This window comes from Protopterus annectens, chromosome 4.part0 (genome assembly GCF_019279795.1).
Source record: "Protopterus annectens isolate FY-2018-M chromosome 4.part0, PAN1.0, whole genome shotgun sequence".
Classification (NCBI taxonomy): domain Eukaryota; kingdom Metazoa; phylum Chordata; order Ceratodontiformes; family Protopteridae; genus Protopterus; species Protopterus annectens.
In genome coordinates this window covers 1,189,726,009-1,189,798,097 of record NC_056733.1, presented here as the reverse complement: position 1 = coordinate 1,189,798,097, position 72,089 = coordinate 1,189,726,009, and positions in this window count along the sequence as shown.

The window sequence follows — 72,089 nt, the reverse complement described above, 5'->3', positions numbered from 1 at the left end:
TTGACTGTTGACCACCACATTGCCTCTGTTGTATGGAAGGCTTTCTACATTGTCCCCCTCATAAGTAAGGGTATCTCATCCAAGAACAAGGAGGTCATAACATCCCTGTACTCATTCCTTATCATATTTTAATAACCATCAGGGATGACATTCCCCCTTTTTTAAATATTATTGTGTGTAAATACACACCTTTCTATATATTTTATGCATTTTTCTTATGGATATCAATATATGTTCTTATGTTAGTGGAGTAATATCTCTTTAAATTGTGATGTCATACTAATTGTCCTAGTATTTAACCAAGCATCAGTTGTAGTGATGTGGTCTGATGAAGCAACATTAAGTTGTGAAAGCGCTTACCATTTGTCTTTTGCAGTAAAGTACAGTGACTGATTTCCAGTGTGTAACTTTGGTGCCCTAATTTACTTTTGCTGTTCCTTCCTTATCAGACCCATTATTGAGTACAGTACCCCCTTCGGCATGTACCTTGCCAAGCACATGCAGCAACTGGAGAGACCACAGAGGTTCCTGACCAGGAAAATCCGGGGTCTCAAACACCTATCCTATACAGATAGTCTAAAAACCCTGTCCCTCTACTCAGTCTCATACAGACTGCTCAGAGGTGACCTGTGTCTGGCATACAAGGCAATCGCAGAGCCAGCATTGATGGAGTTACTGCATATCCGTAAGTCAGACTCCACTGACACAATATGAACATAAGGCTTCAATGTGGTATTTGACATTAATAGAACTTGTAGGTGGGACAGATTTGTGTCCCAAAGACTCCCCCATCTGTGGAATAGACTTCCTCTCTGTGTCAAGCAGAGTACCTCACTAGCCCTCTTTAAGAGGAGCCTGGATCACTAGATGGGAAACAGAAAATACATCCTGGGGATCCCACATGTGTCCCTGCTGGACAGGGGAAACAGGTGCTGACTTTGTGGGAACATGGGCAAAATTCTTGACTAGGCTTATAGGAGCCTCTAGATCAATAGCCTAGCTTCATCGTATGAACCTATGAACCTATGGGCTAGTGTAGCTAAATTCAGAAACTGGCCCACATCATCATTTCTTACAATGAACTCTTTAAAGAAAGAAAGAGGAAAAGACAGAAATAGATTAATTTCTGAACAGCCTACAACTGAAACTCCATCTTTAAGCAGAACTATCATAGGGTCTGATGCCACATTGAGAAGCAACTATAAAGTGGACAGGGGGTTATCTAGAGGCGTTTCTGCAAATAAAATGGAATCTCCTTTACAGGAAAAACTCACTTTTATCACTGACCTCTTTGCATAGTACACCACACTGGGTTTAAGCTGGTGTCAGTTTTGCTCCTAAGAGAAAAAAAAACATAGGACAAACATAAACTGCATGTTTTAAGAGTTACAAAATAAAAAAAAATGAAAGAAAGAAAGAAAGAAAGAAAGAAAGAAAGAAAGAAAGAAAGAGAATTGCTTTTCTGGAACCACAATGGTGCAAGAGTAGACCTGCCTTATGACATACAAGAGAGGGTTGTCAGAAAGTTGTTCCTTTTATAGAAATATATCTATTTGAAAAAAAAGCAATAAAAAGATAAACAACAAAAGAAAAAGAAAATAGCTCCTACAGTTCAGAAACAGATGCAGTGAGGTATAACATTCTGTATGGCTATTCCGCACGTCTTCACTTTCATTTGCAAAGGCATTGAATATTACTTTGAAAGGGTGACTGCACTTCATCTTTCAGAACTATCTATTTTGGCATGTTGGAAGCTTAACAGGACCTTATCAGTGACTAGTATTTTCTGTTGTCTCAGGTGTGCAGGTAATACCACTCTGGCCAAAGTGAGGATGAGATGAAGTCTAGAAGTAAAAGCAAAAAGTGCAAAAATGTTCTGCAACTGAATACATAATGCTTAACTAACAATGACTGGATGGCTTATAAGTGATGTATAATGTTTACAACTAAATTTGTTTCAATGGTGTCCATGATGTAAATTGTTGGTAACTAAAGTCATATAATTTTGTATGTTTTTCATTTATATAAATGTAAGATTGTCTTTGTCATATGTGTAAATTTATTAAAGAAGTTTAGAAAAAAATGTATGCTTAAGTTACAGAGGATTTTTTTGGAAGGAATCCAAAGCAATGATCAACAAGATGGGATAAGCAGAATTAGAGATAGTGGAGTCTATTTGCAACCCTAGCTGTCTTCAGTGGTTCACAGGTCCGTTGTGGATACTACAGGACATATTGCTGAGTCATAAAATGACTATTCTTGTAGTGTTATTGGAGAAACTGACAAAAAATCAGCAAGTAAAGATTAAAACAGGACACATGCGAATGGGTAATGACTGTGGTTATATGGGCTATAGGCCTGTATTTTTATACATTTCATGAAGCTTATTTATTTGTGAAGCTGTAGAAATCAGTTTATTTACTCCAATCATATACATAAACAACAAAAATAACCATAGTCACCGAATACTATATACAGTAACATTATACCACTAATGAAGTAATATTCATACACTTAAAACCTTAATTTCTAAGGCATAGCTGAACTGCCTTGCTTTATATACAGCACTAATCATATAACATCTACACAATGATGTCCCTTCAATATATAGAACATGTTCATCTTGAGTCTTGTAAGAATGGAAATGTATACAATGCTTCTGACCATTCTTTTAAGTCTAGATGGTTAATGGACCCAGGTTTTAAAGTTGTAACTTATGAGTAACTTTAGCAACCAATTATCAGGAATGCTTTTCCGGTGCTTATAATAAGGGCAAGAACAGTAAGTGCCATAGTTCTCATCCAATAATAAAGAGTACATTGTAACCACAAGTGAGGCAGTTGAATACCTAACAGCCAACATTTGAGGTATAAGGAACTGACAGATTCCATTTCAGTGTCCCCTTTATACCTCCTATGATCTTATTCCAAACAGGGAATAGCCTGCAGGACAAGACTACACTAAATGAAAATACTCTACAATGTCCGTTGAACATCAACATTTGTTTTTGTGCGAAATGCTGCTCTTCAACTACCATGGGTTGCATTGTTTGCAACATATATAACATCTTAATGCACATGAAGCAGGATAGTGTGACTACTTTTGTGCTGTTTCTAAGACAGACAAAATGCATTTTCTTCCCACTCCACTATCTTCTGCAGGAAAGATTTCTGCTTTACCTTCAAGTTATTTGTGACCATCTCTGTCTGATTCTCATTGCCTGGGGCTGACAGCTTTGTGTAGATAAGACTAGATCCCATCACTTTCACCCCTGATCTGAGGCATGCCTGATCTGCATATACTGCCACCAAGAAATATCAACAGAAGTGAATCCAGCCTTTGGCTCCATAATGGGGAGCAACTGTCCCAAAGTCTTACTGACTAAATATTAAAATGAAAAAGATAACTGCCGTAATCCATGAAGGCCACGAGAAGTTTTTCCTCTCAATTTGGAATGCTTTGTTGTTCCATAAACAAGAATTAATAGTGTAGGGAGTATCCCTATCCAGTTTGTTCTTCTTGTCAGGGACATACTATCCCTCCATGACCGTTGGGTCACATATCTTGGACTTACTCACTAAAGGTGGGGTGTGGGAGTAGAGAATCAGATCTGAGATGCAGAATAATTTCTGTGATCCTGTAAACTGGGGAATGAGATTTGGTTAAACCCATTATGGCAGTAACACTTAGATAGAAATTTGGAAACCAGAATGCACCCTTTTTGGTAGATAAAGTTTTGTTCTTCTGATTCTGGGGAGTCTGCACTTCCATATAAAATCCCCAACCAGTCTTTGGTATTTTGTAGTGAATTTAGTTATGGTGTCCTGTGAAAGAGGACTTGCTAGAAATAATAGACTGAAGAGGAAAAACAGCTTCACTGTTTGTATTTTCTGTAAAAGGAAAATATTCAATTTTTTAGCATTACATTTTTCCCACACAAGTTTTCTATCAATGACTTTGTGTTAATGTCTACCAGCTGCCTCACTTCAATCATCAATGTGATACCCAAGTAATTGCAGCATCACGTCTCTGCTACAACTATTTCCCCTGGCATCCTCTAATAGCTTCGTCTTGTAAGCACTGAAGGGGGAATATCAATTAGCATTAAGTTGCATCCCCATTCCCTGAGTTAACTCCTTGAATTCAGCCAGAATTGGCTGAGCATTAACTAATGGGTCAATAACTCACAGCAGACGTTTGTCTGCTTGTCAAGTCAACAAATAACATCTTGACTTTGGTAAATAAATTCCACATCGAGTGTTTATTAGTAAGGGTGCAGTCAATTGCATATCTCACTAACATAAACAATAATGGGGAAAATTGGCAGCCCTGTCAGGTGCCGCAATGTAAGTTAACTAGTGCAGACAGTATTTGATTAGCATATATTTGTGCTGATGGGGAGGCATGTAATAATGCACAATACTGGGTAAAACTCTTTGGGAAAGCCATAGCTTCTGTTTCTGATCATATGAAGTTCCACTGCTTTAAATTAAAGGCCTTGGAAAATAAAAATCTAATAATAAGGCAGTAACTAGAGTGGAATATCATCTGTGAAATTCTTATATGTTTAATCAAAATCAGACTAAATCTTGAACCCCCGTGCCCCCCTTTGATGAATCCCAAGTGATTATCACTCATGAAAGTATGCATAATCTTATCTAACCTATTGGCTTATTACTTAGAGTAAATTTTCACCTCAACTGGCAGCAGAGAGACAGAGTGTTAACTAATGGGATCCAGCCCATATTTATTCAGCTCAAGCAACGTTATAAATTTGGCTCTCGTTTTTTTCCTAGGAAACTGTTTTTGTCTGACACAGCCAGTGAAGTATGATACAGTGAGTTTGGATGACTGGTCTTTAAAAACTTATAGAAGTCAGCCTTGCCACCATCCAGATCTGGGGCTTTCCTGTTAATCAAGTCTGCATTGGCTTTTTCTCACATCTGGCAAATTCATAGTTTTCCAAAGGTGTTCTGTTTCTTCCTGTGTAATGATCAGGATGGGAAATTTAGATAATTAATACAAAATATACCTGGTTTGGACAAAAGGACTTTGTTGAGTGACACATTGATAAGATTCATCAAAAGAATGGTTAATGACACTTGGGTCTGTATTGATAGTCACCCCCCCCCCCACTGGTGGTAATCACAGAACATAACTCTGGGCCTGTCTTTCACTTCCCTTGCATCTTTTTGCTAAATGATTCAATGACTTGCCTCCTGTAGCCCAGTAAAATATTTTCATATGCTGCTATCTCTATCTGCTATGTTTTGGAATGCCAGAAAGCATATATCCTTATTTAATCTTCCCTAGAAAATGCAAATTTATGTTATCTCCCCTTCTTCACACATACTTCTTTGTCCTGAATAACCTGTATTAACTCCCTCATTTTTTGCCAGCCATCTGCTGCATGTTTTGCTGGACTAACTCAATTTTCTCTCTATAGCACATTTTGAAAAACCACCAAGTACATTTCTTTTCCCTCTCCAGAGATTACATACTCTCCCAGAAGTCCTTAATCCATTGAATAAGATGCTTAATGAACCAAGTGTTTTGCAACTGTAAAGGGTCAAATTACTATTGCCTAGGTCTGTTAAGTTCCATCTTCAGATGAACTATTTTGATACCTGATCTCCCCCGGGTCTATATCAGAAGATCGAAGTTTCAAAACTTTGAATCTGATATGGTCGACACCATATGATCGAAGTCTTGAAACTTCAAATATTTAACAGAGATCTCCGTACAGCGCAGAAAGGGAAGATTTCCATTTTCTGCACTGTAGTGCAATTTTGGAATTGTTATATTTAAGTAGCAGGGGGTGTGGGGTTCAGGGGAGCTTGCCAACCCCACCCGCTTAGAGCATTTAAATGGTTTGTTTTTGTAGGTTGTTGTGTTTTATTATGTTTCCGATGTTTCAAGACTTTGATTATATGGTTTCGACCATATAAGATGCAAAGTTTTTAAATTCAGTAATGTAATATAGACCCATATCTCCCACACCCCTAGGGAAAGTCCCTTTTACTTTAGCTAACAGAGAACCCATAGTGCTCACAAACCACATATCATGTCAACTGGCAACATCCTCAGTACACCCATAAAAAGTACAATCTTTCTCCATTGGCTGGTGTTCCCTCCAAAAAACTACCAAATTCAGCTCCTCTAAGTTCAGCAACCATCCAAGGTAGCCTTTTCTGAAGCAATGGAGTCCTATTCGTTTCTGGGTCTAAAACACTGTTAAAATCCCACTCAATGAGTAGAATTGAGACTGTTCCTGCTGGCTGTTGCACTGCTTTAATAAAAGTCTTTAGTGGGACTGTCTCCTCGATGTTTGGGTCATAAAAATTTCCTTTAACCACCTTGCCAATGAGAGATGCTAGAATTAATATCAACCACCTGTCCTGTAGTCCCTGATAAATCTGAATGTATTGCCTTCCCAAAGTACAATGTATTAAGATAGCAACCTCCCTTTCTAATAAGAAAGTGCAACTTAAGTATTTTCCCCATCTTTTTTCATAAATCCAGTGGCACTCAATATCTTGACTTTGATTTCCTAAAATAACAGAATTTATGAATTGAATTTATTTTTAATATGCAAAACAGCAGCAACTTTAATTTTAGTGGAAACACCTTTTACTTTCCAACACAAACATGTGATTTGTGAATTATAATTTTCCCCTCTGGTCCATCTTTGTGACCAGCCCTAAAGTGAATCTGGCTTGAGATTCCTATGCATTTGTTTGCAATTACCCCACACCTCACTAGGTTGACTGGTGTCATCTTGCTTGCTACTGAAATGACAACACTATAAATGTAAGCTGGTATGCTGGAGGGAGTATTTAAAACTATCCCAAAACACTATTTAAGATGATCCTTTAATAACATACATTATAAGATTATACTCTTGCAGCAAATGGTTTACCCACTAATTTTCTAAAATTAGCTGCAGAGTCACTAGCCTACCCTGTCTCAATTCTTATAAACTGCTCTATACAAGAAACCTATATACCCCAGCTATGGAAAGTGTCACATATAATTCCCTTTCACTAAGGTGGTAACTCCTATGAACAATCAAACTACCAGCCAATTGCTATCTTATTCCCCATTTCAAAGCTTCTGGAGAAATGTATTCACACCCAGGTAATGCACTTCTTAACCTCACATAACCTCCTCTCCCCCACACAGCATGGTTTCCGCCCAAACCATAGTACAACTGCTAACTAAGAAACAACAACAACTTTGTCTCAGCTATATTCTTAGACCCATCAAAAGCATCTGATATGGTCTTCCATAACCTACTCTTAGACACTTTGTCCACCTTGTCCTTCGCCCCCTCAACTACTTCATGGTTCAAAAACTATCTCTCAGACAGAAAACAATCAGTTAAATGAAAATGTACACTATCACCTCAATTACCAGCTACTATAGGCGTTCCTCCAGGATTAATACTGGGTCCTCTACTATTCACCATTTTCACTAACAAACTACATACTTCCACCCTGCATGCATCACTTCTACAGTATGCAGATGACTCCACCCTAATTTGCTCAGCCCCATCCATAACCACTCTTCAAAATAACCCAAGAATCCTTCTGCTCCGTAGAACAATGGATTACTGATATCCAACTTATTCTAAACCCCAACAAGACCAAATTACTCCTTTTTACCCCCAATAAATCCATAACCACACCTCCTACCTTCACTATCACCTCCATAAATGGGACCACAATCTCCCCCTCCCCTCATACCAAGCTGCTTGGGGTTGAAATAAATAAGGATCTAAACTTTAATGTCCATATCTCACAAGCCATCACAAAGGTACATAAGAAATTAGGAAACCTATACAAACACAAACAGTACCAAGCAAGACTCTCCCTAGCCCAAACCCACCTCTTGTCTACCCTAATGTATGCATCACCAATACTAATTCATATCAGGAAAACGGACCTAAACAAATTAGAGTTATGCTACAATAAAACTGCAAAATTCACAAATAACTCCACTTTTAGAAGTCATCACTGTCTTGCCCTAAAGCAACTACAGTGGTTGTACTCCCTCAGCTAATTAGTTATCACCAGTTAGTCCTCACCTTCAACATAATAAGGAACCCTCAGAAAACCCCAGCCCTAAACCAACTTCTAAACCAATATTCAACAAATTGCCCTCTATGCTTGTCCAACAAATCCCTGCTCTGCATAACCAAAGCCAATAACACTACAGGGAACGGTCTTTTCTCTCACACTGTTGCTAGGGAATGGAATAACCTCCCCCAAAATATCTCATCAGCTCCATCCATCTCACTTTTCAAAAAGACACAAGTCACACCTCTTGCAATCATGGCTCTGTCCCTGTATCACATAAATGCATTTCTACTCTCCTCCAAACTTGCCACACCTCATCTCCTCACTATTTACCTCAGCTATTTTGTACTACTGAAATACTCCCTTTCAGGGACTACCATCCTACAAACTATGTCTCACACTTTGACATATCTCCCAAATAGCATCAATTTTCTTGATTGCATTCTTTAAATTGTACACTTTGTACTACCAATAATGATATCTGAGGTTTGCTATCTACATACCAAGCTTGCTTAGATCAAACTAATGCACAATATATCTTCTTGATTGTATATATATATATATATATATATATATATGCCACTGTACAGAAATTTTCTGTCATTTGTGTATTTGTGTTATTATGTTTTGGAGCTTTTCTCCCCGGGCCTCCTCTGTAAATGGACCTTGTTCAAGTCGGACTTTCCCTGTAAACAAATGTAAAATAAAAAATAAATAAAAATAAGATGAAAAGATCTTATGGTCTACTTTTACATGGGATACTTGCAATGCTGCCTAAAATTGCAGGTGTAAGCAAGTGCACTTCTCATTTCATTATGGGGATTAATAACAATTAAAATGAACCCCGACCCACATCCACAAATGAAGCATGCCTTCCTAGACCACAAGCCACTCTGTCTCTCATTCAGGGCACGACTACTGGTCCAGGTTGACTATCATTGACCTCTGCCCAGCACTATATGGCAGCAGTAATATGCCAGTGATCACTCAATATATTATCTTAACATCCGAAATAACTCCATCCATCAAACCAAAACAACAGTTTGATATCTTGCCTAACCAATAGACAAATAGCAATAAATTATTAACAGACCTAACAGTAACACAAGCTGGAAATGACCCTTCATAAACAGAAGAACCCATCACTGAAGAAACATGGTCCCTGCTTTCGTTCCCACACATCATGGGCTTTTCCTAACTCCTGCACTCCCCTATTAGCATTCCTTTATAATGCTCGAATTTAACTATGACTCTGGAATTACAATTAGAATTTCAAACAGCATAAAAACACAAGGTTAGATATGTCCAATATCAGGTTTCTTGTACAGCCATGTTCAGCCTGGTATCAGCCAAAGATTGTTAAACAGAAGAAATGTTTTCCACTGAAAAGTCTGGTGTAGTGAACATGTTATCCACATGATGTAGGCAACTCAACTTCTCCAAGTTACTTAGTGGCATGAATCTGCCCTTCAGCTGTGACTCCAGTACAAACAATCCTGTCTTGGCCCTATCTTTGGAAATTATTACTACCTCTCCACTCAAAAAGGGTCCTGATTCCTTTCCTTTCTTATGAACCAGGGTTTTATTAGCTGAGGCTGATGAATGTTTATTTTCCTTCAGGCCATGCTGAAGCTGGGAACAGACTGTTACTGTTTAGGATGTGTTGCCCCTAGTAAAGTGCTCCACATCTTTTTAGAAAATTTAATGAAGACTGTATGCTCCCCTCATGTGGTCATACTGACAAATGTAACTGCATAACACAGTGCTGTGTAATGTGGATCAGGTAGCCTGCCATTGTCAGTTTTAGACCCAGGTTTCTAGCTCAGTGAAGGATAGTCTCTATATGTATAGCATAGACATTTGCAAATAGAATGTCTTGGTAACCACTTAAATTGTCATGAGGGTTTATTCGGTGTGTCTGTTTGATCACAAGTAGATTATTGAAGTTTAAGATGGCACATAGATCCTTCTTTATGAATAAAAAAATGATTCTGCTCCTTCTACCACTTCTGACAATCCAATAACCCATAAGTTATTCCTGCAGGCCCTGTTCTCTGTTTCTGTTTTCTATTGTACTTGTTGCATGGAAACCTGTATTTCCTAGCTGCCTCTAGAATGCACTGCTGCAATGGCCCATTGTTCAGAAAGCTCAGACTGTTGTTGCCTGATTGCAACTTGAATGGAAGCAAGCTGTAACTCATGCTTAGATAATACAGCTTTTAAGTGTTGGACATCAACCATTATACTTTTCATTAAGTCCAATAGGACCTAAATAGACATTCAGATCATCCTGAGTTCATCCACCACTTGGGACTTATCCAACTCCATTTCAAAGGGTTATCTCATGGATATGGATTGTCTGTCAAATTGATTACCACCTTCAATTGATATCACATTTATAGCTGGGATTCTTAAGTAAACATTGTTCCCTAATGTAAAGTAAGTATTATATAGTGCCCTGTTGCTGTCAGTAGTATAGAATAACTTCAGTTATTCCAAGGGGTTTGCATAATTTGTTATGCAAAGGAAGGAATCTTAATTAGACATGTTCTCTTTGCGTATCCACATGCAAACCCTTAAGCCTCCATCTTTTGACTTATAAACTTGAGCTCATTCACACTAACAAATGATTATTTTGTAAACTGGAAAAAAAGGTTTATTTATTTATTTTTTTGCTTTCTAACAGGCCCAAACTGGACAAAACTTTAATAGAACCAAGACTGTTTACCTGGAAGTTAAATTTAAAGTATATGTTTGCTGTAGGTTGCCCTTTCCTTGATGTGGCATAATTTTTCAAATCAAAAAGTGCTTTAAATCCACCATTAGTCTCATCCTTAATGGCATTTGTAAAAGCTTGTTTTCAAGATATCAGAGACTGTTTAAATAAACCAACTTAAATCAGTTTTTAACATGGCTAATGATGAAAGTCTTACAGAAAACTGCATAAATGAAAAAGTGATGAACATCGATGGAGGGTATTATATTAACCGATACTGAGAAGTATGTTAAAAAACTGAATTATTAAAAAATGAAGATTTTTAGCAAGGAGTTATATTATACAATGTTAACAATATACACAGAAGGACTGTCTGTCACTTGTTAGTTCTCTTAAATATTAACAGCCTTCCTGTGGTTCTGTATAACTTTTTGGTGGTAGAAAATCCAGTTCTATTTACATTTTCTGGAATTCATAAAATGCACAAGTCCTCAAAGGATGCCATTTTCAGAGCTATAGAGCTGGCCATGTGCTCAATAGCAGAACTCTTAGCAACTCTAACAGGCAAGCTACTTATTAATAAAGTAAGACAAAAATAATATAATACAGACTCATGGCACTTTTTGGAAGATTTAAATGTGTGCATTATGGCAATGGTTGTTGGTGCATTACAGTAGTCATCAATGCCTTATGACAATGGCAGTTCTGAAGAAGTCCGTGATATTTTAATGGACAAATGCACTAAACTAATTTACAAATAAAGGTTGATTTTTGTTAGTCTGGACGTTGTTGACAGTGGTTTTCTTCATTGGTGGTTATTCTGTCATACACTGCATTGGTCTTTATTAGTCATCAATGACTTATTTATGGTTGTCCCAATAGAAAGAAAGAGTTGAAGCTATTAAAAATGTTCTCAGATCTATTGCCTTTAAAAGCATTATTAAAACAGATGCCATTTGTGAATTATTAGAAATATTATTAAAGCAATAACCAATGATGTGGTGTGGTATATTGAAGATTTACCCATGGTTGGTGTGGTTTAATCATGAGGGTGAAGCCCAAGTGATTAAATAAAGCCAACCGCGGGTAAATTTCAATATACCACAACCACGGAGTCATTTAGTGCTATTATACAATGACATTTAAGAAAAAAAATACTTACTTGTCTTAAATAATGTCTTTGTATAATGGTACATTACTGTTCTTCCACTGGTTGTGGTACACTGCTTCCTTGTTTTAATGTACTGAGCATGCATATGGGACTTGCGTCCCATGCAGACCCAGTACATCAATGCTTAGAAACGGAAGCAATGGAGAAAAGAAAGTCTCTGTTGCTCTGTTTTTTTCTTTTCTTTTGTTTTTATTTGTTTAAAAAAAATATTTTGAGGACTTTATACCAATGGAAAAAAAGTTGGGGTGACCGGACATTTTTTCTGTTGGTATATTGTAGGATTTACAATGGGCACGCTGGCCAATCAGCATGCACGTTTTGGAATATTAATGAGGGGGTCATTGTATAATATGTAATAATTACTTTAGGTTTAACAACAACGTTTATAAAAATGTGGTGTAGTGAGGGGTTTGTAATGGTTGTCACTTTTGCCAACATGTTCTTGAATGTGTGGGAGACCACCTACATTTACTAGAATTTATATTGGTTAAACATTTTGGTGCACTTCATATGTATATATATATATATATATATATATATATATATATATATATATATATTTCTGGAGACTGGTCCAAGGAAAATATACACCTTTTCGATATCACCATCACTGTGGACCATAGTAAGAATGAAATAAAGTCTAGGATAATGGTAAACCACCTTTAATGATACTTAGCTATATGGGAAAAGCTATCACCTTTGACACATTACATGTAATATAGATCAGCTGCTCCAGTGCATAGATGGATAAAGCCCTGATGCCTGCACAAGTGACCTGAGTTCAGTTAGTGGCTTGGATGACTGACAGAGTAGCAGGGAGGTATAGGTGTTGCCGTCCTTAGTGGGGAGGGGCAATCTTTTGTTCATCTCCTGTAATGATCCCTGGTAGCAGCGGGGGATGTCATTCTTGGGAGGCTGAGCCTAAAAGGGGGATAAGGTGAGCACATTGCAAGCTACCTCAGAAGTGATTGAAGTGCTGCATGCCTCCATTGCATTTCTGCACTCAGTCATGTCTCTGTGACCAGGAGTGAGGGAGAAGAAATGGAGTAGGTCTAGAAGGAACCCCCCCCCCCCAGGTGGCTGTAGTTATCCAGGCTCCCAGGAAGTCTATGGAACATTGGTCATTGTTAGACACAGCAATGGATATGGGGGACTAGATATAGTGCCAAAAGAATTGTGAAGAAAATGGAGAGACAAAAAAGTGTAATATAGACATAATTCAGGCTATGCACATATCGAGATTCACAACGATGACAAGTTATTTTTTGAAGAGTTACAGCTGCTAAAGAAAACATTTATCAATAGATAATATAATATAAAAATGATAGATGAAATATTTGAGCATGCTGATAAAGAAAGAGTAATAAAATATAAATCTATTCTGAGCAGAAGTTACATCAAGGAACCAGCTACCAATTGAGTCAGATTATTCAAACAATTATTTCTGCATGGAAAACACTGGATAGCAATATTATCAAACAGATTCTTATAAACAACTGGATAATTTTGTCAGGTAATCCTAACATACTAATAAAATGCAAGAACAAAACCCAAAACCCAGCTTTGTTTACAGAATGAATACCTATTTAAAAGCAATTTTTAAATGTATAAAGGAAAACTTTTCAAATGATAATGGCCACAACACCAGTGAACAAATAGGAACATTTCTCTGTGTTTTCTCTAAGTATTGCAAATATGTGTTAAAGAGTCCTTACTTACTCATCTAAAACTGTATGACCATTTGAGGAAAGGTAGTCTGGGAATACGTTGTTTTATACTTTGAATGCTGCAATTTATTTTATGATAGTAAGACAGTGTGGAAGCTGTCTCTGCATGTATACAAACAGTTTCACTTCAGGTATATATAAGTACATTGAAGTTTCAAAACTTTGAATGTTCTAATATCGACCCCTATTCAGCGAAAGCTGAAAACATTGAACATACAGAACAGCAAATTTTTTCCTAGGGAAAAAAATTTGCTGTTCCAAAACACATACACACAACACAAGCACACCAAACAAACAGCAATCCACACACATACACCTAAAATCTTACACCTATCCCTACACTAAACTATATACACACCACTAACTATCCACTTACCTTAACCCAAACCCTAACCCTAAGGTCCATCACTATCACACACTCACCCGCACCCTAACCCTAACTCATCTACCCCACCCTAACCCTCACGTCCACACAATCGCACACTTACCTGACCCACACCCTAACCCTAACTCACCTAACCCGCCCTAACCCTCATGTCCACACAATCGCTCACATACCTAACCCGCACCCTAACCCTAACTAATCTAACCCGCACTCATTCGCACACTTACCTGAACCCGACCCGTAACTTTCCACCACAGCGCTGAAAATACTGAAGCAACAGAAATGGACAACCGAATTCTTTCCCTAGGAAAAAATTCAGTTTTCTGTTGCTTCAATATTTTCAGCTTTCGCTGAATAGGGGTCGATATTAGAACATTCAAAGTTTTGAAACTTCGATGTTCTAATATAGACCCTTTCACTTCATATACTCGAGATGCTGAAATCACGAATTTCAGCATTTTGAGTGGATGAAGTCAAAACTTTAGAATATCAAAAGTGCATAAGCGTGAATGCGAATATGTCGACTCTGCACTTATGCAGTGATGCTACGTTATGGGAAGTGTTTGTTTGGGATGTTTGTGTTTGGACTTTCAGGTGAGTGAGTGTATGTGAGTGAGCATTTTTGTAACTGATGTATATGTGTGTGTGTGTGTGTGTGTGTGTGTGTGTGTGTGTGTGTGTGTGTGTGTGTGTGTGTGTGCATGTGTGTGCATGCGCGCGCATGAGGGACTGTGGAATGTGTGTGTTTGAGGGGTTTTTTTCTCTGTGCGATCTTGGAGTTAGTATATATAAGTAGAGAGTGTGGAGGGTGCAGTGGGGCTTGCCCCTCTGCTTATGTTTAGTGTAGGTATGTGTGGTGTTTTGTTATGTTTATGATTTTTGTGGTGTAGGTGTTGTGGTTTGTGTGTGGTCTAGTGTATGTATGTTCGGGTTTTTGATTTTGGCTTTGTGGCGTTTCAGTGTTCTGATGGTTTCGGCTTTATGCACTCGAAATGCTGAAATTCGGGATTTCAGCATTTCTAGTATATGAAGTGAAACCATGCAAACACATACTAACCATCAAGAATAAAGACAATATAGTTGTTTAAGGAAGAAACCTGCCTCAGTCAAGGCTTTGATGGAGTTCACTGACCTATATAATATGAGTGATATAAATTAGTTTTCAGTATCAGACTCACTCTTCTTTACACATTTCTGACACAGACATGGGACACAGTCATGAATATATAGAGTATATGTTTCAAATGAGATCACTAGTAGAGTGATAACATTAAAGTAGTCTCTTGCCCAGTGTCAGATCATAATGTGATAACATTTAAAGTTATATCAAATTCTAGTAATAACATCCAAATCAAAATGATTCCTGCATATATAACCAATATGAAAGACTTTAGGGGTTCTTTAATGAAGAAATTCAAACTTTTATTGAAATTAATCTTACAGGTAACACCTCAGAAATTTTTGTATGAGACTCTTAAAGCATAACTTTTTTGGCAAAATTACAAGTTGGTATGCACAAAACGAAACAATAAGACAAAGAAATGGTAGATTTACAAGAGAAAATTGAAAAGTTAAAATTATATAGTCAAAAAGGAAATAGTAACTTAACAGAAGAAATAAATAGATTAAACAGTAAATATTTAGAAGTTTACAATAAAAAAACTATGATCAATTTAGAAAAGATTAAAATAACTATTTCATAAATTATAAATCTATACATAAATTGGCTACTAGAACAAAAATGATTGTTAAATCTAACCACATCAAAGAATTATCCTCCTCTAGTAGTAAAAAGAAGGTTACAGAAATAGAAGATATTCTAGATGTTTTCAGGTCTCATTTTAATAAGATTAATCAACACAAACCAACAATGGATATACAAGATCTAATTAAAACATTTATAAAAAATATACTGAAAATAGATTGTCAGAGGATCAAATAAAAGTAATTGACAGGCCTATATCAATGTCTGATCCCAGAATTCAAATTAATAAATTAAAACCCAGTAAATCACCTGGAAGTGATGGTATAATACCTGAACTATACAAAATGATGACTAAGGATGCTTTGAATATTTTACTAGAGGTATTTTCTAGTAGTTATTTTCAAAGACTTACAAAGGTACCACTATCCTGGAAATATACCTTAATATCTCCAATTATAAAACCTGACAAGGACTCGACACAATATTTTTCATGTAGACCGATTTCATTGTTAAATGTAGACTATAACATACTCATGGCAATCTATGCTTCTAGAATAAAACAATTTCTTACAATGTTGATAAACAATAATCAGACTGGGTTTATAATGAACAGGAACACCTAAGATAATATCAAGAGAATACTATCAATAACTGATCCTACTAATAATTAAAAAAAAAAAAAACTTTGGTTAGTCTGAATAACAATAGTGCATTTGATCCAATTACTTGAGAGTACTTACTATTACTACTGGAGGAATATCATTTTTCAAACAGTTTCTTACAATTAATCTAGCTTCTCTATGAGAACTCCTTTGCATGCATTAAGATAGGCTCATATACTTCTTAATCAATCATGATTACTAAAGCTACTAAACAAGGCTGTCGCTTCTCCCCAACGTTTTTTGATCTAGTTATGGGACCTTTTGCAAATTATATAGGATCAAATGAAAACATCGAAGGTATACTAATAAATAATGATTTAATCCCCAAAACACAACTATTTGCAGATGACATCCTATTAACTTTGACAGATTGCAATTCTTCTGTTATCGCAGTATTCCAAGCAATAGAAATATTCCAGAAGAAATTGGGTCTCAGTTTTAATGAGAATAAGATGAAAATACTACCTGCTAATTATAATATTAATAAACTAGATAAGAAACTACATAAATACATAAATACATTGTGAAAGATGGAAGAGAGCCTCTCCTTAATTAAAATCATTATACTTCCTAAAATTCTATATAAAATACTCCTCAGAATGCAATAAAAGCAATGTAGGCTCTGTGTAGAGCCTACACGAAATGTATCCATGTACATGGCCATGGTTCCTCCTTGGCAGCATGCCATACAAATTAATTATGGCACACTGCTGAGGGGGATGACAGTAACATGGATATTGAATCCATGTAAGCAGCAGTGTACAGGGTGTCCTGTACTTGTCATATGTCCAGAAAACTCTTGGACAGATGGTAAGCACAGGACAACATTCTGTCTAATGTACTCTGCTATGGTTGAAATATTTGTTTTTGTTTTACTATGCCTGTTTGCATGGCACAGCACAGTGCTTAGCGATGCTGAGCTGCACTTATACATACATACATACATACATACCACACACCTGCCAGACTTCTAAAAATAGCAACCTGATGTATTCAATTGTTCTGTGTGTTTTTTTTTTAATATTTCTGCACACTTGCGGTGCATTGTACAGTGCTTAGAAATACAAACAGGCAATTTAGTAGTATATGTTAAGACAGACCGGTTGTGTGTGCTATCCAAGTGGCTGCATACGTTGGGTCACAGTCTAGAGTGTAGTAGGTCCAGGCTTCAAGTCCTGAACAATCATACATTTTACATTTAGTGATGTAAAAATATAGTAGTTAATTCAAAATATAAAAATTGTTACATTTAGTTTACCTGCACAATGCTGAGCAACACTTAAATACAGTCAATGGTTTTCCAGTTTGTGAAGTGCAAAGCTCTGCTTAAACACAGTTGTGCAAGTCTGCATGATGCTAAGTAACATGGTGCTTTTTAGAAAGTTACAGTATGATGTGTAAGGGTAGGAATGCAGCTTATATTAAGGTCAATAGGTTGGAATTTCACACCATTCATTGGAGTTCTCACTTGGCTGCTGATATGCCTGGTGGTGTTAGTGATGGAGCATGTTTTCTGATGCAGAAGTGGGGTGTGCAGGAGTCCAGAGTGTTTGTTGCACTTCTGGTCAGGAACTATGAACCCCAACTGCTGCAGGGTTAGTACCAGGGCTCAGAATGTAAGTCTGAGGCATGGGATCATTTGGTTAGGGCACTTACCAGTGCTACTGGTAACTCTCACATTGGTGTTGTCACCACTATGAAGACCTGAAGCAGAGAAAGAGGGGAACCTTGGACACCTGGGTCCAAGAAGCTCAGGCTGGGCAGATCCCACAGATATGCAAATATATTTGGAATCTCTGTGGAAATATTCAAGCCGTATCTGCACAAAACTGGAATGCATAATGTCAGATCCAACAACTACTCAAAATAGCAAAATCAAGACCACTGGCTCAGACACAAAACAACTTTATCCTCTCTCTTTCTCTCTCTCTCTCTCTAGTGCCTCAGTACAAGACCTTCCAGGAGCTACAAACTTTACATACAAATATGTTACCTTTTATACAAAATTACAAGTTCAATCATTTAATTATTTAATCAAATAACTAAACAATTAGATAAAGCACTTCCAATTAATCTCGGCATTCAGTCCCATTGGAACCATAGTGTCATATTTAAGAATAAAAACAGATTCCTTATATAACAATTTTTCTTTCAACAAAACTTCATCCTCAGTCTGAACACATATTTTTTCTAAAATGCAGTCCTGAAGCATAGAAACATCACTAGTATGCACATCTCTAAATTCAACCAATCAGAAGCATGGGAAAGGGAAATGGAACAGGGGAGGTTTTAAAAAACCTCTTTCAGTTTCCTTTACTTCTTTTGAAGGAGTGGATTATAATGGCAGCTTAGAGAGTGATGAATCCGAATATCCAGCTTTGCCTGCAGCTAAACAACCAGAGGAGCATGAACACCAGTTTTGTAAGACAGGCGACTGGGATAAAAAACATTTTAACCAAAAAAGAAACCGTAATGTCTTTTACACCAATGCAAACGGTTTTGGGCAACAGGCAACACCAGCATCACGACAGTTTAACAACAAAAGAAACAGGTGACTGACTTTATTAATGTGAAATGTAATGTGGTTGTTAATCTTTCTGATTGCAATTTGTCAGATGAACAGTTTTCTGTTTTGAATTTAGGACTGAAATCTGCCCCTGCTGCGTTACGAAGAAACCATGTTTTAAGTCAGGAAGTCTTCCGTTTTGTTCGTAAACTGCTTTTAAAAGTGTTTCATGCTAATTGTGAACATAATGTATCTTGTATTGAGGATTCTGTGGATGAAAGTTTTCATTCTTGTGTTTCAAATCTTAATGAATCTATAAAAGATATGCAACACATGCGTATTGTTGTATCGATAGCACTTCTGTGTCTACTAAGAGTAGATTTATTCCCCCATTCTAATGAAAGAAATATTCATTTTAATTCTATGTTGAAATTTGCTATGAATGAAATGTGTGATAAGCTGTTGCGCAATAAGAACAACATTTGTTATAATTTGACATTAAGATAGTGGAAAACTTTAAAAGAATAACAAGAAAGAAGAGATCTGATTATAAAATCATCTGATAAGGGAAACAGAATTGTAGTAATGCTTTATCACAAGTATTATAAAATGTGTTTACAAAATTTGCACAATAGAGATGTATATGAAATTAGTGATATTAGGCATTATAAACAAGCTATAATAACATTTCAAGAGTTGTTACATAAGGGGGTTAGGTTAGGTTATTTTTCAAAAGAGGACATATGCAGAAAATTCAATAGTGACGGTAGTGTTTTAGCCACATTTTTGTTTGCCTAAATTACACAAGGATAAGAATAACCCACCAGGATGTCTCATCATCTCAGTTTGTAAATGTTTTTTTATATATGGAATCAGGCTTTTGTTATATAATATTTTTCCATATGTCTTGAAATTTCCATCTTATATAAAAGACAGTTTTGATTTTTTAGAGATCTCTCTTGTCAAGTGGAATAGAAATGTGTACTGGTTAACACTGGATGTTACAAGATGATATACATCCATTCAGAATAGAGATGGGCTTCAGGTTATAGTACACTTTTTGGGTGACAGTCCTTTGGCAAATTATGTAGTTGATTTGACAGATTTTTGTTTACCTAATAATTTTTTTACCTTTAATAATGAGATTTAAAGGCAAAAACAAGCAACAGCTATGGAGGCATCATTTGCCCCCATGTATGCAAATTTATTCATGGCTTATTTTGAGTTAGAATGCTTGTATACATGTAATTTTGTGAAGAAAATATGTTTACACTATTTTCATTTCATAGATGATTTAAGTTTTATTCGTGAAAGGGGTAGAGATGAGATCATGCAATCTGTTGCTGATTTACACCAGAATACATTTAATTTGTCTTTTGAAGGATTACAACATGGATCTCAGGTATCTTATCTAGATTTAACCTTAAAGAGACTAGATAATGGTAAAATTTGTACTGGGGTACATTGTACGTTTTTGGATGGAAGTCAGTACCTATATACCACAAGTTGTCATCCCCCTCATGTTTTATCATCTTTACCTTATGGAGAATTCCTAAGACTTTCAAGAATATGTAATGTTGAAATAGATTTACAGGAGGAAATAGAGACTACTGCAACTATATTTTATAATAGGGGTTATAGTAGGACAGAGATAGAAGCAGCTAAACAAAAATGTTTGTCCTTACAACCGGATAATGATAATGTTAGGAAGTGTTGGAAAAATATGGCAGGCAAGGAAAATACAGGAAATAAAAAGTCCACATGTATTTTGTTAGTACATATAATACTAAGAGTGAGTAAATTAACAATATTATTAGGTATTATTAAATTTTTTTCTATAGAGACAGAAATTTGAATACAATTTTGAACAAATATCCTATGACGTCATATAAATGAGGGCGAAGTCTAAAGGACATGCTTGTCCAAGGTAATTTTGTTTTACCAAAAATAAAATTAAATACTTATTCAATAGCTGTGGGCACTTTTAAGTGCAATAGGTGTGCTATTTGCAAATATATAGTATGTTCTTTTGAACATATTAATAAGATGAAATATACCAAGGGGACATTTTTCTTGTAACAATAAAGGGGTTATTTATGCCCTTAGATGCCCCTGTGTTTTTTTTCTATATTGAGGAGACAAAAAGAAGTATTAAGGTGAGGTTAGTGGAACACATTATGGACATAAAAAAATCAAAAGAAAGACAAAGTTTTAGCTTGTCATTTTAGAGATGTGCATAATAATGATGTTTCTATGCTTCAGGGCTGCATTTTAGAACAAATACGTGTTCAGAATGAGGATGAAGTTTTGTTGAAAGAAAAATTGTTATATAAGGAATCTGTTTTTATTCTTAAGTATGACACTATGGTTCCAATGGGATTGAATGCAGAGATTAATTGGAAGTGTTTTATCTAATTGTTTAGTTATTTGATTAAATAATTGAATGACTCAATTTGTAATTTTGTATAAAAGGTAACATATTTGTATGTAAAGTTTACAACTCCTTGAAGGTCTTGTACCAAGGCACTACAGAAAGAGAGAGAAAGAGAGAGAGTAAAGTTTTTTGTGTCTGAGCCAGTGGTCTTGATTTTGGTATGCGCAATGGTTTGCTTCTCTTGCAACAGCTGCAGAAGTGTGAACTTGCAATGTTCAGTACCATGCAGGGCAGCTGGCCAGGATGTGGCGTGAGTGTGGTAAGTATGAACATTTCAAAGTAATAACCTAAGGCATAAAGTACTGACAAAATAAATTATTTATAGAGTTTGCAGTCATAACAGTCAAGTATGACATAACTGGGAAATGTAATATGTGTAGGAATGAGTCATTGCCTACCTGAAATGTTAAAGCATGTTAAAGCAACAAGACATGCAGTACTGTGTGGTATAGCATCCAAACAACAGTTGATGATGGGGTCTACACAGATTAACAATGGATCACTATTCTGCTCTACTCATTGTTTGATATATGCTATAGGTTTCACTCAAGTAATGATGAGGGTGTATGGGTTATTTCTTAGAGGTTTGACACATCTATCCAAGCTGCACATCCCAGATGTGGAACAACAGTAATCAATACATTTTAAAATGTAATGATGCTGTGAAATGTATTGTTTTCAGACAATTATATTGCACTACTGTGTTATTCACTGCATGTGTGTTCTAACCTACCTCCATTCAATTGTAGAATGGACAGCACGTCTGGTTTGCAGCCTGAGGCTGCAGTCCAGTGGTGCCCCCTCTGCTGCCCCTGAACTACCTGCGGTGTCATGTAGGTCTGTCCCATAGGTAGGGGCTGGGCCCCCTTATGGGAGTGGAGGTGGAGGGTGTGATTTTATCACACATGAGGAACTGCCAGGTATGATGCATGGGTTGCTGCACTGAAATCTCTGTGCATGCCTACACTGGATGGAGAGCATGTTGTCTACCCTGGTGGGGAGACCTCACCCCAGACACCAGTGTCCATCACTGCCACAACAGGGGCAGTGAAGGAGCAGTGCTGACAGTCCCATGGGTAACAACCTGAGTTGCACTGCTGCCGTGTGTGATGCTCATGGCACTGGGATTCCACAACATTCTCCTGAACCAATGTGTTTATCCCTCTCTTGTGTCCTACACTGACCCTGTATGCTGTCTTGTCTGTCTTGTCTGTCTGCAAACACTTCCTCACCATCCCAACTTACATCTACCACACATACCTATATCCCGTCCTGAACATTCCACTCTCACCTTAAAGAAAAAAATATGGACACCTGTCCCCAAAAAAACTATTGTCCCATACATAGCTCTCCATTCCTCACACTTGTCCACTGGACACACTCAGTTTGGTCCACTTGGCTTGACAACACACTTTGTTGTCCTCACCCCTCTCTGGGGGTGACAGTCCAAAGTCATCTACAAATTCTGTTAAAGTGAACAGTTGTTGCTATACAAGAAATGGATAGCTCTCGTTCTTTCCTACACCCTTCCTGCACATACCTACCTGCCTTTCACTATCTTTTTCTCCCTGCTTGCACCCCATTTCACCACTGTCATATCTCACCATTTTCTTTTCTTTAAAGGGTTGGGAGGGTGGCCTAATGGTTAAAGTGTTTGCCTTACAAACACAAGGTGCAGGGTTTGAGTCTCTCAAGGGATAATTGGCTAGGCTTAAAATGGCCCACAAGGGCAATTAGCCTAGTACTAACCTATGACAAGAAACTATCTTAACTTGCAACATCCTATGACAAGTTTTTTTTGCAAGATATGGCATGTCATGCAGCAATGCTAAGAATGGCTAAATGGTGCTAAATTTATATACATCTGTGAAATAATAGTAATTACTTACAAAATGTACACCTGCACCCTGTCTCAAATCCAGGACTATTCAATCTGCAGACCAGTGCATCAGCTCATCAAGCAACACAGCTGTTATTTAAAAATATATGGTTTAAGCAAAACATAACAATTGGCAAGTAAACGTCTTTAAGCATATTCAAGCAGTGCTGTGCATTGCTCCACATTGCCCAAATTTGCTTAAAGAGTAATGGAAAAAATGGGAGTGTAACTTGGAGTCTGGTACAGGAATACACTACTAGAAACCTAGACACATAATAATGGATGTAAATGAGGTTTCTAATAGAAGATAAACATGGACTACTATCAGCAACATATAAAAATATGCCTGCTAATACATGAATGGCAAAATAGATGTTTAACTGGGACTCTGTTAAAAAAAATACATCCCTATCAAACCCATGTACAAAATAATGGATGTAAATGAGGTTTGTCACAGCCTGTAAGTGTGCACTCCTATCTTGAAAAATGCAGGTGCTTTAAAAGTGACTCAGTAGTTCCATCTCTTAAATGCTTCACAAACAGTACTTTTTTTGGTACACATGGTCATGGGTTCAAATCCAGAGGATGTGTAGCATTTAAAATACATTATTATGAATTCTGCAGTGACTGTGTCATCAACTATTTATCCATCCAATGCATTTCAAATGGAATGTCTGCTCTTCAATGATGCACAACAAAGGCCTGCAGATAGGAACACAGTTGACATAGCCCTATAGTAACATTACAAACTGCATAGAATGTGAGGTCATGCGTTAATATGCATTCAAAGGGATTTTTAACTTAGGTAATGCAAAGGAGGCCCTCTAATATCATACTGCAGAATACAATCATTTGCTAGTGATATTACAGATTAGCACAGTTGCACACCTAACATACACATATGGAGGTCCTGCTAGCAACAAGGACTGCCATTACACACATTCCAAATGACTACCATAATATAATACATGGCTTGGAACTTGGCCAAATGGTTGACATAATGGCATATGTACCCCCTATGTTGAAGGACACAACAAACATGTTGCCTGTTGCTTTGTTAATGATACCTTTGGCTAGCATACTTGCCTTAAACATGTATCTCAATATCCTGTGGGCTGGGTTCCCCCAATCTAGCTCTGGCTATACACCATGGCTGCCAGTGGTGACACCTTTATTCTGCAGCCTCCTTCACTATGCGTCTTGCCTGCAGCAGCAGCGGAGCATCAGCTGCAGCCTCTAGCACACACATGACTGTATGTAAAAATATCTACTACAGACATACTCTCTGTGCTGCTAATTTACTATTTCTACCCAGAATTTTCAGCCCATCATATGAGAAAGGGGATGGATTCTCCATTGAAGCCTTAAATCACCTGCAATAGTTGTAGGGGATTTCCTGATTATACTGCAAATCACCTGTGTATACTTCAGTTAGCATTACTCAACCACAGATTGATTCTGAGGCAATCACCTGCTAATGAGGACCAATCTGGAAAGGAAAACTGCTAGCTAGGGAAACCATTGTGTATGAAAATTACTTCCTATGAACTCGTTGGTACAAGACATATATATATATATATATATATATATATATATATATATATATTTCAAATTCAAAACAGGTATATTGTACTCTATCAGGTATGTAATATTTTTGTCTGTAACATGATGCATATGGTGGAATATAGTTATGGGGATTGGGATTATGCCAGTAAGCCTTTCATAGAACTGTACTTGCAACATGCAATTGATCCCCAGATGTGTTACACCTACAGAGGAACTACAGCACAGAAAGGGTAGAATGCTTTTGTGCTACATAGGACTTCTGAGTCTGTACAGAGGACTGCAAAACACTAGGAAGGAAACTGATGTGTACACCATGTAGAGTTAAGGCTGGAGTATAGAGGCTGTTATTCTGCAGTTAGTCACTAATCAAGCAGTGCGTACTGAAAGCAAAGAGTTACCTCATGCTGACTGCTGAAAAGTGGGGAGTCACCAGACTTGCTGCTACCTGGCTATTACTGCTGGTCTCACCAGGGCCACACTCTTCTGGGATACAAAGCTCCCATTCTCTTTCTCTCACATGATGCAAGTCATTAGCACCAAGCTCAAGATATGAAGCAGGCTGCCTCAGGTTTGTTGATCCACACATTTGTCCCAGATGAGGCAAGGCTGTGTAGGCATCTTATAGTCTTTTCCAGGTAGATGCCTTGATTAACAACCAGACCAGTCATTTGACATGTGCATGTCTTATACCATGAGTTCTGAGGCTCATAGGGCTTCACTAGGGTACTGACCTGATAGTGATAAGGAGCACAGCTGCTGCATGACAATATGATGGTGAATGTCAGGTGACATAGATGCCCAAGTTTGCTGTAGCAAGCTCCGCTGTGCCAGTGATCCATGTTAGATATGAGTTTCATAGCAAATCATGCAACCTGCCCTTAAGGAGTGTCATGATGGTGATCTGGGTTACATGGCTGTGAGACCAACTGCAGAGGAGTGGCCACCTTTGGGCAATGTTGCTGTACTTCCCACATGTTCTAGTAATGTCATACTGTACATTTATGTTTCTAGAACACAACACTGTTTTCCCACATCATGTCACACATCATCCAATTGCTATCTGGCTGTTTGACAGGCATTTTAGACATGCAAGGCAAACTAATGACTGCAAAGCTGTACACATTCCCAGTGGATGCAAGGACATCCACATCTTCACTGCAAAGATATGATGCATCCAATGATGAGCAGGTTACCAATATGTGCACCTCACCTCCCACTCCACCCAAAACCACAGCACACATACTTACATTAGCAGAGCTTCTTCCCAATAACATACATGCACACCAGACACCTCATAAACAGAAACACAGGCATGCTACATATAATAATACCTCTGAGAACAGTACACATAATAGTTTACGCACCACTGTCTCACCCCTCAAACCCTTAAGGCAAAACTATATCAAACTTATTAGCCATAGGTGATTATGTCATGACACATGTTCATGTCCCTCCCAACAGGCTACATAAGTGAAAGGTCTTGGTCAGCTGTCTGTGAGGTGCTCTGATATGGCATATCACACATGCACTCAAGTCTGTGAACAACAGGCACTGTTATGACTATGTCATAGTTATTGTTGTTGTGTACGACGTGAGACATACCTCACTGGACTGTATGAAGAGAGACATGACTGAGCTCTCACACTATGTGTCTCAGGCAGGGATACCATTGGCTTTGGCTTTTATTACCTTCACCTGGGATGATGCATTAATACAAAATGAAAATGACTGACTTCAATACTTGGCTTAGCATCTGGTGTCATTTAAAGGGGATCCACTATCTGTCAGCTAGGTCTGACATACTTAACACGCCTTGATGCCTTAGCATAAATGGTCATCATCTGTCACCCATGGGATTTTGGCTACTGGCTAAGGCTGTTGGCAACCCCATAGTGCCCTTTTTAGGTGGTGTCCTAGGAACAAAATAACACTGTAAAAAGCCCATCTACAAACAACCTCAAGGCTATGCTGATACATGCTAGGAGTGTCAACACAAAACTCTATGCATTGGAAGCTGACCTCATCTTGGATTACAGAGACATTTGTGCAGTCACAGACACCTGGGTCAAGGCTGTGGAGAGCAACACAGACATACTAGTGTACAACTCATTACACATGTACAGACCTCAAACTGATGGCATGCAAAGTAATAGTGGTGGTGTATAAATATTCATTAATGATACATACACATCCAGATTTTTACACAGTATGATGCCCTGCAGACAATTTGGGTGATTTGGACTGTTTGTAGGCACCTATTTAAATAATTTCCACCTACAGGTGCCCCCCACCATGAATCAGGACACCCACTCTGCTTATTTGCATCTATTTAAGTCTATCACAATACCATGGTGTTGGGAGACTGTAACTACTCACTGACTGGGTATATTAGTCAACTGCAGAGTCACTTGCACAAAGATATCTTGACCTTATTAACCTCAATGCCCTAGACCAGCTGGTTGACACCCTCATAAGGGGAGCCTACATACTGGATGGTGTGCTTACCAATATGGGGGACCACTGAGCACCCCCACTGTGTGTCCTCCATGGTGAGCTCTGACAACTAATTGATCTCATTTAGTGTAAGTATCAGACCTGACACACACCCTTGCAAAAAATAAAGTAATGAATATTAACAAAGCAAATTAAAACTTCTTACAGGATGATATCAATAGCTTTACTTCATCCCCCCAAAGGAACTGGCAACTATGCTGAGCTCTACACCAATGCCTTATACAAACAGCAGTATAACTGCATTGCATCGGCTGTACCTGATAGGTGCATATCAACCTCCTCATGGAAGAGTAACCCTGCCTGGTGGACAACTGCCATTAACAGGCTTTACAATAAGAGGTAGACATTGCACCCTAACAGTAGGAGGGAGGAAGTCCCCTGAACTAGCAACACTACCTCAGCAGCATAAACAAGCAGATAAGAGGTGAGGCAAAGTCCTGCAAAACAAAGTATGGGTCCAAATTAGCTTCCTCCGCAAAGGACAACCACAAGTCATTCTACAGTTACATCTGTAACCTAAAAGGAAAGGTCCTGATTAATGCCAAACTCATCTGTCATGACACCACATATACTGGTGCTGTAGACATATATGACCCTTTGGCTGACAGGTTCTGCAAAACCTCACTTCCCTATCCCCAGCACATGTACTGCATCTCATCCCTACCACCTGTCCCCTACCTGGTATGTCTGCAGAGCATGTCATAACTGGTCTCTCTAAGGACAGAAACACAGCATCTATGGGACCTGAAAATGTCCCCAGGCTGTGTCCTACATGGGCTCCAACATGGACTTGTAACAGCCTTGAGAACTCTTCGAATTCATAATGTAGCCACCGGCTTTGCCCCAGCTGACTGGAAAGCAGCCTCCATTCTCTCATTGCACAGAGGTGGTGTGTCCATTGACCCTGGAAACTATATGCCTATCATCCTTATTAGCCATATCTGCAAGGCCATGGGGCAGACATCATGGACATTATCAACAAGAATGTAGGTAATGTTCAGTTTGTTTACCCTACTCAGTTTGGATTTGTCAAAGTGAGATCATGCCTGTTAATCCTGGTGGACTTCTTTGAGACAGTCACCAAGGACCTGGCTGAGGGAAAAGCTGTGCACACAAAGTACTTGCACTTAGGAAAGGCATTTAACACTCACCCCCACTCAGACATCATCCACAGCCTCAACCAACTAGGCTTCAATACTTACATCATTAGAGGAGCTGTTAACTGGCTAACTGATAAATGTCATATATGTCAGATGGGTTGCAAACTGGCTGAGTGACAGAACCCACAGGGTCAGAGTTGCTGGCGCCATGTCAGACTCAAAGCCTGTCACAAGTGGTGTCCCACAGGGCTCAGTCCTGGGCCCACTCTTGTTTGGCATCTACTTTTCCGAAGTACAAGCAAACACAGGAGGGTTATGGCTGACAAAGTTTGCAGATGACTGCAAACTGGGCGCCATAGTAGAAAACACATCTGACACAGATATCCTTCAGAAGGGTCTCACAGAAACGGATAACTGGTGCCAGAGCCACGGCCTAAAGTTAAATGCCAAAAATGCATAGTCATACCCTTTGGGAAAAACAAGGTTACCCCTAGCTACCAAATAGGTGGCAATCCACTGAGCACAGAAGAAGTTATCAGGGACCTGGGGACCCAGGTTGATAGTAGTCTGTCATTCGACACCCATGTAGCTAAAGTAGTTAGGAAGACCTTCTACATTGCCCACCTTATCATGAAGGGATTCTCATCTAGATCAAGGGAGGTTATAGTCTCCCTTTACTCATCACTCATCAGACCAATGATTGAGTACAATGCCCCATTCGAATGTATCTGACCCGACACTTGCAGCAGCTGGAGAGGCCACAAAGTTCCTCACCAAAAGGATAAAGGGTCTCAAAAATCTATCCTATGCTGCCCGACTGAAAGAACTCCAGCTCTATTCAGTCGCCACGCTTGCTCAGAGGTGACCTTTGCCTAACATTCAAGGCCATGTCAAACCCAGATTTGATGAATATGCTTCACCTCAAAAATCTAGATCCATCAGAGCCACAAGGGCGGGAGACTTAAACCTCGACACGGCTATTAATAGGACGTGCTGGAGGGATAGATTCATCACCCAAAGACTCCCTATGCTGTGGAACAAAATCCCGGTACATGTGAGGCAGAGCACCTCGCTGGCCTTGTTCAAGAGAAATCTTGACCAATGGATGGGAGATCGCAGATATACCCCAGGGATTACCTCAGTGTCACTGCTCGACAGAGGCACAGCAAAATAATGGGTATAGTTCCCCATACTAAAGGGGTGGCGTAAGCCACAAAACGATGGGCTAGGCTTGTAAATGCCCTCGGGCAGATAGCCTAGTATGAACCTTTGAACCTATGAACCTATATAGTCAAAATAGGGGACTCCACCTCCAATAGCAGAGCTGTAACCAGTGGTGGCCCACAGGGTCTGACCCTATATCCTCTACTATTTGGAATCAATTTCTCCAAAGTATAGGCACAATGTAGATGTCTGCAGCTGACAATATTTCATGATGCCTGCTAGCTGGGAGTGGTCATAGAATCTCCACATCATCACAACATCCGACATGAGGGTGTTACATGAACAGATGATTATGCCACTCACATGGCTGTAAAATCAATGCAAATATATGTCTCCTCACACCTTTATGTAACAGTGGTGTTCCTGCTAAATACCACAAAAATAGTAACACCTTACATACATATTCAGGGGTGAGAGACCTGGGGAGACATGTTGATAGCTAACTTACCTTAGTTTACAATGTGTACACAGTGGTAAGAAGGGCATTTTACCCTGCCCATGTAATATGTGAAGGCATTTTTTCTGGTAAAAGTATTTATAACTTCCATGTAGTCTTCCCTCATCCGGCCAATATTTGAGTGTAATGGCTCATTTGTTATGCACCTCTCCAAACAGCTGCAGCAAATGGGAGACCGCAAAGGGTCCTCGTCTTCAGCATCTGTCCCATCAAGATTAGCTGAAATCACCGTCAATGTACTGTGTATCATACAGACTACCCAGAGGTGATCTCTACCTTGCATAGCAGGCAATCTCTGACCCTGCTTTATCTGAAGTGCTGCACATGCATAACTTAACTGGACAATCAATTTATTCAAAGTGAAGAAGTCAGCCTGGTATGTAACATTACTAACACCTGCTGCAGGAGATAATTGCCTATCAGAGGTTAACGGAACTTTGGAACAGATTTCCACTTCATGTCAAACAGAGCACCTTATTAGCCCTTTACAGATCTAATCTGTACAATTGGATGGGTGACAATTATTACAACATAGTGGTTCCACCTGTGTACCTCCTACACATGGGCAATAGCTATTGATTGTGTTAATAAGGGTAAAACTTTGTCTAGGATTATAAGGACTCTATGGCAAATAGTCTAATACATTATAATGATACTATGCTACCAAAGGCTGATGTAAAACACTGAGCACCATCCACACACACCAACATGGATGCTGTTAGAATATTAATGCTACCCATGTATGTGTACAGCATACACACACACTATGTTAGCTGAAGTGAGATTAGAACCCCTACTTATCTAGCTGTATATATTGCAGACAGCAGTAATTATCGCATGTGCCATGGCTTAAGTCTGACAGTGACATGTCATCAGATACTCTTATGGTTGATGACATCAGCAGGTTGCCTTCACATTTGTTTTGTGGGGAGATGCACATACACACCAATGGGGCTGGAGTGAGATTAGAATCCCTATCTATCTAGTTTTACACTCTGCGGAGCACTGCACTTATCACACATGCCACAGCCTACATCTGGTATTGCACATGGCTGCAGGTGAAGTAATCCTACAGAACATAAATGAGCCCTGTGTTTAACAGGTTTGAAGACCTGCATAGTCACACAGCTTCCTACTATCAACTGTGGCTAGTAACCTAATAGTCAGAGAACTGTTTTGTAGCCTAGCTGTGTGTCAACAGTACTTGTGTTGGGCATATGTGTCTGTTTCCATTTGTATGGGCAGGCCTGTGGCAAAAGTACATTCACCTTGTGAATGAGTGAGTACACAACATAATACATTACAACAATTGCTCTGCTGTTGATGTGTGTTTTGTGAACACAAGCAGACACAGAGGCCTGTGGTGAATGTGGGTGTTGTTGCTGGTGTAGATACATACATATAATTTCAAAATATATATACGTATTCATATACCATGCCAAAGATTTCAAGGTTTTCACTAGGTCTGGTGGGGAGACATGGTGTGACTCACCACCATCCAGCTGTTTCCAAGTACACAGATGTGACTCATGGTTATGTATGTTTCAGAGTACATTGTGTTCTGCTGTCAAATGTGGCATCATTTACACATGATGGGTGAAGACTGCCATGACTGAACTTCCGATATCCCAATAGTCCTAAGATTGCAACACATGCTACTCTATGCAGCTGCAAGATTCTGTAGGTGCATTATGTAATGTTGAGCCTTTCCTTGTGGTCCTTCATCCAACTATATAAGTGTCATGTCTGTGTATGTAGAGCAATACAGACATACACGCTACATATAAATATATATTAAAAAAAAAAAAAATATATATATATATATATATATATATATATATATATATATACATACATAGATATATATATATATATATATATATATATATATATATATATATATATATATATATATATATATATAATATCTGTTTGTAAATATACAAATATTTAAGAAATATATATTTCTGTAAACAAACTTGCACAAGGGGCAACAGAGTTGCACTCTGCTTACCCAAGTGTGTGTGAGCATGCTCCGTGGCATTTTGGCCTGTTTGCAGATTGGTTAGCAACTCACAAGTTGGATCCACACTGCTTACACCTGGGAGTTACTGTTGCATAAACTGACTCCATCCCACACCAAGCTGTACTGAAGGCCCGGAACTCCAAAATGGATCTACCTATACACCCAGTTCCTGTAATGAATCTACCATTTCATTCACTGTGTGCTGCAGGTAATAATCACCTTTCTATATCTGTCTTCCACATGTCTTGTGCTTACTTTCTGATGTATATAACAGCATCTGATGCTCCTGCAGCCAAGTTATTGTGCAGACAAGCCCAATCTGTAACACATTTAAACAGTATACCAAATTTCAAGCCATCTGCATACAGACTGTAGAAGAACTGTGATGACAAAGATAGGTGTACAGAGATATGAAAACAAATTTAGCCCTAGTACAGTTCTGTAGGGGACACCCTGACTGTAATAATAGATATCAATTGACCAATTGCTGTACGATACTTGCCATACCCTTTATGTAAGCCATGCAGCTATCAATTTCATTAAGAGTGCATCAATACCTGGTTGTTCTGATTTATTGCTCAGTGCATTGCATATTGTTCTGTCAATTCCATATGACTCACACTACATCACAAATTTTCATTCACAGCTGTTATTATATTTTTATACTACATCATATTCCATGAGCTACTAGATGTATGTTCTACATACACATGCTAATCTGTGGTTTTTAAGTCCCAACCTTTACAATTCTGATAATACTTTATTCCATAGTACAGAAGGAGTGTTTAAAAAGTCCTAGAAAGCTGGCACAGATGCAGTTGTGTATTTAATATGTGAAATACAGTTATACTAATATAGCACATACTAAGACAGTTTGTAAACAGATATACACACACACACACACACACACACATATATATATATATATATATATATATATATATATATATATATATATATATATATATATATATATATATACTGCTACTTCACATGCAACATAATGGGATATTTCAGGATTAGAACCCAGGACACCAACATACTACCTATTTGCATTAATGCTTTGAGCCACAGAAGCTGCTACAGGAACAAGAATCATTCAATGTACCATCACCTGCATAAACATGTACTGTGCTATTCCCAGTTAAGTTACACATAAAATGCATGTTCAGATCGTACATTACAGTACTTATGCTGTATGGCATACTAACTGTGTGAGAGGTCATACACCATACTGTTAGTGTTATGGCAGCAACATGGGGACAGTGCTGTTTTGGGGGTGAGGAGGTAATGCACATGTTCTGCTGGGGCACACAGTCTGACTATCATTTAACCACCCTGTCCAACACATCCCTTGGATGATGTACCAGTATGTTGTTGCAGTAGGACTGTATGAATATTCCATGCATGAGGCGTACCACATACAAGGTTTAGTGGAATGGGTGTCAATAGTCCCATGTGGATGTACTGTCTGTCCAAACAGACCAGTATTGGTGCCTGCATATTGTACCCAGTCCATAGCTACAATGACCTAACATAGCAATCCACTATAATACTGTGTAGGTTATTGACTTACCTTGCAAGTGCAGCAGTAGACAGGACTGTATTTCAGGGTTGACTCTGTGTGATGCAAGCAGTACACATCCAATACATGGATAGGTACAGGATGTGGGCATTGGCTGGCATCACTGTTACTAATTGCATGTGAGTAGGAGTAAGGTGCTAGTCCCTAGGTCTCTAGGTTGTCAGTGAATGTACTATGTATTGCCTCTTAGCCAAAGTCAGGGCATACTGGGCACTCCTATGTCTACCTACAGGAACATCAGCAGGGAGGGTTACTCCTCCAAGTCCTCCTATGATTGTGGCTGTGATGACCTAGGCACTGGTGGGGGGGCTGTGTATCCCTCCACTTTGCTGATCCTGCTGCAGCTGTTTCTGCAGGATCAGATTGTGTAGCATGACACATACTATGAATATCTGTGCACATGTGGCTGGGTTATAGTACAAGGCTCCACAAGATATATCGAGGCACTGGAACCATGTCTTCAGAAGTCCAAACACATGCTCTGTGATGTTCTTAGTTTGTGTGTGCATCATTATGACATTCTTTGGTGGGTGTGTGTGCATTTCTGATGGGTGTCATCATCCATGGTTCCAGGACGTAGCCTGCATTCCCCAGTAGATGGTTGTGTGGGATGTCCCCCCTAGCAAACATCTGATACAGCTGTGATGTGTGCTAGATATGGGAAAGATGATAATTACCAGGGTTGCCAGCACATACACTCATAGTAATCCCCTGGGCACTGCACATGACTTGACAGTTGATGGAGTGGAATCCCTTACAGTTTACGTAGACTCTACCCTGCTCATCAGGAAGTGCCTTGATGTGTACAAGACTGCAATCTATTGCACCCAGTACTTCAGGGTAGTGTGTTGCATAGTAGAATTGTTGCATATTGCTGGCCCTCATCTCAGAGTCAAGGGGGAAATATATATGCTCACTGGTATGTGGGAGCATAGCATCATGAAATTGGTGGAGTATCCTGAATGCAGATGCCTATGACACCCCCATCATGTCTCCAGATGGTCATTGAAAAGTACCTGTATCTAGTATCCTAAGGACTACACATACCTTTGTTTCCAGTGGGATGGGTTCCCCTCTGCTGGCTTTGGCTCCAAGGTTTGGATGGAAGAGTTCAGTGAACTGTTGTAAAATGTCCCTGTCCACCCCATTATTCTCTACAATCGTCAGCTCATGTAGCTCCTGGTAGGTTACCCTCGGCCTGAACACTCTTTTCCTTTTTGACTTAGCCCTATGGTCATATGGTCATCAGCACCAGTAGCATTGATTTCAGCCTGTAGTACATACAGATGCAGAATGAGCTGCACCAGCCTCTAGCATTAGCTCAGTTTAAAATTCCCAAGTTGTACTCCAATGGTTCACAGTATTGAGGGAAAACCAGGCTGTAGGGTGTATGCATATTTTATACAGTTGTGGTATAGGTCCACCATGTGGGATTGGCTAATTCAGATGCATGCCAGTTGCTTAGAATATCATTAAGTTGATTTAAAGGCCGTACTGATTTGAACGGCATGGTGAGGAGTGCCACATAGCTTAGCAAACAAAAGTAAATATTCTTAATTGAAGATATCTGGTTATACTTGATAACTTCCTACATCACCACTGTGCCTTGGGGGTTGGTTCCCATGAGCATGCTAGGCTAAGCTAAGCTGTGCGGTGTGCTGTGCAAACATGCACACTGAGCACACCATTTCCTAAAAGTAACATGACACACACCCCTGAGGTCATACACATCCACTGGGAATATCAACACCATGTAGGAGCCTACATAAAAGGGATCTACAGATATGGTTGCTCCTTTTGGTGATTCAACAAGTTCAACTCATTTGCATACATATTCATGCTGACAGCCTGGATAGTACACAGAACATACCTGTGCGACCTGGGCAATAGCATGAATGCACCATTATGCATACCCAATGCAAGGCTCTACAGTACATTTCTGAGACAAACATTTATTAATAGTTGTATTTTATCAATTTTTTCCTTTGTTGCATTAACCAAAGTGCAAACAAGTGGAGACTGGTAGAAAAAAATGATTATACATTTTCCCTTGCATTTTTACAGATCACAATGTATTTTTCACCATTTCTGTATGTGATGCAACCTTTTTGGAGGAATTATTTCCATATTTGTGGAATTGTACATCGCCTTCTTTCTGTGTAAACTCCTGAACACAAAATATTTCTGTGTACACTAGGAACATGGACACGGAGTCCACATGGATGCCTTTTGGATTGCTGGATTGCTTCCCCTGTCTAATTTGCATTAAATTCACCTGCTTAAGCAGGAATTTGCATTCCATGAAACCTTCCATGTTCGTACAAAATTGCAAGCCACTAAGTTAGGTTTACTGAATCTGAAAATGTTCACGCTCATTTACGCATTGCTGCATGATGCATACACTAAAAAAAATCATGAACAGCTTATTGAATTCCCACCACAGTTTTTATCCCTCCCACTGCCAAAAATGTATATATATATATATATATATATATATATATATATATATATATATATATATATATATATATATATGTATATATATATATATATATATATATATGTATATATATATATATATATATATATATACACACACAGTATAATTCTTTGTTTCTGAGATTTTTATGGTTTCCTAACAAGCCTAGCTTGTCTTTAAACCATCACATTAGAGGTTTAACATTGGGTGGTATGGTCTTCCAGATTTAGAATGACATTCCTTATCCTCAGTTGTTAAGACAATAATTTATTGGTTAAATAACAATTATAATGTCAAGTGGAAAGATATTCAGGGAGGTATTTCATATAAATCTAATAATTTAACAAAATCATATTATACTAAAATAGCTATGAATACATTTCTTTGGTTAGTAAACGACTATTTCATAGAAAACAAAAACAAACCACTTAACTCTTATTATATTAATACAATAATAGCCTCCTTTAAAAAATTCATTTTAGGAACCCTGAATATAAAGCATAGATTTTCTTTGCATTTCCAATTGCCTATACTCGAAATAGTATTAATATATTTCATTTAACAACAATGACTACATTTAAAGACAAAAATCTGTTATACTGTATCAATTTCTAGACAATGGAAAGTTAAAAAATGTTGACCATTTCATTAATAAGTGTGAGTTAAGCAAAGACGTGGTTAGAATTTCAAAACTGTAGACAATTAGTTGAACATTAGATTAATCTAATGCAACCAATAGTTAGAAATTCTTTCCCCACATTCATTGATTTACTCATTGTTCTAATGCACCTGAATATAAATTGTAAAGGGACTTCTATCTAAAATATATAAGGTACTTTTGAAATCAACACTATGTCACAGAGTAAGCTATGGGATTATTTTAGACTTGTTAATAATAACTCCCCAAGTGAAGATGATAAAACAACTAATACCCCAATCTTCAAAACCAACTACTTGATGACTAAGTTGGAGGATATTCTCTTGGAAGTTCTTACAGAGAACCTTTATCACACACACATAAAGATGAACTGGTGTTTAATAAAGACGTAGGATGCTGGAGATGCAAACTAAATGTTAACGATGACTAGCAGCATATGTTTTACAATTGTATAAAACTTAAAAGATATTGGGACAATTTGAATTCTCTCTTATAGTCTGTTTTTAATGATAAATTTATGCTGATCAAATTTCTTATTTTATTTAATACACCTATGCACACTTGTGTTATGAAAATAAAATACCCTGTTTTATGGAGTATCTTAACATTAACAAGAAAGGTCACCCCCAAGAACTGGAAGAATCATACGACTCCTACTATGAAGGAATTTGTACACTTGGCAACTGACATTTGTCAGCTTGAACTTATCATGATCAAGACAAGAACATCTAGAATCACTTCTTCATACAATATATTGTTGAAATTCAAAGAACTGCTGGATAAATAGACTTTAATATTTAACTAACAACTACTTTTATCACGTTTCTTTTTCTGTTTAAAACTATTTTATAATAGACACAAATTGTAAATAGCTATTTTAGTTGTTTATTTTTGTTTTTAGATATGTATATTTGTTTTATAATATTTCTATTATTATATATTAATGATTTATTCTTAAAATTTTCAATAAAACAATTGAGGAAAAAAAGAATAGAGACAAGAAAATATTTATTTTATTCACCCATCTCAATGTGATAATGTCAACAGATGAATTTTTGTAGCTGACTGTAGGAAATAAATCAGCATAAAGGGTGACATAAACAATATGCTGGTGACCAAAGAATTAAGTTGGCAACTAAGACTAGGATAATCTTTATTTCTAGGTCATACATGTAAAATGTGCTCTAAAATAAAGTCAACTAGACTGTGAACTAGTAGCTGACAAACAGCCATTTAATCTTCTATAACATTTGATGTGTGCTGTTATTCTTTCTGAAGAAGTCTGTGATTGAAAGGACTAAAACAATAAAGTCTTGGATCATATTGTGGTTCCTGTTGATTATGTTGTTTTCATTTGTTTATTTCATGTTTTATACTCCCAGAACATTTGTGTCAGTGCAAGATTCAATGACAGCTCCTAATTTGCAATCATCTGCAAATTTAGTCAGCCAGAGACTACTGACATTGGCTTTGACTTCTGAGAAGTAAATCCCAAAAAGGAGCTGTCCAAGGACTGATTCCTGATGGACTCTACTTGTGCCTGGCCTCTTTGTAGAGGTGGACTCCCCAATTCTAACTTCCTGGGTCCTGTCTGTGAGCCAGTTGTCTATTCACTTGGTGACATATGGGTTTGTATCTAACCACTTGAGCTTGTCAGTAATGCCCGAGTGGGGTATTGTGTCAATGGCCAGGTCAAGGAAAGCAATGTGAACAGTTTTGCCCTTATCCATTGCTTTGGATACCCAGTTGACGGTTCATTTGGGAATACACAGTTATGAGTGATCTAGAAGACATTTACTCCAAGTCTGAGCAGGTATTCACTGGATTCCAGATTGATAATCTTTTTACTAAGTAAAGTAAAATGAATGGAAGCATTTTGCCTCTGCATTAATGCTGTATGTACTATGTATTTAACATTTACTGGCATCTGACATAAACTAATCTAAGATAAAGTCACAGGCTCTGAAAATCATTTGCTGCATTAAAGCTCTGTATGTCAGTCTATACTTCTCATCCTACAAACATGGAAATAGGTGAAAATTCTCTTTAGAAATAGGTACATCCACCAAAAATCTGCATGTCCAATTAGCATGAGCACTGAATACCAAATAACACATAAATATTCCTTCTTCCAGTTGGAATGTGAGATACTACTAAAAAAATAAAGTTTAAAACACAGAGAGTAACAAGCATGGTGGAAAACTATATGTACGTTATCAAAGAAAAAGTGTAGACTATGTAGAACTAGATTGCACAATTCTATGAACTAAGGTAATTTATTTTTGCTTCTGAAATATATGTGTCATCTTTATTTAAATTATTGGTACCACTAGTATACTGGTTACATGGTGTGTTTTTCTGAACACAAGACAGCTTCAAAATTCAAGTTTGATGAGGGGGATTCAGAAAATTATGTGAAGGGGTAAATCCAGCCTGAAAATAGGGACCTAACCTCCACATGTAGGTATATCATATGTGGGGTTAAATCAGACCTGAAAATAGGAATGTTCTTCTTAAATAGGGTCATGTGAGAGATCTGTGTCTGTCTGACTGAAGCAACCCATTCAATGATGTTAAGTGAAAGCATTTCAACTGGTTTGTGTCCATTGGGTATTAAAATCACCTATTGTGCCATAGTAGTTTGAAATTAAGTAGTGTGATCCAAGTTCATCTAAATAATAGATAAACACCCAGGATTTGCTAATCTTCCATGCAGGACTTATCTAGTCCTGCATGGAAGCGGCAGTTGAAGAGGAGGATGGCAGCGCGCCATGCATATTAATGAAGGAGCGCTGTCTGAACACCAAATGCTACACTGAGCGTGGACGAGTGCAGGGGGCATGTCTGAGAGCAGAGCTCTCAGAATAAATATTCCCCTGCAAAGTAGAACAGAAGAATGTGTAAATAAATAAGCGAGACAGCTCTCAAGTGTCCGCATAGCCCCACAAACAGTCCCCATGTATTCAACAGCAACAGTACAGTCAAATAAAACGAAGAAACCCTATTATTGATTTGTTTTAAAACTCAGAGTACAGCTAACCGAAGGTGCACGGGTTTGCCCAGAACCTAGCTACGGTTAAAGCAGCTGAAGAGGAAAACAAGGAATATATATGCAAAAGAAGCAGCACAGCAATAGTGGAGTGGTCAGAGCATCCTCCTAATGAACAAGCATTCCCGGTTCGCGTCCCACTGTAGCACAAATCATTTTCCACAGGAAATCTGTATATGAACATAATTTTATATCGTTTTGCCATATAACCTACAGAATAACAATTAAATGTGAACTGGAGTACTGCATGAAATTGAAATGCACATGTGAAGTGTTAGTGTCATAATGAATAAGGCACATGTACGCAGGTCTAAGCACAAATAAGCAGCGGTAAGCATGTGCAAGTGCGCTTGCGCGGGGGTAAGCATTGCCCACACAGAGTAAGCAAAGTAGAAGCTAATGAGTGTAAGAAATTGTAACCGGAGGTTAGCAGTGCTTACCATTGTGCAAACCCACGCAAACCTGCTTACAACCACTGTAAAGTGCCTTAATCACTCTGGATCCAACAGCCCAAGTTCCGCCCAGCAACAAAATAAGCTGCCTCAGCAAGGCTCAAACCCAGGACCCTGTACACTATAGGCACAGTACTCAACCACTAAGCCATCATAGCAGTAGATAAGTGAAATTAAGGCCATACATCCCATACACCCACATGGATTTATATATCTATATATACATATATATATATATATATATATATATATATATATATACATATACAGACATATATATATATATATATATATATATATATATATATATGTATATATGTATATATATATATATACATATATATATGTATATATGTATATATTATATATATATATATATATATATATATATATATATCTATAGTTATGTGTGTACGTGTGTGTGTGTGTGTGTGTGTGTGTAGATATACACAGATATACAGCTATGATAGGAAACAGCACACAAGAATGACATATGTTCACAGGCTATGCCAATGGAAGTGAGGGGCCCAAGCAAGAAACATGTAACATGTAGCATGACCCCCCCCCAGCTGGACAGAGGAAACATACACACAAACCCGCAAACAATGTAAATAGTCCACTGATCCCCAGACCACAGGCAGGATACAACCTGGGGGGTACACAGTGCACCCATGAAATCTAATCTTGGAACATAGACAGGATCGTCCCTTACGGGTCACCCCAAAAATTGACATATTACAGGAGGAAGCCGATGCGATGACCATTCTGACCGGGGTCTGTGCATACCCGGAATACAAGGATGGGAAAGCCTGATGACCCATGGGTTAAGACAACGTACGACATGGGTCCCGTGAAGTGGAGATTGGGCAGCGTGTAGTGCTGTGTTCAGACCCGACTTGCACCCAGAGTAAGGATGGGTGCTGTAGAACAGGTGTGGGTGGGGGAACTATGGGTAGCTAGTTATGGGTCCAGGTGTGCAGGTGTTGGCTGATGTGGGTCTATACGGACAGCCCCAGGGATGTAAACAAAAGTGTTCATTGGGCAGAGGCATCGCCTAATGTACAGCCATACCCGCTATGAGTCCCACTGCAGCAAAGTCTAATCTACATGGCAAAGAACGGAATAACCAGATGTAGATGTATATATGTAGAGGTATGTGTGTGTATATCTACCCATAGCTACAGGGAGATATACCTCTCCATCTCTGTAGTGCAAATGTATACATACTGAGACAGAATACATATATATACCCACATACAGATATATACATATGCAGACACCCATACACTCATATGTCGTTAGCTATATATAGACAACAGTATATATAAATATATACATGTATGCATACAAATACAGATATATACATATATATGTATATAGATATGTAGAAATATATATGTATATATGTGTGTAAACATACACATATATATAGCTAGGGTATTAATTGAATCATATATGTAAATCACATCTGTTAACCGGGTAAGTCTGGCTGAGCTTTTGGCTCATTTACAGGAGAGACCCGGGGAGAAAAGCTCCTCAGAACTAGAAAACAATTTGTTAAATAGCAGTATACAGCAGATATATGTATGTATATATATATATATATATATATATATATATATATATATATATATATATATATATATATATATATATAGATATGATACACCAGTTAAGGATTACATATGTTCACAGGCCATGCCAACTGGGGTGAGAGGTCCAATCAACAAACTTGTAACACATAGCATCAACCCCGCCTCCACCTAGACAGGTGAAACATACAAACACACGATACAAGTAAACACACCACTGCTTCCCAGACCATAGGCAGGATACTACCACTTGGAGAGACCTGCCAAGTCTAATCTTGAAACAAACATATCAATGTCCCTTGTAGGACACCTCAAAAATTAATGATCATCGCAGTCAGTCCCTGTAATGATTTATCTACCCAAGCTGTATCCGTTCACAGACCAGTAGGTTTTGCAAGCCTGATGACCCATGGGTTGACACACCATATGACATGGGTCCTGACACATGGAGAGTGGGAAGTGTGTAGTGGTGTGGTTAGACACCACCTGCACCCACAGTAAGGATGAGTGCTGTAGAGGAGGGGCAAGTGGGGGAACTATGGGTATGCAATTATGGGCCTAGGCTTGCAGGTGTTGGCTGGCACAGTTGTATTAGGACCGCCCCGGGGATGTAAGTAATATTGTGAATTGGGCAGAGCTTATGTCCATACCTCTCAACCTCTATGAGCAAAACCACTGGACAGAATCTAAACCACTGGAGGGGACAAATAGGGACAGAAAGCACATATTCCACTTACAACCTTAGAAAGCTGATAAAATAATAGGTTATGCATTAGCATGACTCGGCTGAAGGATGTGGGGTCCTAAACCCAATTACTTGTCTGTATTTAATGGCATCAGTTCCCAGGTATTTGCCAGACAGGTGCAGATTGTAAGAAGAACACACCAACAGTATGAAACAAACTCTTAATGGACCACAGATTCTGTACAGTCGACAGGCATGCTTACACCTAACGGGCAGCCATTCTCGATATGGGTCCCACCGCAGCACAGTCCAGTTTACATGGCTAACCATATGTGTTGTTGCATAACCCACTATGCAACACCTACAAACACATGGTTGCAACACCCCACTGTAGGCATGTAAGCCGATGTAATAGGCATCACAAGGTATTATTGTAATCCTCACCCCCACCCAGGGGTGTGAGTGTCTGACGCAAACACCAAATGCAGTGCATATGCATAGTTGTTGTCGTAGACAACATGGCCAGCTGTGAACCTTCCCTGCAGCCATCCTGCACATCCCTGGATAATTTCCCTACTAACACCCCCTTTGTGCCCCATTCACATCACATACCTATCACCCCCTGTTCCATTTCTATTAATGTCTATGGGTACACATAGGTGACACCCTCTTCCCCCACTATATTGCCAGTATCTGGAACCCCAACCCACATGTAGTATCACAGCTGTCCCACAGGACACATGTAACTAACACATGAAGGACCATCACAAGAACACCTGGAGCAGCACAGGCTCACCACCTTGCAAACCTCCCCCCACCTCACACTCTATACCACTACATCAACTAGTGATACCAACACCTCTTGTCCTGCCTCGCATATAAATCCCAACATCTGACATACCTTCCCTATTGCTCCCCATCCAATTATACCTATAGGCTACTATACAGTTACAATGTCACCCCCACTACCTACCTGCCTACTCCTTAGCTATTCACCTCTATTGTACCACACAGGTATGGAATAACTACACCAACCCCGAACACCTGCATGTAACCTACTCAGACCTTTGAAACAGGAATCCTACCTCACCTTAAACTGACCTTTGTCAACAGTCATACCTGACAAGTAAACCTGACCTAAGCATGGATAATCCCGACTGTTTAATGTAAACTAAGCATGATTAATGGGGGACATAGATATGTTATGTATGTTACCCTCCATTAATGTGAACACCACAGTATTTATTGGGATATGTAGCTGGGGTCAATGGAGAGTGCTATACCCCGGGCCACTGCTGACAATGGACAAGCATACAGTCCGACTGTCCCAGTTGACAGATGTGAACAAAATGCACGACGTCGCATATGTGTATGTGGGCGTAAGCCTGTTTGGCTGCTGGCATGCGAGTACCACACTGGTGAAGCAATGTAGAGGCTAACGGAGTGCAAGACGCCACAACCAGAGGTTAGTAATGCTGTGCTTCGTGCAAACAAGTGCATACCCGCCTACAAATGTTCTACAGTGCCTTAATCATCCTGTAGCCAACAGCTGTTGTTGTGGCCATTAACAAAATAATATGCGCTGCCAGGTTGCAAACCCCTGACCCTGCACACTATAGTAGATGTGAGCTCCACTAAGCCATGACGGATACACATTCAGCTGCTGTGATCACAAACACATCATCCAGCACAGGCATCCAACAGTATAGTTAATGTATGTAATTATGTAGATGTATGAATGAGAAGGAAAACAACAGCAACACCTGTATTATGTTGTGCTGTCATCTTATGTCATATCAAGCTGGGCAGAGGTGAGCAAATCATTGCTTCTCAAACCACAGGCAGGATACTACCAGTGGGAGTAACATTGTTCACCTGCTAAGTCTACCTTACAAACAATTACAGGGTAGTCCCTGGTGGGACTACCCAAAAATTGTGGGTTGTTTGGACTTTCGACCATTACACAAGTCAGGGCAGGTATGTTCAAGGAATAAATGGTTGGGAGAGCCTGATGATACTTGGGTTGAGACAACACACGTCCTGTCTGGTGGACCCCAGCCATAAACAAACTATACAATAGAAGGAGGAAGCTACTACATGATTGAGCAAAATCTCAAAAAGGGAAGGCATCTCTGATCAGTATTAGCAAAAAATTACGGGCACTCATAAAATTGTCTAAGGCCAGCTTCAAGAGAAAAATTGCACAGGACACTAAGGATAATCACAAGGCTTTTTTTGTTATGTTAGGAACCTGAGTGGGAATTCCAAGATATGCTCAGAATTAGTCCAAAATGACAAAAAAATACACCGAACCCACAGACATTGCCAACATCCTAGCTGACAGGTTCAGCGGAAACTCCCCCCCCCCACCAAAAGGACAAATATCTATCCCAGCAGAGTGCTGCCCCCCTGACATCTCAGATGCTCAGGTAAGAGCCGCCCTCTCCAAAGCAAAAAACATAGCATCAATGGGACCAGACGGTGTCCCGGGCTGCGTCCTACATGAACTCCAATAAGAGCTAAACCCAAACATAAAACTACTGTTCAATCTCAGCCTTACTACAGGATATGTACCCAAAGAGTGGTGTACAGCAACAGTGGTCCCTCTCCACAAAGGTGGTGCCTCAACGGATCCTGGAAACTATCGCCCCATAAGCCTGACTAGCTTGGTCTGCAAAGCTATGGAAAGGATCATCATGTACCTCATAAATAAAGATATTGGGGACCTACAGACACTGGATCCTACCCAGTTTGGCTTTGTTAAGGGCAGATCCTGCCTCTTAAACCTGGTCGATTTCTTTGAAACAGTCACCAAGGCCATTGACGAGGGGAAAGTGGTCCACACAGCCTACCTGGACCTTGCAAAAGCCTTCGATACAATACCCCACTCGGGCATTATAGATAAGCTCACCAGCTTAAATATAAACCCCTATGTCACTATATGGGTTGCAAACTGGCTCAAGGACAGAACCCACATGGTTAGAATTGCTGGAGCCATGTCAGACTCCAAACCAGTTACAAGTGGCATCCCACAAGGCTCAGTCCTGGGACCTCTCTTGTTCGGTATATATTTCTCGGAGGTACAGGCCAACACGGAAGGACTGTGGTTGAACAAGTTCGCAGATGACTGCAAACTGGGCACCATAATTGACTCTCCAGCCGACACAAGCATTCTCCAAAAGGGCCTCATAGAAACAGACAACTGGTGCCAGAGCCATGGCCTCAAGCTAAACGCCAAAAAGTGTATAGTCATCCCCTTTGGCAAAAACAAAGTGCCCACAAATTACCACATATGTGGTAATCCATTAAGTACAGAAGTAATTAGGGACCTGGGGACCCAAGTTGATAGCAATCTCTCATTTGACAACCACGTGGCCAAAGTGGTTAGAAAAACATTTTATATAGCACACCTAATCATGAAGGGATTCACATCTAGATCAGGGGAGGTCATCGTGCCTCTTTACTCATCCCTCATCAGGCCCATAATTGAGTACAATGCCCCTTTTGGGATGTACCTTACCAGACACCTGCAGCAACTGGAAAGACCCCAAAAGTACCTCACCAAGAGGATCAAAGGGCTCAAACAGATGCCATATGCTGCCCAGTTAAAGAAACTCCAGCTCTACTCAGTGGCATACCGCCTGCTCAGAGGCAATCTGTGCCTGACGTATAAAGCCATGTCCAAACTGGAATTAATGGACATGCTGCATCTCAGAAAATCCAAATCCCATCAAGCTACGCACTCGAGAGACTTGAACCTCAGCACTGAAATAAATAGGACATGTTGGAGGGACAGATTCATAACCAAGAGGCTCCCTTCACTCTGGAATAAAATCCCAGTCCAGGTTAGGCAGAGTCCCTCATTGACTCTCTTCAAGAGGAATCTTGATGAGTGGATGGGGTATCATAGGTTTACCCCAGGTATCACTTCTGTGTCATTGTTAGACAGAGGCACAGTATACTAACCTCGAAAAAGGGCATAGCAGAATTAATTTAAAATGGGTGGCGAAAGCCAAACACACTCTGGCTAGGCTTATAAATGCCCTAGGGCAGATAGCCTAGTATGAATCTATGAACCTGTGATACGTGTACGGTCCCTAAGGCTGGGGAGAGGGCTATGTGTGGAGGTGTGCTATGGCTGGGATAGCAACTGGAGAATGGATGGTTTGTGTGTATGTGGAACTCGGGTGGGGTGGAGGAACCATGGGTATTAAATATGGATCCAGGCGTGTCAGGGTTGGATGGCCCGGTTCTAATTGGACCGCCTCGTGGAGGTCAGAAAGTTCGTTATAAATATATATGCATACACACATACATACATCTATATGTAGAAGTACATTCCCTGTACCACATTCATTCCTTTTGCAGACATAAATAGCATGAAAGTGCCCCTACAAACCTCGACAGTAGATAGAATAATAGGTTGTGCATAACCATAAATGTAATAGCTTCATAGGTAGGTACTAGGCTATCTGCCGAAGGGCATTTATAAGCCAAGCCAAGGTGTGTCGGCTCATGCCACCCCATTGATCAATTTACTGGGCCTCTGTCAAGCAGAGCTACTGAATTTATCCCAGTTGTCCCAATCTTTGACCCCCCCCCCCATCCCCAATTAGATTTGGTTTTGGCTAGACTTCTTACATTGAGAGGTTGGGAGGTATGATTCTTGTGTATGTTTAGTTGTGTTGTTTGGCCTCTAAGGCTGAAGTCATGACTGAATGTAGTCCTTACTCAGAACAGTCTGCATACTTGGTTAACAGATGTTAAATAAACATTTATTCATAGTCCATTACAGAAAATATGGTGACCCCCTTCTCTGCACTGTGGCTTATATATCCCGACTCAATTTCATGCCAAATGCATGGCCTTTGTAACAGTGCAGGCCTTACTTAGACAGTCATGGAATGCTTATCATCTATATATATATATATATATATATATATATATATTTTTTTTTTTGCGACATTTTCACGATTCTGCTGGGATATAAACTTCCAAGGCAAAATAAGCTGTTGTTTTGTTTCCATTGTATATTGCAGTACTATAATATTAGAGTTACAAGAAGATAGAGGGAAGGGACGAATCTGCAATAATTCAAAGTTGTGTATTTAGTTTCGAAGTCAGTGCTGTTCTCAAAAAAATAAAATGTGAGGACTTTCCCATTATGAAATATTTGAATAATTCCTGTGATTTGCTGGCTACGTTGATGCCAATCACTAAACTGGTTGTATTTGTAATATAATGTTGCCAAACCCATACATAACTGGTTTACATGTGTAATGTGTGCGTTATCATATAGTCATAGTTATTAATTTATGTTAGTGTCTTGATAACTGGAGTAACTAAGTAATGAATTATAGAATCTAATCTTGAAATAAAGACATGTGTGTCCAAGGTAGGACAACCCAAAAAATGGGAATAGTGTCCTATTGGTCACTCATTTCACCAATGTTTGTGGACTAAAGGGTTGGGATGTCTGAGGATACTTGGATTGAGTCAACCCATGGGATGGGTCCAGAGGAGTAGGGAGTGGCCAACATGTAGTGGTGGGGATACACCATGTTTCCAAATGGAGAATGGATGACTGATGTGTCAGTGAAGTGTTGGGGTGGGTGTTTGGGGAACTGGGATCCATGGGTGTATAGGTATATATACAGATATATATACAAATGAAGCAGCACAACAATAGTGTAGTGATAAGAGCACCCGCCTAATGAGCAGGCATTCCCGGTTCGAGTCCCACTGCAGCACATTTAATTTTCCATGTGAATCTGTATATGAACATATTTGTACACCTTTTTGCTGTAAAACCTACATAATAACATTTAAATGTGAACCGGAGTACTGCATGAAATGCCACATGTGAAGTGTCAGTGTCATAATGAATTTAAGCAGTAGTAAGCAGGTTTAAGCACAAATAAGTAGTAATAAGCATGTTTAAGTGTGTTTGCGTGGGGGGTAAGGACTGCTAAAGTCTGGTTACAGTTCCTTATACTCAGTTACCTGCTGAATTGCTTAACCTGTGTAGGCATTGCTTAGCTCTGCACAAACCCGTGCGACCTTGCTTACAACTGCTTAAGAGTACCTCAATCACTCTGTAGGCAACGTCCCTTGTTATGCTCAGCAACAAAATAAACCACCTCTCCAAGGCTCGAACCCAGGACCCTGCACACAATACACAAAGTGATTTACCACTAAACCATGGCATATATACATAACCTGAAGTTTGCACAAACATATGCTGCAGCACAATCAGTCAACAGTACAGATAATGTATTATTATCACACCACATAAACTGTCTGGACAAAGTATGCCACACTGTTGGTACAAATAGGGATATATGTCAACAAATGCTCTGTTACACTCAAAATGTTGCTAGTTACACAGTTATATGTATTAGAACACATATGTAGAAGTAGATGAAGTTTGAAACACAAAAGTGTTGCCACTAGTTACTGACTTCAATGCTGCGATCATCCATGACAATTGCCAAGTGAATGAGGAAAAGGCCAAAATATGAGCTGAACATGCATGGACATATGGACAGATATATCTGTAAATGTAGACAGATAGACAGCTATATGTATATATATATATATATATATATATATATATATATATATATATATATATATATGTATGTATATAGATATTAATGTATGATGCACAGATAATCATAAAATAGCACTTGTATATAGATACATACATATGTTCATATGTGTATATATATATATATATATATATATATATATATATATATATATATATAGATAGATAGATATTCAGATGTATATATCTATAGATACACACACACACACACACACACATATATATATATATATATATATATATATATATATAGCCATATGAGATATATATAGGTACATACACATACACACACACAAAAGGTATCAGTAGCCATACATATGTAGAAGTAGTGTGGAAGTACTGGGTGCAAAGTATATCCCTCAGCCACAAGCACTTCAACTGGCAACTGTGAAATGTGTAGTGTGGCAACCATTCCCACAAATGAGAATACTGACATTAAACATATACCCACCCACAATTCAAAGGACATGACACGACACACAAGTATGCATACACAGAAAACCTTTATTCCTGTACTATACAATAATGTATACCAGTACTGACACCACATAAGGTTTGAAATATGTAATCAGTCATGAATGCAAGGCCCACACAAAACAGTAGATGCAAGCAATGTGTACATATACCATACTATGTTGTGTAGGCCAATGCCTTCAATTAATACAACAGTAGGAACAAGATTTGCCTTTAGGATATGTAACAATCAACAAATAAAGATGTAATTCAGCAGCCTCTAATTACACCCTTTAGTCAAGCCCTAGGGGGAAAGGTAGCACTTGTGTTAATGTCACAGTATCTTGTACATATCATTGCTTAACCTAACACCTCACTATCACACTGAATGACCCTTGTCTTAACAGTTATATCACTGGAAAGGCGCCATAGCCTAGGTTAATGGCATAGAACTCACCTCCCCCCCCATAAAAGGCTGTACAAGGGCAAGGTACACTTTGTACCACACATTTACCTCAGGAATGTACAAAGCCATGAATGTGTTCACCAGCTGTTGCTCCCATATATATGGACATGGCCCAACAGTTGGTGTCGGAGTCCATGACATGACTGGGATGATAGCAGTAATCCTAGTGGTAAATAATGATAGGCCATTACCTAACAACCCTTCCTGTATCACAGCGGGACAAAGACTGGCATAAATGTGGAGGACAGAGGCAGGAACATAGGGCCATATTTGCATTATTGCTGTTACACACCCTGGATATTGCTGGTGTCACAGGATTCATTGCAGCATACCCTTATGCAGGGATACGACATTGAAATACAAATGGATGTAGCCATGTACTGACAGCACTCAATAGACAGAATGCCACAGATATATTTGGGACAATATCTGTGTGATGCACAGACAAAACCTAACAGCCAATCACCCTGGTATCATACAGATAGGCCCACAGTTGAGAACTATGCAGACAGACAACATTCCATGAAAAAGTACCATGTACACAGAAACCCTGTAAGAACAGCAAGATACATTGCACACAACATCACTACTCACGCTGTTTGTAGGTCTAGAACCTTACCCAAATGTGGATTTGGCCTGTGTCTGCAGGTTCTGCTGTAAGAGGTATTGCTACCTGCTGTTTGTAACACTGATGTCTCACACAGGAAGGATGTCTTCCATACTGTAAAGGTGAAGGGACTATGCCCACAGAAGGCAGCAATTTATTGTACAGGGTTGCCATGACAGTGGATATCTGAAGTACTACACAGCAGGCTGCATGCAATTAGCAACTGGTAGACACTGACTGGTGCAGAGGCCACCACCTGATCATGTGCAATACCAACAAAAGCATGCTGCAGTCTATTCAAACCAGCTCAATCACTCTACTGGAGAGACTGAGAGAGAGAGAGAGAGAGAAAAAAGTCAAGAAAGTTCACAAAGCTCAGGGTTGTGTTACAGTGGAAACAACATAACAGGTATGTGAAACAGATATGCATTTACTGGCATGTAGTATATGGCATAGAATGATAGGATGTATACTGTGAAAGGATGTATATGTCCCATCAGTACATGTTCCTGTAATGATGTTGTGCTCAACAACTGCACTGGACAGTAGTATTAGTCCCTGTGGGCAGTAGGACATACCTGTCAAATGTGCAGATCAGCAGTGAATGGCAAGGATGTGACCCATATCTGTGTTCTGTAAATTACTGTGGCCAATGGCTGGTGGGGGTATTAATACCGCCATGATAGACACATGGGTGAGATACCACACCACCTGCAGGACAGTCATGTTAAAGTGTAGCATAGCATGCCCACACTGCCATAGTAGTATAATATGCTTATCTAAAGGTTGTCTCCATATATAGGTTCATAGATAGGTAGGTACTAGGCTATCTGCCCGATGGCATTTATAAGCCTAGCCAGAGTGTGTCGGCTTTCACTGCCCCATTGATTAATTAACTGATCCTCTGTCAAGCAGAGCTAATAAAGTGATCCCAGGGGTGTATTTTCTGTTACCCATCCACTCGTCAAGATTTTTCTTGAAGAGTGTTAGTGAAGGGCTCTGCCTGATGTAATTTGGAATTTTGTTCCAAAGCATGGGGAGTCTCTGTGACAGGAATCTATCCCTCCAGCATGTTCTATTTATTGTTGTGGTGAGGTTTAGCTTACTAGAGTGTGTGGCTCGCAGTGACTTGGATTTCTTTAGGTGGAGCATGTCCATCAATTCTGAGTTGGACATGGCTTTGTAAGTCAGGCAGAGATCACCTTTGAGTAAGCGATATGCCACTGAGTACAGCTAGAGTTTTTTCAGTCGGGCTGCATAGGACATAAGTTTGAGACTAGTAATCCTCTTGGTGAGGTAATTTTCTGGTCTTTCCAGCTGTTGGAAGTGTCTTGTGAGGTACATCCCAAATGGGGCATTGTACTCTATGATGGGGCTAATGAGTGACGAGTAGAGGGGCACTATAACCACTATATTTCTAGATGTGAACCCTTTAGTAATTAGATGGGCCACATAGAAGGATTTCCTAACTACTTTGGCAATATGATTGTCAAAGGAGAGATTACTATCTACCTGGGTCCCCTGATCTCTTATTACCTCTTCTGTATTAAGGGGGCTGCCACCTATGTGGAAATTTGTGGGTGTTTTGTTTTTCACAAACGGGATGACTATGCATTTTTTGGCATTTAGCTTGAGGCCATGACTTTGACATGAGGTGTCCGTCTCAGTAAGGCCCTTTTGGAGGATGTCCGTGTCAGCCGGAGAGTCAACTATGGCTCCCAGTTTGCAGCCATCGGCGAACTTGGTTAGCCATAGTCCTCCTGTGTTTGCCTGTACTTCTGAAAGCATATGCCGAACAGTAGGGGTCCCAAGACTGAGTCTTGCAGGACACCACTTGTGACTGGTTTAGAGACGGACTTGGAGCCAGCTATTCTTACCATCTGAGTTCTATCTGTAAGCCAGTTGGCAACCCATCTCATGACATAGGAGTTTATGTTCAGGCTGGTGAGTTTTTCTGTAATACCTGAGTGGGGAATGGTGTCGAAAGCATTTGCAAGGTCAAGGTAGGCTGTGTGAACCACCTTTCTCTCATCTATGACCTTGGTGACTGTCTCAAAGAAGTCAACCAGGTTTAGTAGGCATGATCTGCCCTTAACAAAGCCGAACTGAGTTGGGTCAAGTGTTTGGAGGTTCCCAATGTCTTTGTTAATGAGTTCCATGATGATGCGCTCCACAGCCTTGCAGACCAGGCTAGTCAGTCTTATGGGGCGATAGTTACCAGGGTCAGTTGTGGCCCCTCCTTTGTGGAGAGGAATAACCATTGCTTTGCAGCATTCTTTGGGCATGTAGCCTGTGGAGAGGCTGAGGTTGAACAGCGTGTATAGGTGGGGGGTTAGTTTGTTCTGTAGTTTATGCAAGACGCAGCCTGGGACACCATCTAGTCCCATTGACGCTGTGTTTTTGGCTTTTGAAAGGGCTGTTTTCACCCGTGCGTCTGTGATATTTGGGACACTACACTTTTCTGGTATTGTTGTGGTCCCTTTTGGAGGTGAGAGGGGGGTGAAGTTTGCACTGAATCTATCTGCCAGGATGTTGGCAATATCAGTAGGTTCAGTATATTTTGTGCTATTTTGCACCAGTTCAGTGCATATCTGCAAGTTGCCACTTAGATTTTTAACATAGGTTCATAGGTTCATAGGTTTATACTAGGCTATCTGCCCTAAGGCATTTATAAGCCTAGCCCAAATTATTGTGGCTTACGCCACCCCTTATATGAAAAAATACTGTGCCCATTAGTTTGTTGTGCATCTGTCCAGCAGTGACACAGAGATGATTCCTGGGGTAAACCTACGATCTCCCATCCACAGGTCTAGATTTCTCTTGAACAGAGTCAGCGAGGTGCTCTGCCTCACATGGACCGGGATTTTATTCCACAGCATAGCGAGTCTCTGAGTGATAAATCTATCCCTCCAGCACGTCCTATTTATATTCGTGCTAAGGTTTAAGTCGCTTGCTCTAGTGGTTTTGGTGGATTTGGATTTTTTGAGGTGGAGCATGTCCATTAATTCCGGGTTGGACATGGCCTTGTATGTCAGGCACATGTCACCTCTGAGCAGACGGTATGCGACTGAATAGAGCTGGAGTTTCTTCAATCTGGCAGCATATGACAGATTTTGGAGTCCTTTATCCTTTTGGTGAGGAACTTTTGGGGTCTCTCCAATTGCTGCAGATGTCGGGTGAGATACATCCCGAATGGGGCATTGTACTCGATCATTGGTCTGATAAGTGAAGAGTACAGGGAACAATGACCTCACTAGATCTCGATGTGAATCCCTTCATGATCAGGTGGGCAATGTAGAAGGTCTTTCTAACCACTTTAGCAATGTGAGTGTCAAAAGAAAGGCCACTGTCAACCTGGGTCCCCAGGTCCCTGATAACCTCTTCTGTGCTTAGTGGATTGCCACCTATATGGTAGCTTGGGGTTACCTTGTTTTCGAAGGGTATGACTATACATTTTTTGGCGTTTAACTTCAGGCCATGGCTCTGGCACCAGCTATCTGTTTCCGTGAGTCCCTTCTGAAGGATATCCATGTCCGATCTACTTTCCACTATGGCGCCCAGTTTGCAGTCGTCTGCAAACTTTGTCAGCCAAAGTCCTCCCATGTTGGCCTGTACTTCTGAGAAGTAGATGCCAAACAATAGGGGGCCAAGGACCGAGCCCTGTGGGACACCACTTGTGACCGGCTTGGAGTCTGACACAGCGCCAGCAACTCTAACCCTGTGGGTTCTGTCCTTAAGCCAGTTTGCAACCCATCTTGTGACATATGGGTTTACATTTAAGCTGGTAAGTTTTTCTACAATACCCGAGTGGGGTATTGTGTCAAAAGCCTTGCAAGGTCAAGGTAGGCTGTATGGACTGCCTTTCCCTCATCAATGGCCTTGGTGACTGTTTCAAGAAGTCAACCAAGTTCAAAAGGCATGATCTTCCCTTGACAAAGCCAAACTGGGTCGGGTCCAATGTCTGCAAGTCCCTATATCTTTGTTTATGAGCTCCATTATGATCCTCTCCATAGCTTTGCAGACTAGACTTGTTAAGCTTATGGGGCGGTAATTACCAGGGTCCGTAGAGGCACCGCCTTTGTGGAGTGGGACCACAGTTGCCGACGCCACTCCTTGGGCACGTATCCTGTGGTAAGGCTGAGATTAAACAGCTGCCTTATGCGGGTTTAATTCCTCATTTAGCTCGTGTAGCACACAGCTGGGGTCACCATCCAGTCCCATTGATGCTGTGTTTTTAGCTTTAGAGCAGCTTTCACCTGTGCATTTGAGATGTCCGGGAGGCTACACTCGGCTGGGATAGTTATCTCTCCTTTAGGGGAGAGGGGTGAAGTTTGCACTGAACCACTCTGCTAGTATGTTGGCAATGTCTGTGGGTTCAATGTTTTTTGTATCATTTTGGACTAATTCTGAGCATATCTGGGAGTTTCCACCCAGGTTCCTAACATAGCTGAAAAAGGCCTTATGATTGTCCTTTGAATCCATGGCAATTTTTCTTTCAAAATTGGCCTTAGTTGATTTTATGAGTGCTCGTATTTTTTACTAATAATGATCAGGGTGACTTCCTTATGGATTTTGTTCTATCATGTAATAGCTTTCTCCTCTTATTGTAAAGTTTGTTAATGGCTGGGGTCCACCAGACTGGACGTTTGCCCTTTGTGGAAAGAGTCTTGGTTTTATTTGGGATTGCCTGATCCATGCAGTCCTGGAGGTGTTCATAGAAGGCATTTGTAAGGGCTTCCGCAGCTTGGGTTGTGGTTTCCTCTGGCTCAGGGGCCTTGAAGGATACCACACCAGTCTTAAGTAGTGTGAAGTTTGCTTTAGAGAAGTTCTTCACTATGGTCTTTTTTGCTTGGGGTGGGGGCGGGATGTGGATTTCCAGTGAGATTAGTTTATGATCAGATCTCACATAGCTAAAGAAGGCTTTGTGGCTATCTTTTGAATTCTTGGCTATTTTTCTTTCGAAGTTAGCCTTGGATGATTTCATGAGGGACCTCAGTTTCTTACTGATACTGATCAGGGATGTCTTTCTTTCTTGGGATTTGCTTTTTTTCTGAACTAGTTTTCTCCTTCTATTGTATAGCCTGTTTATTGCAGGAGTCCACCAAACTGGTTTCCTTCTCTTAGAGGAGTGAGTTATGGTTTTGCAAGGGATGGCACAATCCATGCATCCCTGTAGGTGCTCATAGAGTGCATTTGTAATGGTTTCTGCATCTTGGGCAACATTATCCTTTAGCATGGGGGCTGTGAAACTTGCCACCTCTGTCTTAAGTAAGGTGAAGTTTGCTTTAGAAAAGTTTTTTTACTGTGGTTTCATTAGTTGGGGATGGTGGTGGGGTGTGGACATCCAGAGTGATTAGTTTATGGTCTGATCTAAGCAGTGACGGGTTGACTTCCGGTGTGGAACACCTGTCGCCTATGTTGGTGATGACCAGATCCAATATGTTTTCACCTCTGGTAGGGGAGTTTACCAGCTGATCCAGGACGTTTGAGTTGATGAATTCCAGGAAGTGCTGGGCCTGGGAATTTGTACTTGAGTAGTTTTCCCAGTGAATTGTAGGGTTATTGAAATTGCCCAATATCAGGGTGTTTGGTAGGACCTTCGTGTTTTCTAGTGTCTCCGGAAAGGTGGTGTGGTGGTCCTGGGTCATGGAGGGTGATCTGTAGCAGTCCACAATTTGCAATGCAGATTTGTTCGATGTTAGTTGCACATGGATGATCTCAGAGATATCATTCTGCACCACTAACCTGGAGGTGTAGGTATCCTTAATGAATATGGATACATCCCCTCCTTTTGTGTTTTGGTCCATGTTCTGTGGCTGAAATGTGTGGTATGAGTTGTAGCCCAGTAGTGCTGGGGTGCTCTCTGGAGCCTTGAACCAGGTTTCAGTTACTGCACAGGTGTCAACATTCTCCATACTGAGTGCTTCGAGCGTGTGCATTTTGAGATTTAAATTCCAGGCGTTGAGTAGCATAACCCTCAGTTTTTTGTTAATTGTGCTGTTTACGGAGGTGGGTTTGACTTTTGAGCTTTGCCTAAAAAAGGCACTATGGGGGCAGCAAGAGCCTTGGCCAGTATTCAAATCCTAGGGGTGACAGGTGCAAGCCGACTCTTGTGAAGCAAAGCGGCTTGTCGAGCATGTTGTCCCAGGCTAACAGACACTGGATCCCCTTTCAATGACACCAGAAGCTTAGCCAATTGTTGAAATTGATAATTTTGTCTTTATACTGAGGTATCATTCTTGGTGAGGGCAGGATGCTACTCAGGGTCAGGGTCATACCAGTCTGGGCTACAAGGTCAGAGAGCTCTTCCATGTCTCTTTTCATGTAGTCCAGGGAGATACATCTCAGGTCATTCACACCAACATGAACAATGACAGAGTCATATTTGTACTTGTTCTGGAATGACCTGAGTGCTTGTGTTATGAGGCGGATTCTGGCTCCCGACAGGCAGCTAACAGTAACCTTCTGCTTGTCCAGCCTAGTGAGTGGGACGTCAGTGTGCCTTACTATTGAGTCACCTATTACTAGTGTGTTAGGTATGTTATGTCGCCTTAAGGGCTGTGATTGTGCGGCACACTGATTTTGTGTTTTATGTGTTGTCTGGTTTGTGACGGGAAGTGTAGGTTGTTTGGGTGTCTGCTTTGGAGGTCTCTGATGCTTTTGCAGTTTTTATTTAGAGCCTCAGAGTATGATTTTGTGTATTTATGTGTATTTTATGCCAGTGCTGTTTTAGTAGGTCTGTGTGCAGCTGGAGTTGTGGTGCAAGTGTTAACCTTCTCCTCTTGACTGTCTGCTCCAGTTTTGGGTGGAGACAGCTTAGCTTCCAGTTTGGCTGTATAATTGCATCTCTTGCATATGTTAGTGTTTTGTGGTAGGAGGAGAGGGTTGTCTGTGTACATGAGGCAGTTGTAACATTGCCTCATGATACCCAGATTCACCAGCTGGACTGGAGAGTGCACCTGAAGTTGCCCTTTGGTCATGCCTGAATAGTAGGGTGAGCTGCTTAGTCACTTGGTTGGTCAGGGGTGAATAAAGAAAAGAGACTTGCCATGCTGGGCAATCAGTGTCAGGGTACATTAGTGCTTGCTATTAGGTCTGAGCAAGTGCTGGGCTTTAAGATGCTTTTTGAGTGCTTAGGTTGAGAGTTAGACTAGTTTCAAGGGAAAAACTGAAGAGGAGACTTAGTGGAGCCGGGAATAATTTAACCGTAGCTAACTAGCACTGCCGGTGCGCAAAACCATGCAAACGCAGTTTTTATAGTAGGGAAATGAAAGAGGTAGAAATTAGCCCAACATGGCCAATAAACTACTAACTTCTGGGCTGGAACCACTCCTCCAGGGACAGATAGGTTGCTCAAAGCTCCCCTCTCTTACAGGTGAACAGAGAAACTTCCTTCTATCCAAGTAAGGTATGGGCAGCTCAGAAATGAGTATCACAGCCCTGAATTCAGCACTAGCCTGAAAACTGGACTATACTAGCTTAGAAAGGCGGGAAACAAGGATTATTTTTATTTTTTATTTTTTAAAGATAAGGCAAAAACAGTAAATAATACAGCTTTAAACGACTACAAACAATCAGAAAAGGCTATCGCACTTTAATGTGTAGCCTGCAACAGTTAAACAAATTATTTAAACAAAAAACAACTTTTTAAAAGTGCAGGCAGACAAATAAGTACAATATGTGAAAAAAACAAGCTTTTAAATCACAATAAACACTGGAAAATCTGCTTTTAGGTGGGAAAAAGTTAAGTACAGCAAGAAAGTACAAAAAACTGATACTTAATCACTCCCAAGTCTCTCTCCTAAGCTAGAAGGCTTGTATCAGTTTAAGGCTTTCTAGTGCTACCCAGTAGGTTAGTTACAGGAAAGATGGGAAACAAGCGCAGATGTCGTCTTTTAAACCAGAAAGTTGAAAGAGACGGAAAATCTTTCCAAATGGTCAATAAACTACAATTTCTGGGCCAAGAACCCCTCCTCTCATGGTAGACAGGCTACCTAGTGCTTAGCACTCCCACTGATAAGCTAGAAGACTTTCCTCCAACACAGAAAGGCTTGCGGGGCTCAGAAGCTTACCAACAGTCCTGGATACAGCAACTCTGTATCTGGACTAGGCTAGTTACAGGAAAGGTGGGAAACAAGTGCAAGTCCGGCTTTTAAACCAGAACATTGAAAGAGATGGAAAAAAAGTGCCCAAATGGGCAATAGCTACAATTTCTGGGCCAGGAACCACTCTCTTGTGGTAGATAGGCTACCTAATGCTTACCACTCCCACTGATAAGCTAGAAGGCTTCCTTTCAACATAGAAAGGCTTGGGGGGCTCAGAAGCTTACAAAGAGTCCTGGAATACAGCAAATCTGTACCTGGACTAGACTAGTTACAGGAAAGGTGAGGAACAAGTAGAAATGTAGGCTTTTAAGCCAGCAAGTTGAAAGAGATAGAAAACTGCCCAAACGGCCAAATAAACTACAGTTTCTGGGCCAAAACTCACTCTTCCCATGGAGGATAGGCTACCTAGTGCTTACCACTCCCACTAATAAGCTAGAAGGCTTTCCTCCAACACAGAAAAGCTTGGGGGCTCAGAAGCTTACTAACAATCCTGGATACAGCAACTCCGTAAATGGACTAGGCTAGTTATAGGAAAGGAGGGAAAAAAGCACAAATGCGGCTTTAAAACCAGAAATTTGAAAGAGAATGAAAAAAAATGCTCAAACAGCCAATAGCTACAATTTCTGGGCCAGGGACCACTCCTCTTGTGGTAAATAGGTTGCCTAGTGCTTACCACTCCCACTGATAAGCTAGAAGGCTTCTTTCCAACACAGAAGGGCTTGGGGGGCTCAGAAGCTTACCAACAGTCCTGGATACAGCAAATCTGTACCTGGATTACACTAGTAATAGGAAAGGCGGGGACCAAACACAAAACAGGATTTTAACCAGAAAGTAGAAAGAGATGGAAAAACTGCCCAAACGGCCAATGAACTACAATTTCAGGGCCAAACCCCACTCTTCCCATGGTAGATAGGCTACCTAGTGCTTACCAATCCCACTGATAAGCTAGAAGGCTTCCCTCCAACACAGAAATGCTTGGGGGGCTCAGAAGCTTACCAACAGTCCTGGATATAGCAAGTCTGTATCTGGAATTGACTAGTTACAGGAAAGGCAGGAAACAAGCTTAGAATTTTTTTTTTGTTACAGAAAAGCAGCTAAAACAGCAGTAAATACAATTGAAATTGTAATGCAGGCCAGCACATCCGAGCGTGTAGCAACACTACAGCAAATACAGTTCAAATAAATGCAATTAAATTAACAAATGACTAAAAAACAAGTGCAGAAGGCAGTAGATTAGAAGGCTACTAACAAGCAGTAATAAGTGGAAGGAACAGAGCAGGATTAAGAGGCTACAGGGGTTGCCCTTCCCAAATGCTCTCTTTGTACACAGTATGAGTGCCTCAAATCAGAATATGATCTCACTGCACTCAGTTGTGTGAGCAAATGAGATGGGCCAAGAAGGTGTATCCAAATACAAATATACAAGAGGGGCAGGCAATTTCAAAGCCACCAACATTAATACCAAAACAAGAACAGGGAGGGTGGGTGAGGAACTAACTGTAGAGGGATAGCCACAACTTCAGTTGAGTTAATATTCAGTGAAAAACACAAATAAATAAATTAAATACAGTACTATATTCAAAAGAGCAGATAAATGTGTACCCCCATAATGTTAATCTGTGTTCAGATGTGACACCTGTCTGTGTTGCAGCAAGGCAGAACAGTTCAGCTGCGAAGTAAAGAGGGTACATGAGTGTGGCCCAGATGTTCATACGCACCTCACATACAGAAACATATATGTGTGATACATATTCACAGCTGTGTATGTGTACAGAACCTCAGACAGTTATACATTTATATAGGTATATAAACAACACAAAATTATATCTACACATATGCACATATGTGTATGTATGTATGTATATATATATATATATATATATATATATATATATATATATATATATATATATATATCTATATCTATATATATATATATATATATATATATATATATATATATATATACGTATACAGACAGATATATATGTGTGTGTGTGTGTGTATGTCAGTATATATCTATATACATGTATAGATATAAAAATATATATACATGTCAATACATTTTCCCTGCCATGACATGTGTGAGAGAACATCACAGATCAATACACAGCAAACCAACACACCAGTATATGGCTGCAAGATGTAGTGTGGAGTGAGGTGTCTAACCCATGTTGGGAACACATTGCAATTGTATGGGATGGTGGGGTATATATGCTGAAGAGTATTAGGCACATATTGGTATGTAGGTCTGGTTGGGTGACAAACAAGACAGCATACAGGGCTGGTATATGGCACATGTCGTGGTTAAACACTGTGGACTGGTAATTACATTTGTAATGTGGAGACCATTGAGCCCCCACATGGGAACAAAGGGAGCACGGTCACCACCCATGGACAGTCACGACAGCATCTACATGGACATAAAGGTGCCTTGGCTGTTTGCTGGGCAGGAGGGACATGCATGTTGAACCTTGTGTATGTGTACTGCATGCCTCTAGGTGATGTAGCACATACCCTATGTCACTGTGGACCTCCCTATGCCCAATGCCCGCATCCTACCTGGGTGACAGACACATGTCTGTGTGTGCTCTATGGGGGGAGACACAATCCCCTGAGGTGGTTCCACATGAAGGTAGTGATGGAACAGTAGAAAATGAGGTTGCATGGTGGGCCATGGATGTGATGTGGACTGGTAACATGTGCTCATTAGGTTGGAGTGGTGTTCCTGCTGGCAGATAACCCCTACACATACTGGTGTGTAACAGTCATGGAACATATGTGGGCTATAATAGTCCACACAATCCCAGAACATGTCCAACAGCATGCATAGATATCCCCATAACTACAGAATGGCAGATGTGTAGCAATCACATAGCAGGCCTACCACATGCATATGTGGAAACATAGTGGCAGTGACAATGGCATGCAGGTGAAATACCCTGTAACAGCCCTGCAACTCTAGTGTCCCCACAGAGAACATGTATATAACCACATAGCAGAAGGTGTTGTACAATACAATATATGGCCCAATGGTACACATACCGGACACATACAAGTAGCATAGTGTGAACATTATGTTGGAACTGACATGGTGGTGGGAGACTGATATGTGTATTGTATCATGGCAAACTTGACATATGAGTTGCTCAGACATATTTCCATCATTATGTCTTTCAGGGAGTATGGCACACCAGAGAAACCCTGCGTACAGTACTGCTGAGGAGGAGATCATCATTACCAGCATGATCCAGAACTATCAGCTGCTCTTCTCAAGGACAAGCATGGACCAGCAGGAGAGAACAGACAAGTGGACTGATGTGGGCCGCAGGGTGAATGAGGTGGGGTTGCACAGCCAAACCTATGAGCAGGTCTGCCACCATTGTAGTGACCTGCTCCGGCAAGTACGACGTTGTGCCACTGCCATGTGGGGTGACCACCTTGCAACAGAGGGGCCATAACATCCACCCCCCCTCACCAGAGTGGAGGAGCTGCTCATCAGCCTGGTAGCACCTGCCTGCCCACAAGAGCTCCAGATCTATGTGGTCATGGAGGTGGGTGCTACTCACACACCACACATTGAGCATGCAGGTAAGGTTCCAGGGCATATCAGTAGACTACTGTATTGTATGCATCTGTACAGGTAGACCATGCATGTGTGAGATGTGGGGTATGTTGCTGTGTAGTACCGATAAGCAGTAATGCATAAACTGTAGTACTGTGGACTTCAGCTGTTGTACTGTAATATTTCAGCCACCCTGTAGCAATGCCACAGCTGTGGCCACTGACATCAAATCTAACCCATGTCATTGTAGGTACCTCTGGGATACCAGCAAGGCAGCAGCCGGATGTTGGTGAGTATGGTTTAAGGGTATGCTTGGAAATTCACTGTGCATGTCATAGCTAAGGTGTAAGCCATGTACACATCTAACACACCTACCCATAATGCATGCTGTACATGTGCATTGACACAGCACACACCTCACTAATGGGATTACCAGCCTCAAACACATGCAATACACAGTCCATCTCAGACAACTGTGGCTATACTTCAGTGCACATTACCCAGGCACAGCTGACATTTGCCCAACATACACAGCTATGTCATACACAGAGCAGTTGAACATGCTACATATAACGACATCCAACTCTGTCTACTAACACATGCTCCAGGATCCTAAACCTAATCAACACATTACACAGAACATACTGGAGGGATAGGGCCCTGTCCTAGGGAATCACCACACTCTGGAACGGACTACTCATACATGTCAGGCAATGCTACTCATTGGCCCTCTTGACAGAAGCACTTACCAATTGGATGGGGAATGGGGAATACACCATGGGTAGCATGTGTGTGCCACAGCCTGACAGGGGCACAGGGGAACAACATTAGTGGGTAATGCATGGCAGGGAACCCCTGTGGATAGGCTTATGTAGGACCCTGGACCAATAGAACAGTACTCATCTATAAACCTCTGTGTACCACAGGCAACATCAGACAGGGCCCAATCTTGGTCAATAATGGTCTCTACACTCACCATACATAGAGTACAATGTCTGTGTGTTTGGTCTAATGGCAATCTACCACTCATACATGCACCACTGATGATTTATGTGAATACACATCAAGCAGTCACTAAACATGTGCCCACACATGATCCAGGTACATACAGAGGCTATGAGCAGTAACAGAAACACATCTGACACACAGAGACACATCCTGCAATGGTGCGCACATCCGTGAGGTATGGTGCACAGTACATGCCAGGGTGCTGAACGGATGCACAGCATTGCTATGGACATGGGTGCAGTGGGTTCCAGAGAGAGAGACATCACCTACAAACAGAAGCTATGCATCACAGCCATGTATAATGTTGGTAATGGGGATTGACTACTGTTGCACTGCATGCTGTTCAGCCACACATATCCTGCATGCTGACATGTGTGTAATTACAAGTATGTGTGTGATACTGTACTGCACCATCGCCTGCTATTGTGTGTGTTATGGGGTTGTGGGAGCTGTCTGTAGGTGCTGTCTGGTGTAGTGTATGGGTTGCCATGTATGTCGACTACATGTGTGTATGTCTGTGTGTGTGGCCATGTATGCACACATGTGTGTGTGTGAGTGTGTGTATGTGTGTGTGTGTGTGTGTGTGTGTGTGTGTGTGTGTGTGTGTGTGTGTGTGTGTGTGTGTGTGTGTGTGTGTGTATTTACTGTTTAGCAGTGTTGTACAGGTCTTACAGTCTGTTCCATGTTTTCCTGTCACAGGTGAAGAGGTTGGCCTGGGTCCCCCCCCGCAGACAATCTGATGTCACTGATACAGACAGTGACCATGAAGATAGGTGTGTTGAGGTGCAGGAAGAGTCATCAGGGGTTGCCGCTGGGCCACCAGTTAACAACCCACACGTATCCACACCATCCACACACACAGTCACACTGCCTCCACACACCTCATCACCACTGGCCCTAACTGAGTGACAGCCTATGGTTGGCATGGGCCAGGACAGTGTGGTATCTATGGCATGTGTGTCAGGACACAGCAGCCATAGCCTGATGTCTGGTGGGGTATCACATAGGCAGATGTGCAGGGGTGCTCGTTGGAGCACTGCTGGTCATCATTCACCTGGCAGATGTGCAACCCCTATTTCAACCACACACATGTTCCAGACTGTCATGGAGGCACAGGCATGAATGAAATGGAACACCAAGCAGGGTATAAGGGTGCAGAGGGCTCATCGCACCTTTGTAACTGACAGCATCTGTGACCTACCAGGTGCCATCCATAATTACACCGAGGTCATGGATAGACGGTGGGGTGAGACATTGTAACTCATCCAAAATGTCATGTCCATGAATCAGGACAGGGCAGGATGGTTGTGACGGCCACGTGGACGTATGCCAGCAACACCAGCAGCTGGAGGTCACTGTGGACGTCCCAACAGTCACAGCCACTGCCGTAGTGGCAGTACCAGCCCCAGCACCATGGGGGAGGCTGTCCACAACCCGTCAAAGCAGACCAAGTGCAAGTGGCCCTGGCCAGTCCCCAGGAGGGACCTGGATTCAGTGGATGTCTGTCAAACTCGGGGGACAGTACTCGGTCTGGCTCTGTACCTGATACTGCCTGTAGCACCCCTGCCAGGCACAGGTCCCGCGTCTGTGACCAGAGTCGGTGAACTGCAAACCCTGCCAGGTACAGTTTGCAGCTGTCCCACAATTCCCTGTATAGGGCAGCCACATGGAGGAACTGTGTGCATGCAGATGCACACACATAAACAACGAACCTAGGGCAACCACATACCTGCACACACAACATCACCAGTTGCCCATAATAATACTCAGCCCTCTCACACATACACACATGTTGTCAATTGTATGTCTCAGCCTAGGCTTCTGGCAAACCAACAACACACCCTGTACATATGATGATACCTGTGCCACTGCCTGACATCCATAACATCGATGTAGGTACAGGCTAACATGGTTCTGATGCACAGGGTGACTGTACAACAGTGTAGCAATGGAATGATGTGTAGCATGTTGTCAGCAGTAAAGTAAAATGCTAATATCTTGGAAGGTGTAACTGTGCAGCCATGATGCATCCTAGCTTTAATTAACAATGTTGTATTGACACATCAAGGAATATGGTGAGGGACACACATTCTCCTTTATGATAATAGATGAGGTGAAGGAAATTCCTTTTGGAGGGGATTGGAAAACAAGACTGGCCTGTAAAGAAAGCAAGTGGCAGATTTTAACTGATTCCACCAGGAATCCAGGTATTAACGATTTTATAAGTATAAAACCATTTTTAATTCTTGATACATAATATTTTTATGGCTGCAATATTTGATGAAATGTAAGTACACATAGTGAATTTAATTCATGTTTTAGTATTTCAATCACAATACCATATGAATAATTATTTTTAATTATTTTTAGTGACTTTTAAAATCAATATTTATAATTATATATACATTTGTATTTACTTTTGGTATGTATATACATAAATCACCAAGATTTATATGTTTTTTATATAGGTCCAATATTAGTTATGTTACAAATGGAGTACTGTTTCTTTAAATTGAGTAACAAAGTTTTGGCCAAAACTGTTTTTAAATGAGTTAATTAAATGTTTTGCACTAGTTCTGATGAAGTCTGCGATGGTGCAGATGAAAGCGCTCAACTAGTGCTTAAGGAATACTATCGTTGTAATAAAGGATTTATTTTCAGTCTACAGCCTTTTTTGCTTCCTATGAGTTTGGAACTTCTGAGTTTGTTTACACAGCAATTGTGCTAGTGCTTCATTTGCTTCCTGCAAGTCTGGAACTATTGAGTTTGCCAAGGGAAGCTTCTTGTGTTTTTCTAACTACAAAGTATTGGATTGGGTTTTCTCTACCACAAGCTAAACGGATAGTCAGGACTTCCTGAGCAACCAGGCATTTGCTCTACAACATTTCATCAGCTTTTACAAACATTCTAAGGTACTTTTTTATGGTTGTTGTGGTCTCCCCACACAGACTGTTGTGAGTTGTGTTCAAGTTACTTTACATCATTTGGAAGTTACAGGAATGTATATGCCTGGGATATAAACAGATTTAGTCCTACTTTACTTTTGAACTTCCAAACATCAGTGTATAACAGTGCATGAGTTTGGAACTTCTGAGTTTGTTTACATAGCAATTGTGCTAGTGCTTCTAGTGCTTCATTTGCTTCCTGCAAGTTTGGAACTATTGAGTTTGCAAAGGGAAGCTTCTTGTGTTTTTCTAACTACAAAGTATTGGATTGGGTTTTCTCTACCACAAGCTAAACGGATAGTCAGGACTTCCTGAGCAACCAGGCATTTGCTCTACAACATTTCATCAGCTTTTACAAACATTCTAAGGTACTTTTTTATGCTTGTTATGGTCTCCCCACACAGACTGTTGTGAGTTGTGTTCAAGTTACTTTGCATCATTTGGAAGAGTTATAGGAATGTATATGCCTGGGATATAAACAGATTTAGTCCTACTTAACTTTGAACTGCTAAACATCAGTGTGTAACAGTCTTTTTGTTACACTTTAGTTCAACATCTTGCCAATTCGTCGAAGCACTGAGGTTTGTGTACATTTAAAAGAAGTGTTTTTCATCTTTTTTTCGTTCTGTTTTATCAGTGACATAATTCAAGTTTCATATATCCGTGTCATTTTTTTGAACTTTAGTAGCTATCCCAGCTACGGTCCACCACTAGTCTATCTGCAGGATCTGATTATATTTTAATGTTGTATTGTTGTCACCAATATCTGTTCAGATTGTGTTGTGTTTGTCCATGTGCCACATGGCTGATGGGTGTAGTAGTGTCAGCAGGCCTTCTACAGTGGACACCAGTAAGTGTAGTAGTTGGTACACATGCCATGGCTGGGTACAACACACAGTGCCTTTAGTTAGGATGCAGTACAGGTACAGGACTGTACACATGGAGGTATGTCCCTGTACAGGTAACACATCTGTTGCACATGTAATCCCACCAAGACAGCATAGGCACAAACTCACAGTGGTATATATGCGGTCTGCAATGTGGATGGCATTGAACATGCTAACAGCAGGGTATATGTCCCTCTCCCCCACTCTACTGCAATCCTCACCTAAGTAACATGTGTGTGCCAATGTCAGTGGCATAGCCCTACCCTTAGGAGGGTGTGAGGTGCTCACCTACTGTGAATGGCGTAGACAACAACTACAACCCGATTACATACACTGTACAGTATTACAGACAGCTATGTGGGGGGATAGATGCAACAGTAACTGCAATTATGGCAGTCGTGTCCACAACAGCCACGCCCAGTGAGTTATAGCAACCCCAGCAGTGCTGCACACCTCAACAGTGTGGAGGAGGACATTGACATATCTATGAACTGTGAAGGACTCTATGCCCATGGGATGGTGTCTGTGGTATGTTGGCATATGCCAAGCAGTCCTGGTGGAAACATATCCTGTGAACGGAGGTAGAGCCAGTAAGAACTACACACATTCCTACAAGTGGGATGGTGTACAAAAACCTGCTATGATCTACATAGGCATTGTGTACCTCCTAACCCTCATCTACACCTGTCATGATTGGGTCGAGGAGGTATACCGGGTTCAGATTGTATTCTCTGCCTTTGACAAGTCCAACATTGGCAGGGTCCCATGTGTTGAGATAACCAGTGACATTGGCCATGGGTTCATTGTGGGTATATTCCATGTCCCTGCAGACCATGGTATTCAAGCTATCGGGTTGTAGTTCCCAGCTGACATGGTGGGTTTGTGGATGCCCTTGCCAACATTGGTGAAACCATTGTCAGGTGTAGGGCTATTGGATTGTATGAAGGATCCCAGCTACTTACAGCACCTGCCCCCAACCTTGACATGTCACTTGACCGTACTGCATGATATGTTAATAATGCCAGCCTTACATCCCACAGGTGGGATGGAGTACTGTTAACATGTACTGCCCTTGTTGTGTAGGGTCCTGCTTATGGGATCTGCTAAGGTTGGTATTGTATTGCAGGCCAGACGTATTTGGCTGGGGGGAGGATACCTATCCATGCCAGATGTATGTTGTTTGGGTCTCTCAAACCCATCAATGGTGCATGTGGACATATATGTTGTGGTTACATTCCTAGTTCCATCTACAGATGTATGTCCATATATGCCTATATTGATATATAGGGTCTATATCATAACACTGAAGTTCTCTAACATCCAATGTTATTATATCGAACCCTAAACATCGAACAGTCAGAATAGCGAATTGTTTCCCAGGGAAAAAAATTGCTATTCCGAGAAACATACACACAGCACAAACACACACAAAAAACAGCCATCCACACATATACACTTAAAATCCTACACCTAAACTAAACTTTACATACAGTACTAGCTATCCACTTACCTTAACCCAACCCTAACCCTAAGGTCCGTCACTATCGCACACTCACATCACCTGTGCCCTAACCCTAACTCACCTAACCCACCCCCGAACCTACACACAATCACACACTTACCTGACACGCGCCCTAACCCTAACTCACCTAACCCACCCCCTAACCCTAACCTACACACAATCGCACAATTACCTGAACCTGTGCTCTAACACTAACGTCCACACAACCGCACACTTACCTGACCCACTCCCTAACCCTAACTCACCTAACCCGCCCCCAACCCTAACCTACACACAGTCACACACTTACCTAAACCTGACCCGTAATGCTCCAACATATCAAACGCTGAAAACAGCAAAGCCACAGCAACGGCCCACCAAATTATTTCCCCTGGGAAAGAATTCGATGTCCTGCACCTTCGCAGTTTTCAGCGTTCGACATTACGGGTTCAATATTATAACATTCAATGTTAGAGAACTTCGATGTTATAATATAGACCCTATATATATGTGTTCACCTTTGACAGGGGGACAATCATTCCTTAGAACGGCCCTTTCTGCAAACAGAAAGGACTAACCTGTCATTTCTTACTGCACCACAGCTAAGAGAACTGCAGTTCTACAGGTACCTTTGCTGACACTCGAACTGCAAGTTGGAATACATATCGTACTGGCAGGGGGCATGATCCCTGCACCCCCCTCTGGGGGGCTGAGCCCCCCAAACCCCCCCTACTATGATATACGAACTCCTGCACTACAGTGGGGATAAGTAATTATTCCCCATCCCCACTATAGTGGCATCCGCAACAAAATTGCCTAATCTGCAATGAGCGAATGCATACTGACATTCGCACATTGCACATTCTATGCATGTATGGCAGGATTGTGCAATGCTGAGAACATACTTTAGGCCTACCAGCCTCCGGACACATGGACTTCTCCCTTTGAAAGGTAAGCCGTGTATATGCTGACATATATGCATTCCTAGTGCTGTCTATATATGGACATGTGGATATATACATATATATCGTTGGCTGTATGCATATCTATGTATATCTGTATGTACTGGCTTATATATAGATATATATATATATATATATATATATATATATATATATATATATATAAAAACTTCAACTATTGTATAGTGGATGAAATAAAACTCGCAGACACTAAACAGTTCATTAAGCTTTCGCTCTTATTAGATGAAAGAGCTTCCTCAGAATAAGTAATATAACAACAATTACAGTATATATACTGAATTTATCACATGTGGGTACATTAACCTATGAAAGTGATCAAAACATATGTACAGTAACCATTGATTCAATAATGAGACATTCAAATAGAACCAATGGAATTCCAAGAAGTGTGTCAGTAGCACTAATATGTATATGTATGCAAACAAGAATATTAATATTAATGTATATAACAAAAGTAAAGCAGTACTAAGAGTTCCATTTTAGAGCACATTTTATGCTAACACAATCATTTAACCCTGGAAATACTTCAGAATTAAGAAATAACTGCCATTTAAGTTCCCTGACTTCTAAAAATAACTCCCAGTCACCAAAAAAACATTCTATTTGTTCAAGAACAATAAAATGAAACTTCTTGAAAGAATTGCAGGAAATGCTATGTTTCGCTAGGGCATTATTCATATTCTTAGTTCTAATTGTCCCTAAATGTTCTTTAATTCCATCCGAGAGTCTTCTAACAGTTTTTCCAACATAAAATGCTGAGCAAGACTCGCCAATCCCTGCATAAACAACAGCTGTGGAGTGACAGAAGAAATGTTTAGAAAATCTGATAGAATAGTTGCAATGGGAGAAAGTGTACTCTAACCCTGTTAAAATATACGGACAAACCACACACTTATTGCATGAATGCATACCTATTGGTAAATTAGATATAGGTGTAGTATTAATCAAATATTGAGAATCTCTGTTTTCTAGGTTCATTCTAATAGTCCTAGTTCTTTTAAAAGAAAAAGAAGGAGTGGAGCCAATAGCTTTAGTCATATTATGAGATACTTTTAATAAATCCCAATTGTTGGAAATAATATTCCTGATGTGTTCCATATCTCTGGAGATTGGCAATGGAAAACTGAGAGATCTATTAATGTTATTCTATTCAACATGTTTGGGTTTAAATCTATAGAGAAAAATAAGTAAATGTGTAGTGTACCTTTCAGATGCAACTTCAGAATAAATAGTGTTAATAAGACCCTCAGGATAATTTCTTTTTAAAAACATCTTCTTCAGTAGCAAAGCATTAACATAAAAATCATGGTCTAGACTAATGAGTCTAGAAATACGTATAAATTGACTTCTGACTAAGTTCTTTTTCATGAAGAATGGATGAGAGCTATAAAATCAAGTAAATTGTTCTTATAGGTATCTTTCCTGTAAATAGTGGAACAAACAGTATTAGAAGGCAGAATACTTAATCTAGTATCTAGAAAAGCAATAGAAGAGCCACAGTCAGAAACAATGAGATTAAAAAAAACAATACTTTTTTTCATGTCAGAAATAAATGTGTCCAAAGAGATATTATCACCCTTCCGTGCAAAAAAATATCGTCAATAAACCTTTTGTAAATATATATGTAATGAAAGTTGTCCAAAGTGTGTAAGTTTTCCATTTCCCAAGTGCTTAGTACAATGTTATTACTTAATTCTGAAGTATTTCCAGGGTTAAATGATTGTGTTAACATAAAATGTGCTCTAAAATGGAACTCTTAGTACTGCTTTACTTTTGTTATATACATTAATATTAATATTCTTGTTTGTATACATATACATATTCATGCTACTGACACACTTCTTGGAATTCCATTGGTTCTATTTGAATGTCTCATTATTGAATCAATGGTTACTGTACATACGTTTTGATCACTTTCATTGGTTAATGTACCCACATGTGATAAATTCAGTATATATACTGTAATTGTTGTTATATTACTTATTCTGAGGAAGCTCTTTCATCTAATAAGAGCGAAAGCTTAATGAACTGTTTAGTGTCTGCGAGTTTTATTTCATCCACTATACAATAGTTGAAGAAGTTTTTTTATATTGATATTATTTAATCTTCTGTAGTACGGTTCTCTTTGTATGTATGTATGTATATATATATATATATATATATATATATATATATATATATATATATATATATATATATATATATATATATATATACACACACACACACACACACACACACACACACACACACACAAATACATCTACATGGTGGAATACATTCCTTGTAGTGTTGTATACCTGGGCTGG